The sequence below is a fragment of the Erinaceus europaeus genome, chromosome 9 (assembly GCF_950295315.1).
Source record: "Erinaceus europaeus chromosome 9, mEriEur2.1, whole genome shotgun sequence".
NCBI lineage: Eukaryota > Metazoa > Chordata > Mammalia > Eulipotyphla > Erinaceidae > Erinaceus > Erinaceus europaeus.
Window position 1 is genome coordinate 45,605,247 of NC_080170.1, and position 72,089 is coordinate 45,677,335.

The following is a 72,089-nucleotide window of genomic DNA, read 5'->3' on the forward strand; positions in this document are numbered from 1 at the left end:
ATTTCAAAAGTTTGTGTAAATATGAAGCTTATGACTCAGGCTTAGGCCTTTGTTTTAACTCCCTGAGTCCATGAAGAACCGAATAATGGAATATTCCAAGTAAATGGTTTTAATATTGTATCCTTTGGCTCATACACTCTCACTGGATAAAGTCAGGCTGGACAGGACAGAGTAAGAAGAGAAACAAGTCTAGCCATATAGGTTCTGTGGGGGCATTTCTGTGCAAGGCAAGCTAATTCAGCAGAAACAATGAACTACTGTTCTTGGACATAGGAAAGCAGTGGCACCCCTCTCTACTGTGACTGCAGCTGGACTGGGATGAGATCAAGAAGAGAAGCTCTACCCCTTCGCCTGTCTCCTGGGTTTCTTTTGTAGGTCTTTGGTCAGACGCCATTTTACACTGTTGAAAATTCGGAATGGAGCTTGTGGCCAGAAATCCCTTATGACCTGGTAAGATTCTTGAGTGGTGAAGGGTCTGGGGTGGAACAGAGGGAGTTGAAACTGAGGTATGCTTTATGAGAGCTTGGGAGAGAGGAGACCCAAAAGGTGACTATGAAAGAAGTCATGGAGCAGGAAGCAGAGGAGTCGAGAAAATAGTATTGAGCAGGCAGGTTGTCCTGCTTGTTGCATTTTTAACATGTGGGCAAGCAAGTGCTAGTGAATTCTTTCTGTTGTATTCTAGTCAATGGCTAGTGAATGGGACTCATGGCTCACATCACATCAGCTGTGATTGTTGAGTTATAGATGCTTAGAGACTGGGTTGAGAAGACTTCTAAGGCCAGACAGACCTAAGAGAGAGGCTGGGAACTGGCTGGCAGCATGAGCATGGGGTGTAGGTTAGCAGTGGTCAGCTTTCTTCCTTATCAGCCTTATATGGCATATCTCACGAAAGCATGCCACTCAGCAGTTCTTAGTGAACACTCCACCAAAGGCGAGGCTTCCTCTTTTTAGCCCCATCCGTTCCTAACTCATGTCCTCCTATTCCCTTCCCCTGTTCTTTTTTCCTGCTGTGTAGACCTTAGGCTTTCTAATGGTTTCTAAATCTCCTGTCTATGGCATGAACGAGAAAGGTCACACTCTACACTCTGATCACAAGAACATATATTTCTCTGGGACTTGGAGAGCTGGGGATGGCACTCCATTCTTGACTCTTACATTTGGTTTTGCTAGGAAAACTCTGAATCAAGAACACACTGTTCTTTTTCTTTGTCTGCTGTGGTCTCATCTCTCACTGATCCACCCCACACACTAAATGGCTTTGTGTGTCTTTGTTCATGCTGTGTCACTGGTGGTGTGAACCTGGAGTTTGAGAACTTACAGTGTGTTTACAAAGAGGCAAGATGAACAGTTCCACCTGGCACCATAGACCCAAGTCTCCCGTGCTACTCATTCATCAAAGAAGATTTAGATCTTTGCTTATACATCCCCCCCCCCAGGAATAAGGATTATTTGCCAGTGAAACCTGTAGACTTATTTTCTCTACTGATTTGTTTGTTCCCTTGGGAGTCTTAGCCTCTTCATGCCTCCACAGTCACGATCACTCAGCAACACACCTTTCTGTGGGCTGGATTCTCCAGGCTTGAGGTTACTAGCATATTGCTAAGCTGTGTCTCTTAGCAGCAGGTCACTTCCATTTCATCCCTTCTTCCTATTTTTGTGTGTATTTCAGATTGCAAAGTACAAAGGACTGTTGACCTGGATGGAAAAGTATCGTTTGCCTTTCTTCTGCAAGACCAACTTGTGTTTCTACTACATTCTCTGTCAGGAGCTCATCAGTTTCATTAAGTCCCCAGAAGGAGGTAAACAGGAGGGGGGAATTTATAGAAAAAATGAGGAAGCTAGATTGTATACCAGTTCTGTACCCATCAACCTTACAGTGAGTTGCACATGGTAATTGCCTCTGTGACCGTGGGCATACAGATAGCTTTTGGCTCTGGGTGGAATCTGTGGCTGTGGAAATGGCACCTGGAGAAACAGTCAGGAGTCAGATGGACTGGGCTGTGTCTCCTTGTAACCAGAAATGAAGTGGGGGAGGGGTGCACAGAATAAGGCCAAGCCACTCTCAATACACCCAGAGTCAAACATACCTCTCCACTAGTCCTCCTGCTCTAGGCTGTGTCATTTCTCATAAGGCACTGGAATCATCTCTCAGTCTCCTTGACTTTATGCTTTTTCTCCCACTTGTAGCACTCAGAATCAGTTTTGTTCTGTTTTTTGCCTCCAGGGTTATCGCTGGCTCAGTGTCTGAACTACAAATCCACTGCCCCTGGAGACAATTTTCCCCATTTTGTTGCCTTATAAGCATTAGCTTTTGTAAACTGCATACAGATTATAACTGCCCCCTCCCCACCCTCCTGACACCAGCACCACCCCCATTTCCTGTCTCTTGAAAGATCAGTGCCCCTATAATATGGCCCTCTGACCCTGGAAGCCAGGCTCCATTTCCTTTCTGCCCTCAGCTATTCTCACTCCTCATCCTACTCATTCTGTCCTCATCACATGGCTCCCTTCCTGGAGCATACTGGACTGGCCACACGTCCTCTCCCTGCTTTGGCATCTTCACTCTTCACTCTACCTGAGGTGCTCTTCTTCCAGGAATCCATATGGCTCTTTTTCTCATGCCCTCAAATTTTTGCACGAATGTGACATCCACCATGATTACCCAAACATAACCCCTCCCCCACAACTGTACACCAAACCCATGACTTCACTCTTCTTTTTCATTTTTCCCTGAAGTGAATATACTTTTAACTGGACTATGTGACATATATTTATCACTACATTTTACTGTCTATCTCTATCACTGAAATACAGACTTCTTGAGGGCAGAGATGTCAGTTCTGTTTTTCTGTTTTCTCCTTCTTTCCTTCCTTCCTTCCTTCCTTCCTTCCTTCCTTCTTTCTTTCTTTCTTTCTTTTTTTTTTTTGCCAGAGCACTGCTCAACTCTGGCTTGTGGTATGGGGGATTGAACCTGGGACTTTGGAGTCTCAGGCATGAGAGTCTTTTTGCATAACCATTATGTTAATGACCCCTGCCCTTGTTTTTCTGTTTTCTGACCTGTCCCAAACACCTAGAATGGAACTTGGCATGTCAATATGTATTTGATGAAAGAATCAATGATGATAATTCCATCTGGGGTTGATCTAACACTATTAAAATAAACAAAGCAAAACAAACAAACAACAAGCCAATGGAATTTCTTTTTAAATTAAATTAAATTTATAAAAAGGAAACACTGAAAAAAACCATAGGATAAGAGGAGTACAACTTCATACAATTCTCACCACCAGAACTCTGTATCCCATCCCCTCCCTTGATAGCTTTCCCATTCTTTAACCCTCTGGGAGTATGGACCCAAGGTCATTGTGGGATGCAAAAGGTTGAATGTCTGGCTTCTGTAATTGCTTCCCCACTGAACATGGGCATTGACAGGTCGATCCATATTCCCAGCCTGTTGGTATGCTTCTAAATTCTGCTTCTAAGACCTTCTGTTTTGATCATCAGATTAGGTTTGCTTGTATTACTTATGATGTGGTCTATTTTCATAATCAGTGTTTTACCTGGGTCCCGCCCTGCCTGCAGGGTATTGGTTTAATCCCCACTGGTTAGATGGAAGCTTTCTATGTTCTGTTCATGCTTTTTTTTGCTCCACCCCCTCTCCTAGTCATTTTCCTTTCCCTTGCCACTTCCGGTGAAGAGATGCATAAAAAGTGATGTATCTGATTAATAAACGAGATACTGCTTCCCAGCTCAGCCATGAGTCCCTGGTCATCTGTCTCCTATCCGCGAAGCTAGACCGGCAAATGGCGCCCGAACAGAGACTGGCACAAGCCTGTCTCTCTCTTTCCCTAGTGGGGCAGGGCTCTGGGGAATCAGAGCTCCAGGATGCATTGGTGGGGTTGTCTGTCCAGGCAAGTCAGGTTGGCATCATGGTATCATCTGAAACCTGGTGGCTGAAAAGAGAGTTAACATATAAAGCCAAATTGTTGACTAATTATGAATCTAAAGGCTGGAATAGTTCAGATGAAGAGTTGGGGGGTCTCTGTTTTGTAGATAGCTAGTAGGCATATTTTAGTTATATTCCAAAGGGCCTGTGGCTATACTAGCATTTTTTTTTTTTCCTTTCCCCTGAGCCTGAAATCTGATATGCAGGTGTATCCAAGTTTTTGTCTGGGGAGATGATGTCATGAATGGAAAAAGGACCAGAAAGCTGGATCAAGGAAGAGAGTAGCTCCCAATATGGGAAAGCGGTATAAATATTGTTGACTGCAACAAGGGCAACAAAAAGGGAATAAATAAATAAATAAATAAAAATTAAAAAAAATATTGTTGACTGTAAACCCCATTGAATTGATGTGATCTTGGGTCCATATTCAGCTTAGGAGCCTATGTGACCTCTGTATCCCTATAGATCTGAGCTCATATTCTGTGGTCATGAGTAGGAACATTCAAAGCTGCCCCAATATTAGGACCATCTTCCTCAGGTGTAGCATAGAGTATGTTGTCCAGCCTCTCTTCAGAGGATGGAACATTCTCTACAGTTGTTGATTCAAGTTGAGGGCAAGGTCCTATGGGGGCCCACAAAGGGTCTATTTTATTGTTCCTGATAGAGATGACCGGTAACAATGGAGAGAGGAATTTATTCAAGGTCTAGGCCCATCATGTCTGTCTGGGAATTTCAGGACTCCCCAAATAGGGACCCAGCTTATGGGGAAGCCAAAGGAATTTCTGTCCCATCTCATCCCAGGGAAAGTTAAGATTAATGAGTCTCACCAAGTAAAAAGCTGATTCAGATCACATGCTTTACTTGCCCTTCCCTTGTTCTTGACAGTCTCGATGATGAAATGGAAGAAGGCAGACCAGTGGCTGTTCCAGAAATGCATTGGTGGAGTCCGAGGGATGTGGCGCTTCTGTACCTACCTCAGGGGCAGTGCAGGTGTGTGCTCAGATTTGTCCCTGGGTTCTTCACATGTTCTTCAAAGTTTCCATATGTCCCGCACTCTTATCCATAGCTCAGTATGACTATGGCAAATATTTAAATGTTTTATTTATTTATTTATTGCCACCAGGGTTATCACTGTGGCTCAGTGCCTACACAATGAATTCACCACTCCTGGCAGCCATTTGTTCCTTTTATTTATTTATTTCCTTGTATTAGATAGGACAGAGAGAAATTGAAGGGGGAGGGGGAAATAGGGAGAGTGAGAAAGACAAAAGACATTGCTTCATCACTTGTGAAGCTTCCCCCCACCCCCCTGCAGATGGGGACCAGGCTCTTAAATCTAGGTCATTGTGCACTGTAACATGTATGCTCAACTGGGGTCCACCAATAGCTGTCCACCAGAAATATTATTTTATAATGCAATTTGGGTAAACATCTTTGGAAACTGAGGTCCATAGTTTAGATTAGGGGGGAAAAAAAGGAGTCTCTTTCACTCACTCATTCACTCACTCACTCACTCACTCACTCAACATTGTTGATGGGGTACAGCAGCAGCTGCTGTATGAGGAGACGGAGACACATCATCAACAAGACCTCTCATTCCCAACCTCACAAAACTTCCCCTGTGCTGGAGACAGACAAAGAATGAGCAAATCAAATCATCTTGCAGCAGAAGTGCTATGATGAACTGTTTCTGTGGGGTCTGGCTGACAAGGACTGGGGGGTCAGCAGCAGGGCCTGACTACCCACCCACCAGCTCAGCAGCACTGAGGGCAAGCCCTGGTGGATGGATGACAGTGCGGATCTCTGTGGAACAGGTGGGAAAGGATGACAAAGACTTTTTTTTTTTCCTCAAAAGGATTTACTTATATATGGATTTATTCAAAAGAGGAGGGAGGGAAAGAAAGGAGAGAGAGAGAGAGAGAGAGAGAGAGAGAGAGAGAGAGAGAGAGAGATCCAGAGCATACACTGTGCCAAGGATCAAACTCAGAACTTTTCACTCACAAGTTGCATGCTCTGCAGCTGCACCACCTCGCAGACTGCAATGCCAACCTTTCATTTGTCACTTGAGCTTCAGCACTGGCAGAGCTGTGCCACAGAGGATGCTGTCCTGGCTCTTTCTTTCTTTCTTTCTTTCTTTCTTTCTTTCTCTCTCTCTCTCTCTCTCTCTCTCTCTCTCTCTCTTCCTTCCTTCCTTCCTTCCTTTCTTTCTTTTTAAATAACTGTTCAGTTATTGGTGGTGCCAGGGACTGATCCTCCCACGCATAAGCCCTTTGCATTACTCCTGCGCTATCTTCCCAGTCTGGAATGCCATCCTTGGCACCTTCTGGCTCTGATGTCTTTTTTCAGACTGTTCTGGGTCCATGGTGAAGAAGAGATGATTTTATTCTGAACTTTTCAGACAAAATTCAATGTCCCTAATTCATTCTCAGAGTAATTTTTCCTAGTGTTTCTTTTTTTTTTTTTTAATTTCTTTATTGGGGAATTGATGTTTTGCATTTAACAGTAAATACAATAGTTTTTACATGCATAACATTTCCCAGTTTTCCATATAACAATACAACCTCCTACTAGGTCCTCTGTCATCCTTTCTGGACCTGTATTCCCCCCACCCACCCACCCACCCCAGAGTTTTTTACTTTGGTGCAATATGCCAATTCCAGTTCAGGTTCCTAGTGTTTCTAACAATAGGAGGGAAAAGGCTGAAAAATAAGCCATGTGGTCCCTATCACCATGCTTCCCATGCACTCCTGCAACAGGACATCTCTGAAGATGCTTCTCTCACCCAAAGGAGTGGCTGACAGTGGTATCTGCACAGTAGAGCAGGTGGTGGTGGTGGTCGTGGTGGTGGTGGTGGTGGTGGTGGTGGTGGTATGTGTGTGTGTGTTTGTTTCAGCGGCTGCACTAGCTGCAGCTACTGAAGAAGGAGACTGGGCTCAGCTCTGTGCCTTCCCACTCCAATCCGTAGGTGAAGAGCTGGTGGATTTCTGGATCCTGGTGGAGCAGATCCTGAGCATGGATGAGATGGACCTGGAAAACAGAGACGTCTATCTGTCACTCCTGCTTGTGCTGAAGGCCACCTACCTGCAGGAGGGCTCTCGGGTTGTCCAGCTCTGCAACATGAACATCAGTAAGAGGCAGAGGATGGCTGCGAGGTGCCTCCAAAGGCTCAGGGTGATGCCTGAGATCCCCCGGTCTCTGATTTGCAGACTGCTACCTTCTCCAGCTTCTGTGTCTTGGGGATGCCAGAGGAAACCCCACCCTAAGAGGGGGACAGGCCAGTTACTCCTGGGCTGGTGTGTACCTCTCCCTGGGATATGACTTACAGTATAGGCTGGCTGGAAGGAGTGAAGAGGAATTGAGACAGGGTAATCTTCTGAGATGGTCTGGTTTGCCATTTTCAAATGATCTATTTATTATTGAGACAGAGAGAAAGAGCCAGAGCGTAGCTCTGACACACAACACCAGGGATTAGACTCAGGACCTTGTTCTTGTTAGTCCTGTGTTCTAGTACCAAATACTGCCTCAGTCATGGATTCCTCCTTCCCCTCCCCCCCCCTCCCCTTTCCTCTCCTCCCCCCCTTCCCTTCCCCTTCCACTCTTCCCCTCCCCTTCCTTCTTCTCTCCTCTCCTCTCCTCTCCCAGGGTAGGGAGACAGCATAGTGATTATGCAAAGAGACTCTCATACCTGAGGCTTCAAAGTCCCAAATTCAATCCCCCACACCACTATAAGCCAGAACTGAGCAGTGCCCTGGTAAAAAACAAAGAAACAAAGAAAAACACCTGCAGAATTGATTCACTGTTTGAGCTCTCAGTCCCCACCTGTAGAGGGGAAGCTTTACAAGTGGTGGAGCAGTGCTGTAGGTGTCTCTCCTTCTTTCTGTGTCTCCCTTTCTATCTCTCTATCTCACCCTCTATCAAAAAAGAAAAGGAAAAAAAAAAAGAAAAGAAAAAGGCCACAGGAGCAGTTACATAGGCAACAAGCCTCAGTGATAACCCTGGTGGGGGGAAAAAAAACAAGTCAGAGACAATGCAACAGAAATGGTACATAGCTAACGAAGTCTAAAATATTCATTACCTGGCCTTTTACAGAAAGCTCACCCACCTTTTTACTAGGACATCAGATTTATTCACATTACTAAGAGGACACATTTCATGGACTGGCAAGTAACTCGTATGGACAATGTGCTGTTTTGCCATGTGTGCATCCCAGGTTCAAGCCTGGCCCTCACTGCACGGAAGGAAGCTTCAGTGCTGTGGTGTCTGTCTTTGTCTCTGTGTCTTTCTATTCCTCTTGGCCTTTCTGTACTTCAAATAAAAGAAAAAAAGGAGACACTCCCAACACAGATAATAATGTGCTTTAGAAGACTTGCTGTTGGGATTTTTAATGCTCTTCTCCATTCAGAGATAGTTAAGACATTATGGCATTAAGATCCAGACTTTATGGCATTAGGCTCTTACTAAGGACTCCCACAAATTGTTTCTAGTCCAAGCCACTTCCTCCAAGTTAGAGCTGCCCTGAGAAAACCCAATCTGAGATGCTTGTCTCTTGTTCTTAAACATTTCTCCCTTGTGACCTCTGCTTTTCTTTAGACATCACTGGTGAAAGTCACAAAATAGCCTCAACTTGAGGAATCACAGAAAGGGGCCCATTTCTATGGGGGAGAAGGGAATTAAAGAAAGTTGTCACTGTGAGTGGAGCCATCTCTCAAAATGTGCCCCCTACACTTCTGACCTGTCCACACCCCAAGATGGCCTGAGGAATACTTGAAAATGCTGTGCACAAAAGTCTTTGGAAAAAAACATGAAAGCACCTCCAATTCCCCTCTCTTTCTACCCATCACCTCCATGTCTCTGTCAATTCTTCCCAGAGGCCCTCCTGAACCTGTCCATCTGGCACCCCAACCAGAGCACCAGCAGGAGAGATGTCCTGAGCCACATGCAGAAAATGGCTCTGTTCAAGCTCGAGAGCTACTGGCTGCCCAACTTTTACACCCACGCCAAGACTGTGCTGGCCAAAGAGGCGGCGTGCCGGGGCCTGATGCAGGAGTACGAGACGCGCCTGTGCAGCGTGTGCTGCAACTACTTGGGTGAGCTCCCTCTCAACATGAGCGTCAGGCGGGGCCCCTGCCCACAGAAGCGCTACTCCACCAGGAGGGCCAAGAGGAAGATGTGGCAACTGCTGGACCGCACCTCCTGGTTTATAGACACAGAGCCCCAGGCAGACAGTGGCCCTCTGTCCTCCCAGGAGCCCTATCCCAGGGAGGAGGAAGAGGTCCTGGAAAAGACCTCTTCCAAGGGGAACAACCCCTGTGCCCTGGGCAGGGAGCTGCTCCGCGCTGAAAAGGCCCGCGCCAAGGAGAAAGCCAAGAGCCAATTGCACATGGAGGGCTTATTTGACAGGAACTTCACCTACCTGAGGACTGTCACCCCATTCATCAACCACACAGCCCACGTGACCATCAAGAAGGCCAGCCGGCGAAGCCTCAACCTGGACTTCACCCGTTGGGCCCTGTGTGCCGACGCCTATGCCGGCAGCCCCTTCCGCCACCACCTGAAGAAGCAGAACCTGAAAGTGGAGGTGCGCCTCCTGGACCTGTGGCAGGACCTGCAGAGCTTCCTCCGGATCCTGGTGAAGAACCGGGAGACAGGCCAGGCCGTCATCCGCTACATACTGGGCAGTCGCATCTGCAACCTCTACCTGCAAGAGGAGACCGGCCCCAAGCTGCCGCTGCAGTCCCAGACCATCAGAGGCCTGAAGGAGCTGCTGTACTCTGGGAATGTGAACCCCTGGATTCCCAAGGCCCAGGAGGAGATCTGCAAGGTAGGTGTGGCTCACTGGAAGGGTAGTGGGGGGTGGAAGAGTAGGGGAAGGGAAGGGATGGGAGGGGGAAGGGGATGGGAGGGCCCAGGGGAGTGGAGTGCCCATCCCCTCCCAACCCCATCACCTGTCCTGACCCATATCTGGTTTTGACTGCCCAGTCCTAGGTAACTTGTTTTGCTTGTTTTCTTTCTCCTGAGGAGGAAGGGATTTTTGTCTGCTCTGTCTCCACTGCCTAACCAGCGCGTTGCTACTTCCCTGCCCAGCAGGGTTCAGTGCTCAGCTCTGCTGACAAACAGCCATGCCCATCAATCAGATGCTCACTGAGGCCAGCAATGATATTTCTATTTCTGCTCAAGACTGTCACTTCTTTCTTTCTTTTTTTAACAATGTCATCCTCTCTTTCTCTTAAACATTTCTTTCTAAAAAAAAATCTTTTTGTTTTTTTATTATTGGATAGAGACAGTGAGAAATTGAGAGGGGAGGAGGAGATGGAGGGAAAGAAACAGAGAGACACCTGCAGCCCTGCTTCACCACTCATTAAGCTTTTGCCCTGTAGGTGGGGACCAGGGACTTGAACCCAGGTCCTTGCATACTATAATGTGTGCACTTAACTAGGTGTGCCACTGCCTGCCCCCGCCAAGTTTTGTTTTATTTATCTCATAGTAGATAGTTTCACAAAGGAAAGAGAAAAAGTAGCCTGAGCACTACTGGGGATTGCACTGGGAGCCTCGGGCATGCAAGTCCTGTTCTCTACCAGCCAAGCTATTTTCCTTAGTGCTCATTTTTTTAAAAAAAAATATCATTTTTATTTGTTGGATAGAGACAGAGTTAAATTGAAAGGGGAAGAGGGGAAAGAGAGGGAGAGAGACAGAGACACCTACAGCACTCATGAAGCTTTCCCCCTGCAGGTGGGGATGGGGGTTTGAACCCAGGTCCTTGCGTACTGTAACATACGTGCTTAACCTGGCCCAGTGCTCATTTTTTTAAAAAGTCTTTCTAAAAATGTATTTATTTTCATGAGACAAAGACCAGAGCTGTACAGCTCTGGTATATGTAGTGCTTGGGATCAAACCTGGGCCCTCAGACATGCAATTCCTATTCTCTGACATAGTTAGCTGTCCCTTTGGACCCTTCTGTTCTGTTCTGGGATAAGTGATACTGTGAGAACTCCAACTTCTATCCATCCTCTTCATGACAACACAGCCATGCTGTTTGTGACATGCATGCCCGGTGCTGCCAGTGTCACTCAGGGGCTTCCAGGGAGAACACTCAGCCCCACAGCCTGAAGGTTTGACTACCTGGCCCCTGTGCAAGATCTACTCTCTGGCCCTTTACATACTGCTGTAAGCATTCACCAAGTGATGCATAAGCCCAGTCCATACTGCTGTAAGCATTCACCAAGTGATGCATAAACCCAGTCCATACTGCTGTAAGCATTCACCAAGTGATGCATAAGCCCAGTCCATACTGCTGTAAGCATTCACCAAGTGATGCATAAACCCAGTCCTGAAGGAAGTCCCAATGCTTTTTGAAAAAAGACAGTCACAGGCTTCTCAGTTGCTGTTTTATTATACTAGCTACATGTTACTATTATTTTATGGCATACCTTGTTATTTATTCTAATGATAAATTCTTTATTATGAGATACCATTTCACTCCTATGAGAATGTCATACATCAGAAAAGGTAACAGCAGCAAATGCTGGAGAGGTTGTGGGGGTCAAAGGAACCCTCCTGCACTGCTGGTGGGAATGTCAATGGGTCTAACCTCTGTGGAGAGAGCACAACCTCTGTGTGAGAGTCTGGAGAACTCTCAGAAGGCTAGAAATAGACCTACCCTATTATCCTGCAATTCCTCTCCTGGGGATATATCCTAAGGAACCAAATACACTCATCCAAAAAGATTTGTGTATACCTATGTTCATAGCAGCACAATTTGTAATAGCCAAAACCTGGAAGCAACCCAGGTGTCCAACAACAGATGAGTGGCTGAGCTAGTTGTGGTATATATAAACAATGGAATACTACTCAGCTATTAAAAATAGTGACTTCACCATTTTCAGTCCATCTTGGATAGAGCTTGAAGAAATCACGTTAAGTGAAATAAGTCAGAAACAGAAGGATGAATATGGGATGATCTCACTCTCAGGCAGAAGCTGAAAAATAAGATCAGAAGAGAAAATACAAGTAGAACCTGAACTGGAGTTGGCGTATTGCCCCAAAGTAAAAGACTCTGGGGTGTGTGAGGGGGAGAATCCAGGTCCTAGAAAAAGATGAGAGAACCTAGTCAAGGTTGTATTGTTATGCGGAAAACTGAGAAATGTTATGCATGTACAAACTATTGTATTCACTGTCAAATGTAAAACACTGATCCCCCAATAAAGGAAAAAAAATTTTTTTTCTTAATAGAGACAGAGAGGGAAAGAGAGAGAGTTCACAGTAACAAAACCTGCCCCACTGCAAAGCAGCATACTATCCAACTGAGCTATTTTGTCCACCCTTAGTATTGCTTCTTTTTCCTTTTTATATTTGTTTGTTTGTTTATTTATTTATGTATATGAGAGACAGGGGTGGGAGGGAGAGGGAGAGAGAAGAGTATTGCTCAGCTCTGGCTTATGGTGATACTGAGGACTTCTGGTGCTTCAGGCATGAAAGTCTTTTACATGACAATCATGCTGTCTCCCCAGCCAGCATTATTTCATAATAAACTAAATTGATTATAAACAACTAGATCAAGCCATAAATATATTGAGTTGGAAGAGATATTCATGGGATACTTGTTTCTCTACACTTACTGTTGACTTTAATATATATACATCTAGCATTTATCTTTCAATATTAGCTTGTAGTATTACACTACATTACATGCTGCTGATGTTCAGTTGAGGAGCTGAACTGTCTCAGGAATATACTTCACTCCAGTTCCTCTGAGGTGGGGGTGTCAGATCTGAGGACTTTGTTCTCATCAGCCACCTTCAGACAACATGGCAGGGGCAGTTTGAGGAGGTAAACTTATGTTCTTTAAACATTATGATTGGGAACTCATTTCTTCTGAGGAGCCAGTCCTGGTTTATGTTGCTTTCTCAGACTCAAACACCAGTAGTTGCTACCTCACTTCTGCTCCCACGGCCTTTCCCTCACACCTGCATAGTGATACTCCTACTCCTGAGTGAATGTGCACACCCTGAGAGTGAGGCTTGCCTCTACTTCCTCAGCTGATCTCTACTTCTCAGGCCCTTTGTAGCATGCCTGGCACATGGGGGCTCTCAGGGAATATCTGTTCAAGTAATGAACAAACACAAGCAAGAGTGTGGATAAAGAGCCCTAGGTAAGAAGCCACTGACAGGGCTGGTGCTGGTGCTCATGCAATGAGTTAGTCTTTCCTTCCTTCCTTCCTTCCTTCCTCCCTCCCTTCCTTCCTCCCTCCCTTCCTCCCTTCCTCCCTCCCTTCCTCCCTTCCTTCCTTCCTTCCTTCCTTCCTTCCTTCCTTCCTTTCTCTGGCCACCTGTTCTTTTTGTTTAGTTAGTTTGTTTTTGTTGGGGCTTCATGTCTGTATGATTCCATTACTCCTGGTGGAATAAGTATATGGAGAGGGAGAAAGAGACAGAAATAGGAGAGAAATACCATACCACTGCTGCGCTGCTCACGAAGCTTTCCCTTTGCATGGTTTTACCATATGTGGGTGAGGAGTTTAAACCCCGGTCCTTGCTTTTGATAAAGTGTGTGCTCTACTGTGAGAGTCATCACCCTGTCTTCTGAAATATCCTTCTTTGGGGGGTGTGTTGTTTGCATATGGGAGATGTTAAGAGAAGACACAGCAAAAGGAGATACTTGGTCTTCAGGACCATGTTGAGAATCAAATGAGATGTTTTGGAAAGGAAAGAAATAGCAGATTTCAAGTGATTGTCCTTCAGGAACTATAATTGGTTGACTTTATTTTCCCCCCTAGATTTTATTTTAGATGTGAGAGAGAAGAACAGTTTGCCTCATGAAAAAATATCTAACATTGATTTACAATATTATGACATATATATATATATATATATTATATAATCACTCACCACCAAAGTTTCAGTGCCAATGTGGCAAGAATCCCCCCACCTGGTTTCTTTGCTGCAGTGGCACTTGATCTTGTCTTAAATGAATATTGATGGCCATTTGCTGAGGCTCAGAGAGAGGTGCTACCCAGTTGCCATACTTAGAGAGGCAAAAGCCTCTGGGTGACTGTGCTGTGTGCTTGCTGCTTTGTTGTGTCTCCAAAGTCAAGCCTCCAGACTGCAGGGAACACTAACTCACAGGGGAGAGGCAGTGAGCCAAGTACCACTACTAACCATCAGGTCCTGTTTGCGTTTCAGATGCTCAGCCACTGCTACGACGATTTCCTGGATGAAGAGGACTACTGGTTTCTCATTTTTTCAGTAGGAGGAACTTTGAGTTGGGGAGCAATGTTAAGGCTGACAGGGAAAGAGAGTGATTGTTCTTCTAGAATGTTTCTTCCTGAAAGGGAAGGAAAATTGGGCTTTCCTCAGAGGCCACTGAGAGTGGGCAAGGACCTTAAATGGAAACCCCTCAAGGGGGGGAAAGAAAGAAAGGAAGAGAGAGAGAGAGAGAGAGAGAGAGAGAGAGATGGAGAGGGAGAGAGAGAGAGAAACCGGTGACCAGCTTGTTTAGAGGAAGTCACATTCACATAGAATTGCCATCTTGCACAAGGACCCGAGTAAGGATCCCAGTTCGAGCCCCCGGTTCCCCACCTGCAGGGGGAGCCGCTTCACAGGTGGTGAAGCGGGCCTGCAGGTGTCTATCTTTCTCCCCCCTTTCTGTCTGTCTGCCTCACCTCTCTCCATTTCTCTCTGTCCTATCCAACAACAATGACATCAATAACAACAACAATAAAAAACAAGGGCAACAAAAGGGAATAAACAAACAAACAAATATAAAAAAAGAATTATTCTCTTAGAGAAAATGGGCTTCAGTAGAAGAGGGAAAGGGTGGTGTGGCAGTGGGGCAATGAAAGCAGCCAGTGAGTCCATGTAACTGAGATGGGCAGCAGGACTGGGCTGTGACTGAAAGTGGGGCTTGGTTTCATTCCTATAATAGGTCACTGTCCTCTACAACTTCACCCTCTTCTTTCAGACTCAGAGCAGTTTCAGCAGTTCCCGGTGGAACCAGAGTAATTGTGTGAAGAAAGAAGAGAACATGCTTCTGTATCAGAGGCTCCAGGAAGCTCTAGAGCTAAGCCAGGGGTTGAGCCACCTGCAAGAGATGGACTCTGATCAGTGGCAAAGTTTGGCCAAAGAGGACCTGAGGCAGAAGGGCTCCCTCTGGGTGCAACTGACATCTCCAGTGTTTCTAGTAGGTGAGGGCAGCTGTCATGGTGATTTGGACCTTGTCAGAAAGGCAAGCAGCAACTGTTGACATTAAACATTTAGTGCTGGTTTGCTGTTTATCAGCGCTGTACCATATAAACGTTACTTCATCTGAGCTTCCTGAGAGTCTAGGTGGCAAGTTTCTCTTCTTTTCTTTCTTTCTTTCTTTCTTTTTTTTTTTTTTTTTGCCACCAGGTTTATCAATGGGGCTCTATGCCTACAATTACACTATTCCCAGTAGATTCTTTTTTCTTTTCTTTTTTCTTCTTCTTTCTTTCTAGATATGGGAGGGGGCATTATCACTGCTTCAGTTCTCATGACACATCTCTCATGCGGGTGCTACCATGTGGTGTGTGTGGAACTCCAAATAAACTGGCTGCAGACACCCCTACTTTCCAACACAGCATTGTTGGACTGTGTTGACTGCATGGCGACACCAAAGACATCACTTAGTGCATCTGAAGAACATTCCCCAACAGCCCACACCTCCCCCAGAGTCAGGCTCTAAGCATTTCTTTTTAAAAAAATTTTTATTTAGAAAAAGGAAACATTTACAAAACTATAGGATAAGAGGGATACCACTTTGCACAATTCCCACTGCCAGACCTCCATATCCCATCTCCTCCCCTGATAGCTTTCTTATTCTGTAACCCTCTGGGAGTATGGACTCAGGGTCATTATGGGATGCAGGAGGTTGAAGATCTGGCAGCTCTAAGCATGTCTGTCAATATCTTAAATTCAAAAAAAATTGTTTTACTTATTTATTTAAAAATTATCTTTATTTATTGGATAATGATGGCCAGAAATCTAGAGGGGAGGGAATAGAGAGAGAGAGAGAGAGGAGACAGAGCGACACTGTGTAGCACTGCTTCACCACTTATGAAGCTTTCCACTTGCAGGTGAGGATGGGAGGATTGAACCTGGGTCCTTATCCATTGTAACAAGTGCTCTCAACCGAATACACCACTATCTTGCAGTCAATATACTTATGTATATATGTATATGTAATACGTTTATTTATTTATTATAGGATAGAAACAGAGAGAAATTGATAGGGTAGGGGGAGATAGAGAGGGAGAGAGACTCTTGCAGTGCTATTTCACCACTCATGAAGCTTTCTTCTTGCAGGCAGGGAGCAGGGGCTTGAACCTGGGTCCTTGAACACTGTAATGTGTGTGCTTAACCAGGTGCGCCACTGCCTGGCCCCCCATCAATATATTTTTAATGGCCACTCCTCTTCCCCTAGCATAGTGCATGCAGTTCACTCAGGCAGTGGGAGACTGTGTGGCTAGGAACCCAGGGTCCTGATGCGCAACTAGGGCCTGGAGGCATGTCCTTGTTCTGCTCTGACTCTGTGAACTCGGGGAATTATTTCACCTCTCTTGCCAGTTTTCTCATTTGTTCACTGGAAATACTAGGTGAGGAGGTGACCCAAAAGCATCCCCACAAGCCTTCTGCATGTGCCCTGGCCTCAGCTCAAATCCAACAAATGTTCACCACTTTTATTCAGATTGAGCAAACAGCTTTAACTATCTGAGGTAGTTGGAATGCCACAGTAATTCTCACACCTCAATCTACAATAAACATGTGTGGCTTGGTCTTCTTTTAATTTGTGGTGCATGACAAAAGTTGTTGTATGGCTATTTCTAGAAAACATTGTTGTGGTCTGGGAGGTAACACAGTGGATAAAGCACTGAACTCTCAAACATGAGGTCCTAAGTTCAATCCTCAGCAGCACATGTACGAAAGTGATGTCTATTTCTTTCTCTCTCTTCTCCTGTCTTTTTTCATTAGTAAATCAATAAAATCTTCAAGAAGAAAACACTGTCCTTGAGAAGGAGAATGATTTGTAACTATTAATGATACACAGTATGTGAGCTACTAGTTCAAAAAGTAATTCCTAAAAACAGAGTTGAGAGAGAGAGAAAGGTCCTGGCTTGTTCTCTGCAATACACTAGCCATACACTACACTAGCCTCCAAATGGACCAAAATAGCCTCCAAATTCAGCATCCTTTAGCATTCAAATGCACCAAACTCTCTGAGTAGCAGAATGCTTCAGACTCACCTGCAGATTGACACTTGGAAGGGCTCAACACTCATTTCGATGAGTTGCTATTTGGATGTACGTTCATAATTAGTGCCTCTATCAGAGTCAGAACATCTCTCAGTGAGAACATCTCCATGAGTCACATTTCTCCAAAAACACAGCTTCCCCCTCTCTCTTAATTCTGGAGAACAGGGTAGGTTGTATCTCTTGACTTTTTCTCCTCCTCCTTCTTCTCCTCCTCCTCCGCCTCCTTCTTCTCTTTAATATTTAATTATTTCTTGACTTCTAACTTGGCACCAGGAACTCGCATTCCTGGTGTAAAACATAATTTTCCTGGGTAGAAAATGGAGATTGCTCACTTGGTACCATGTGGAAAGACTGGGTGTCAATCCCCTGACTATTGTGTGGGAGCATATTGAAAGGGGGCAGCTTCAGGTGGAATAGGAACAGTGCTATGATATCTCTCCTCTTTTCCTCTGCCTTGCTCTTATTCTTATCCCCCTCTCTGTCTTTTACCCTATAATTGGGGTGGGAGGAGAGGAGGGGGTGATAGAATAGTGAAGGCTCAACCCCCCCCAGTGTAGCCTTGACGGCAAGAGAAGAAAACGTGATTGTCTTAATTAAGTAAATGCGGCTTTCAATCCAAGGTAGGGAGAATATAAGCTGACTCTATGTTCATCTTCCCCTCCTTGACAGATATAGAGAAAATGTCCTTTGAGGAACTCTGCTATAAGTACCCAAAGATTGCCATAGAGAAGATGAGCAATGACTACAAACTATACTGTAAGAAAGCACCTAAAATAGGTAAGTGTTTAGATTAACCGGTAGAGCTGAGTCAGTTGGGAAAGATGATCTCCAAATTCCAGGGGCACAGAGCAAGAGTGGACTCAAGCAGGTTAGAAATGGGGGGGGGGGTCGTCACAGAAGAATGGCCAGGCCCCTTTTCTTCCTCTAAAAGTCATAGAAGGAGATCATGAAAATTACTGAATGAAAATGCAACTGTAGATGAATGAGGATGCAGACAACTATTGTGAATTCCTACCTTTTCTTCTTTTGTCTCTAGGGTTATCACTGGGGCTCATTTCCCCCCATTTTTGTTGCCCTTGTTGTTCCTGTTGTTGTTATTACTGTCACTGTTGTCATTGCTGTTGTTGCTGTTGGATAGGACAGAGAGAAATCAAGAGAGGAGGGGAAGACAGAGAGGGGGGAGAGAAAGACACCTGCAGATCTGCTTTGCCATTTGTGAAGTAACATCCCTGCAGGTCAGGAGCCGGGAGCTGGAACCAGGATCCTTACACTGGTCGGTGAACTTTGCACCATGTGCACTTAACCTGCTGCACTACCACCCGCCCCCCCAGTTCCTACCTTTTTATCCAGTTCTCACTCTGGAGTCTAAAGTAAGGTAGATGTGTCTTCTGCTACATTTTCTAATGTCAAGAGATTGGTAGAAGGAGGTTTTCTGGGACACACACACACACAAATTGCACCTGTATGGGAGTGAAGAAAGTAGAAATGGGCAGAAGTGAATGCTGAACTGCCATACAGATGGCCTGGGAAGCCTGTAAACTAGGACAAACTTTCAGAATTGTCCCTCGTTGAGGCAAGGGACACTGATCCATCGTGGATGTGGCTGATGCCAGGGAGGATCCTTGGGCTGGGCAATGTCCTTTGTTTCTGGCATTGAATGCAGGTACAACAAGCCAATAAAGGGCTCTAGTTCTCATTCTATAATACTTAGAGTTTTGATTTATTTTCATAACCTCATTGATATTGTTGGGTGCTCTACTGCCCTTGTACATAAAAATAGTGTTGGCAAGCACCCTTGTCTCAATCTCAAAAGACATTTAAATAGAGATTATATTTATTTAAAATATGTAGGACTTCTCAGATTTTTCTATTTCTTATCATGTCACATTTTCTAGGATTCTGTCAGAGTTCCAAACAAAATCATCCCAGACACATTGCTAAGGCATAGTTAAATTTAAAAAATGAGAGAGTTCTACAAATTTGAGAAAACTTAAAAAAAAAACAACAGGGTAATCCCTTTACAATAATCTGTGACATTTTGAACAGCAGCCTTACAGACAAGAAGGGAATGGTATGATGTATTTAAAGTGCTGAAAGTAAACAGTTTTCCTCTAGCCTGCTAGTCTACCACTCAGAATTTAAGGTAGGGTAAAGAGCACCCACCACAGACAAACAAAAATTAAAGGAACTTATTACCAGTAAACTGGCCTATCAAGAAACACAAAAGGGACTCCTATGAAATGCAGTTCCACTTAGAAGCAGCAAGACACCAAAAATAGAACCAAGTGGGGAATGGCAAGAAAAAAATATGGGGCCTGGGGAGATAGCATAATGGTTATGCAAAAATATTTTCATGCCTGAGGAACCAAAGTCTGAGGCTGAATCTCTAGCACCATCATAAGCCTGAGTCGAATAATGTGTTTATATATATGGAACATAAGAATAAGCTTAAGATTCACATACCTAAGAGGGTCTGAGTATAGAAACTTGATGTTAAACCTCCTGGAAGTGATAATGGGCTTCTGGGAAATCTCAAGGAAGACTGCATATTATGAGGAGTGTGATTGAGTGTGTCTGGTTGAAGGAGGGAACCATTTCAGTTGACTAATAAGAGGAGATGTGGTGGACTTGGTCTTAGCTGACCTAGTGACCAGTAGACTTAGATAGCATGGCCTGGACTGATTAGTGTTGAGGCAGAAATAACCCCAAGTGTCTTCTAGAACTAACAGTATAAGGGAGCAGCTGCTGTCAGGCTTGTGGATTTTCCATATGCACTCAGAATCTGACAAATGTTCTTGCTACTTGGACCCTTTTATTCTATGCAATGTCCTTTAACCCATGGTGTTCAACATTGTGATTTTTCATTAGATATAAAAGTGGATATCATCAGAGAGCCAAAGGCAGCTTCATCCTCTTCAAGAAAAATGTCCTACATGAAAAAGATAAGGAAGCCCTCGATAAGGCCCCGGTAAGACATAAGATCTGGCTACAGCAATATATATATGAACATGTCCAAATCCCCGGAGCCCACTTGCAGGGGGCAAGCTTCATGAATCATGAAGCAGTGCTGCAGATGCCTTTTTTATTTCTCCCTCTTTATCTCCCCACTCCTGCCAGGCTAGTGTGAGGGTGCCTTCTTCCCAGGCACGTACTCTGGGTTGGAGAGAACTCAAAAGGAGCCAGCCTGGGCTGCTGTTTACTCAGCGACGCAGGAGAGAGACCAGGAACTCATGGCGGAGTGGGAACGCAATGTGTCTTTATTGATCAGAGACAACACTTTTATAGGATAGAACTGGAAGTGGAAAGTCAGAAAAGGAAATGGCTAGGAAAGGGGGTGAAGAAAAGGAAAAAGTGGGCTAAGGTAGAAACTTCCTTAGCAACTGTTGCAAAGGTTTTAACTGGTGGGATTAATGTTACCCTGCAGGCAGGGTGGGTCTCGAGGTAGAAAGAAGATAGATCAAAGGTATGGATTTGGGTAGGGATCTTTCAGGCAAAACAATGATTATGTAAATAGGCCATAGTATCAGGAATTCACGGGAGCTGGCTTAATGCCCGACACACTCCCTTTCAGTTTTTCTTTGTCTCTGTTAAATCAATCAATCACCCAATATTAAATAAAGTTAGAATATTTGAAAAGACCCTGAACTGCATTTAGAATTGAACTTCAAAGAAATTGAACTATTTTGTAGGTAGAGCTAAACCTTCTGAGCTGAAGACATGCCACAGAAAATATACATCCACATATAATAAAGTGGTATTCAAAGACTTGTGTTAATGTGCAGAATCTATGAGGTAAAGGACATGAACTATAAGATTAGAGGGCTAGGGAAATAGCTCATCTGGATAGTACACTACTTGCCATTTGCACAACCCTGGTTCAACTTGACCCCTACTACATTGAAGAAAGCCTTGGTACTGTGGTGTCTTTCATTTTCTCTCTGCCTCTGTCTCTATCTAGACACTCAAAAGAGTGGGTTGTAGTTAGAGAGAGAGAGAGAGAAGTCAGATTGGAACCAGGTAAGACAAAGATGCTTTTCGGTGAATTTTATTAATGTATTTATAATGATTAAAAGACAGGATTCATAGGGGGAGGGTAGCAGGAATACATAGTATATATGCTTAAAAATATTCTTCTGGGGGGTTGGGCCAGAGACTCTTAATCTCAGGGTCGTGGGTTCGTGCCCCACGTTGGGCGCCATTTGTTGTTAAAATTTGGCGGCTCTAGCTGGCCGGGCTAGCTTCACGGGCGGGTAACAGAGACGACCAGAGACATACGGCTGGGCAGGGAAGCTGTATTTCTTTATTCAAGAACAACGATTCGTAAACTAAGACAAACTAATCACCAAACAGAACTCTGCTGTCTCTTTGCGGCGGCGCAAGCACTCTCTCTTACTCTCGAACTCTGCAACTCTCCAACTCTGGAACTCTGGCGGGGTTCCTAGGGGCGGGGCCAAGCGGGCCCATGAAACTAACTGGACTGATCCAATTTTCTTGGCGGGGGAGGGCTAGAACAAACCAATGTAAAGCATACAACAGGCCATAGCACAGTGGGTTAAGCGCATATGGCATGAAGTGCTTAAGGATCCTCATTCAAGCCCCTGGCACCCCACCTGCAGGGAGGTTGCTTCACAAACGATGAAGCAGGTCTGCAGGTATCTATCCTCTTCCCCACCCTGTCTTCCCCTCCTCTCTTGTTTTCTCTCTGTCCTATCCAACAGCAACAACAGCAATGACAACAGTGACAGTAATAACAATAACAGGAGCAACAAGGACAACAAAAATGGGAGAAAAAAAACCTTCTGACAGAATTAGCAATGTACAAAAGATAGTACAAAGAGTCAGAGACAGAGAGACTGAATACAGAAAAATTAGTTAAAAGATTGTCTCAGGGTCGAGTGAAGATCCCATTATGTTAAAGAAGATCTGGTGCTATGGTCTTGTTCACTTCTCTATTTCTGCCTCTTTGTCTCTATAAAGCAAACAAACACCCCCCCTCCCAACAAAACAAAACTCTCCTTACAGAAAAGACGACATAATGATTAGGCAAAAGATTTTTCCTGCTAGAGGCTCTGAGGTTCCAGGCTCAATCCCTAGTGCCACCATAAGCCGAAGTTGAGCAGTACTTTGGGGGAAAACAAACAAAAACCCCTTCTTCTCATCCTCCATTGGCATTGCCAAGTGATTGGAGCCAAATTCAGAAGAATATACACAAGGTTATGACTAAGGAAATGACAGATTTACTGATTCAGTCACCTTGTTCTTTGCCTTGTCCTAAAAGAGCAGAATACAAGGTCACCATCTCTTTTTCTCTACCACTTGGTCCTTTCTTGTCTTCTAGAAACTTGACAGAGGTCCTTCTAAATACACAACACCTGGAGTTCTTCCGGGAGTTCCTCAGAGAGCGGAAGGCAGAAAATCCGCTGCAGTTCCTGGTGGCCATTCAGAGGATCAGCATGGAGACAAATGAAAAGACCTACAATTCTCTCTCTGACAATATAGTGAAGACTTTCTTCCATGGCAAAGCTTCTCCTGGTGTGTACTCTCCCCTCCCAGTACTGTCTCCTGTGTGAGCCCTCTCACGGAACGCAATTGAATAGTGGTCACGTGGGGCAATACTGAGACAAAGATGAAGAGGGACAGTGAAAGCAGAGAACAATAGGGTCCAGGAGATAGCTTGCCTGGTAGAGTGCACCCTTTGCCATGCCTGAGGACCCAGACTCAAGCTCTTGGCCACCACATAGGAACATCATGTAAAAGGGGTATCTTCTTTATATATATAATTTTATTTGTTATTCATAGTTGTTACAAGATTGTAAGACTACAGTGTATACCATACCACACCCACCACCAAAGTTCTGTATCCCTACCCTTCCACCTCCAAAAGATAACCATCATAGTTGTCACAAGTCTTAGAAACAGTTTGCTTGCTTCATTTTTATTTATTTATTTTTTTTTTGCAAGTTCATGTGAATCGGGAGTGTCCACCATCTATGGGTTGTAAAGTGAACTGTACTGGGAAAGACTAAAAGTCTTTGTCTCATAAGTTATGTCTTGTTTTGTTAGATTACTCTGATACATGTAAATCCTACTTAGCCAGAAACAAAAGGTACAAGTAAATTTATTGACCTGTAATTTAAGAAAAAAAAGGGAATGTGTGTGAGCATAAGCCCACTGAGGCAGTAGACAAATCTATAGTAAAGCAATAGAGGTAAAGCCTCCTATTGTGACATAGATCAACTGATGAAACAATAGGGTTTTCTGTTTTAATTTTTTATTTTATTAGTGACTTGATATTGATTTACATAATTTTAAGATAACAGGGATCCTGTTCCCACCACCAGAGTTCTTTTCTTTTCTTTCTTTTTTTTTTTTTTTATAAAATGGAAATATTGACAAGACCATAGGATAAGAGGGGTACATTTCCACATATTGCCCACCCTCGGAATTCCATATCCAATCCCCTCCCTTGATAGCTTCCCTATTCTTTATCCTTCTGAGAGTATGGACCCAGGATCATTGTAGGGTGCAGAAGGTGGAAGGTCTGGCTTTTGTAACTGCTTCTCTGCTGAACATGAGCGTTGGCAGATTGATCCATACTGTAACCATCTGTCTATATTTGCCCATTTTTTTCCCTATGGTCCTGGCTTCACTTCATTTCTAAGTCACACCTACACCTATTACTACTTCTGAATGTCTTTCCTTTTTCCTCTTATCTCTCCTGGTCCTGATGGAGTTGGAGTTTAGAGCCCTCTGGCTATCTTCCCCCTAACATATCTCCCCCTCTGAGAGTATGGAACAAAATTCTTTTTTTTTTAAATTTTTTTAAATTATCTTTATTTATTGGATAGAGACAGCCAGAAATCAAGAGAGAGGAAGGTGATAGAGAGGAGAGAGACAGGGAGACATCTGCAGCCTTGCTTTACCACTCGTAAAGCTTTCACTTGTGCTTTCTCTTCCATCCAAAGGCACATTTCTCTCTCTCTTTTTAATATCTTATTTATTTATGAGAAATACAGGAGGAGAGAGAAAGAACCAGACATCACTCTGGTACATGTATTGCCGGAGATCGAACTCAGAACCTCATGCTCGAGAGTGTGTTTCCTGAAGACATAGAATATAAGGATCTTATTTACTATTATTATTTTAAATTTATTTTTAATATTTATTCCCTTTTGTTGCCGTTGTTGTTTTATTGTTGTAATTATTATTGATGTCGTTGTTGTTGGATAGGACAGAGAGAAATGGAGAGAGGAGGGGAAGACAGAGAGGGGGAGGGTAAGATAGACACCTGCAGACCTGCTTCACCGCCTGTGAAGCGACTCCCCTGCAGGTGAGAAGCCCGGGACTTGAACCAGGATCCTTATGCTGGTTAATGCGTTTTGCACCACATGCGCTTAACTCGCTGCGCTACCGCCCGACTCTCAAAGATCTTATTTTTTAATCCATTTACTCACTCTGAGTTTCCATACTGATGAATTGATTATTCACATTTAGGGTAATTATTAATAAATGTAGTTTATTTCTGGCCATTCTGACTTCTGTTTTGAGGTTGTTTTATGTTCTTGTTCTTTCTTTTCCTATTTGCTTCTGCTGGTTACTTTATGTGTATAGTTTTCCATGATTACCTTGTCTACTGTATATATGTTTCCTATTTGTCTCTGTGCTATATTTTGTTTTGTGGTTACCATGAGTTTTGTCTCTAAATTACAATATGTGTAACAGTCCTTTTTAAGTTGGCCTTGGTTCACCTTTGATTGTATCACTCTTTCCATTTTGTCCTCTTCACTCCTGTGTCTGTTTTTCCCTGTTGTTGTTATGTTCCTGGTTCTATTCTATTACTGATCATCTGATTAAAAGCTGGAATTTCTTTGTGTCTTGTTTTATGTGGGACTCCTCTCAGTAATTCTTGCAAGGCAGGATTGGTAGTGTCAAATTCCTTAAGTTTCTGGTTGTTTGAAAAGATCTTTATTCCCCCCCCCCCATACTTGAAGGGTAATTTATCAGGAAAAAGTATTTGTGGCTGGAAATTCTTATCTTTTAGTACTTTGAACATGCCATTTTATTCCCTCCTTGCTTCTAGAGTTTGTGATGAGAAATTTGAGGAAAGCCTGATGGTTATACCTCTGTATGTAACTTTCTTCCTTTCCCAAGTAGCCAACAATATTTTTTCCTCATCCTTGGTTTTGAGTAGTTTTACTGTGATGTGACTTGGTATATGCGGTTTTCGATTCATGAATTTAGGTGTATGGCCAGCTTCTTGTATTTCTATGTTTTAAACATTGCTCATCTGTGAAAATTTTTCTAATATGATTTTTTTGATATATTCTCTTCTCCTCTTTTCCTCTCATCTTCCTCAGGTATCACAATAACTCTCACATTCATTTTTCTGATGGAGGCTGCTATTTCACAAAGAAGGGGCTCACTTTTTACTCTTTACTCTCTAACAGCTTTAAATTCAAAAAGTGTGGCAGTTCATCTTCTAGCACTGGTATTCTCTCCTCAATCTGATTTAGTCTACTTTCTAGGCCTGAGCCTAAACTGCATTAAGTTAATTTGTTTGTTTCCTGTGTTTTATAAGTCTTTGGTAAAATGATCTCAGAGTTCTTGCATTTATGTTTGTATGTTAAGTTTAATTTCTTGAATTGTCTTCACCATGAGTTTCACAGTGAATTCTATATCTGTCTGTTTTTCTCAATCTATGTCTCTGGTTATTTGTAGTTTCATGAATCACTGAATTATTTTTTATAGTCTTGCCTTCTGTTCTTTTCTAAGTCACTCCTATACCTACCACTACTTCTGAATGTCTTTCCTTTTTCTTCTTCTCTCTCCAGGTCCTGATGGAGTTGGGTTTAGAGTCCTCTGACCATCTTCCCCCTAACATTGCCCCCCCCTCCCGGGAGTATGGAGCAAAATTCTTTATGGGGTGCAGAAGGTGGGAGTTCTGGCTTCTGTAATTGCTTCTACGCATGACATGGGCATTGGCAGGTTGACCCATGCCCCCTAGTGGGGTAGGTATCTGGAGAGGTGAGACTTTGGGACATATCGGTGAAGTCATCTGCTCAATGAAGTCAGGGTGGAATCATGATAGCATCTGCAGCTTGGTGGCTGAAAGGCAGTAAGATATAAAACAAGATAAAGTGTTTAATAAACAGGAGCTGGGAGTCCGGCGGTAGCACAGTGCGTTAAATAAGTAGGAACCAAAATGTAGGAATAGAGAAGACGAGATTAAGGATCTTGGGGTGGAAAAAAGTGAGTAAGTCTATTTTAGGTATGTTCAAAGGGGCCCATGAGTCTAGTAATTTTTGCCTAAGCTTGATACATTACTGAATTTTTAAGCTTCTGTTTAGCTTCTGTTTTTGAGCTGACAGGTTGTGCTCTGGTTACAGTGTTGGATTTTAATTTTTATATATTATGATGAGGGAAGGAGAAGGGAATAGTCTGTCATATGTTACCAGGCCAGTTTTGTGTCTGTGATTTCAGTATAGGGTCTTGCTGTTGTGTTTCTAGCCTATGGGAAATAATTCCATGGGAGAAATGCTTTCTCCTGAGTGTTCAAAGAACAAGCATGATTATTTGCCTAGCTGGGTACTGAAGCCTAAGTAGCTTCCCCATTCCTTTCCTATTCACTGACCATGTGTACTTCATCTATTTGTGGCTAAGTGAGTTTCTTAAGAATTCTTAGTTGTAACTGGTGGATTTTCAGGAAATTTTTTTATTCTGCATTAAGTAGTTAATCAGGTGAGTGAAGTCCAGCAGCTGCTACTCCCTGACCATGCCACCAGAAGTTGGCAGTCCTATATCCTATTGCCCCTGAGTTCACAGGTTAAGCACCCAGACCCATCTTCCTACAACCAACAATGTGCTCTGCTGCATAACTTCCAAAATGGAATCAGCCACCAATAAGCATGGATTCTTAAGTCCTGAGAATCTCTCCTTCACCTATTTCCCCTTCCCCCCCCCCCCCCGACTATATGAAGCTGTATGCACTTGTGGCTAAGTGAGTTTATGAAGAAATCCCCATTGTAATTTGGCAAGTTTTCCAGATTATTTTTCTTTGCTTTAGCTAGTTGATCATAGAAATAATGTAAGGCAGTTCCTGCTCTATAGCCATGCCTCCTGAAGTCTCTTTTGAGATTTTCAGACAAATGGTGGAGAGTTTAGAGCATGATTATATTGGGAACTAGAGATTATTCATTTGTAGATAACTAAATAAAATGCCAGGTATCACAGAGGACAGACAAGATGACAGTGTCTCTCTCCCTCTTTTTTCTTTTCTTTTTTTTTTTTAGAAGAAATGCTGCAATGTGACACCCCTTTTATAAAAGAAATTTCTGAGATGAGTCATATCAGCACAACCTCACTGTTGATGCTCCAAAACCACGTCATGAAGTCTCTGGAAGAAAAGTGGTGAGTGTTGGCCAGTGAAGACAGTGCTTCCCCTGGTGATGCACCTGGGCTTCTGACAACAGCTCCATTCAGGAGACTCTCACAGGTCATCTACTTCACTCATTGCCAGAACCACCTGAGAAAAGGAAAGTCTACTTTGTGCCAAACCTTCTTTCCTCCTCGCCTACTTGCACACACACACATTTTTTGCTCATTTGCCACAGTACAGTGTTGATCAGGAAGGTCAGTCTGATGCAAGCAGAGAATTGAAACAAGATAAGTGGCTTTTGTTGTTGTTTTTTTTTAATTTATAAAATAGAAGTACTGACAAGACTATAGGATAAGAGGGGTACGTTTCCACACAATTCCTACCACCAGAACTCCCTCTCCCATCCCTCTCCCGCCCCCTTGAAAGCTTTCTTATTCTTTATCTCTCTGGGAGTATGGACCCAGGATCATAATGGGTTGCAGAAGGTGGAAGGTCTGACTTCTGTAATTGCTTCTCCTATGAACGGGGGCATTGGCAGATCAGTCCATACTCCCAGCCTGTCTCTCTCTTTCCATAGAGGGGCAGGGCTCTGGGGAGGTGGGGTCACATTGGTGGGGTCGTCTGCCCAGAGAAGTCAGGTTGGCATCATGGTAGTATCTGGAACCTGGTGGCTGAAAAAGAGGTAATATATTAAGCAGAATAAATTGTTGACTAATCATGAACCTAAAGACAAGATTACTGCAGATGAAGATTTGGGGGTCTCCATTTTGGAAAAAGCTAGTAGGTCTATTTTAGGTATATTCCAACGGGCCAGTGGCTTTACTAGTTTTTGCCTGAGTCTGACAGCTAACATGCAAGTGGACCCAAGTTATTGTCTGGGGAGATGGTGTAGGAAAAAGGACTAGAAAACTGGATCAGGGAAGAGAGTAACTCCCAAATATGGGAAAAGTATATAAATATTGTTATTTGTAAACCCCATTGATTTGAACTGGTGCCCATAAGACAAGTGTTTTTAAGCTTTGTGCCATTCCCTAACCCACTTTTAGACTTCCTTCAAAACCTGAGCTGAGTTTGCTTTTTCTGTATCAGGCTTTTGCCTTTGCCACTGGCATGGTTCTCCCTGTGCCACTGACATGGTTCTCCCCTCTCTGGCAGGTTTAAAGATTATCAAGACCTGTTTCCAACTCCTTCTTTGGATACGGAACCTGAAGTCAAAATTTTGCCCAAGAAGCCTTCAAGGACTGTAATGACCTACTTCCAGGACACCCAGGTCAGTGATGAAGAAAGGAAAGATAACATTGTACATGCAAGGAGAGCATTCTTTGGCCCCTGTGGGCCATACAGAAAAAACTTCCTCTGATACTAGCTTAATTACCAAAGTAGCTGCTTTTCGGCTAGGATTAAAAAAATTAAAAATTATCCAGGCAGGGAGATGGCTCACCAAGTAGAGCACACATTTTGCCTTACTTGAGGACCTCAACTACCACATGGGAATGTCATGCAGAGTGGAAGCAATGCTGTGGTGGTGTCTTTCCTCTAGCTCTCTTTTCCTTTTAAAAAAATTTTATCTATAAAATGGAAATATTGACAAGACTATAGGATAAGAGGGGTACTTTACCATACAATGCCCATCTCCAGAGCTCCATATCCCATCCCCTCCCTTGATAGCTTCCCTATTTTTTAACCCTCTGGGAGTATGGATCCAGGGTTATTATGGGGTGCAGAAGGTGAGAGGTCTGACTTCTTTTTTTTAAATGCAACTGTAATGTTATTTCTATTTATTTATTTACTTATAAAAAGGAGACATTGACAAAACCATAGAATAAGAGGGGTACAGCTTCGCACAATTCCCACCAACAGAACTCCGTATACCAACCCCTCTACTGATAGCTTTCCTACTCTTTAATCCTCTGGGAGTATGGACCCAAGATCATTGTGGGATGCAGAAGGTGGAAGGTCTGGCTTCTGTAATTGCTTCCCCGCTGAACATGGGCATTGGCAGATTGATCCATACTCCCAGTCTGTCTCTCACTTTCCCTAGTGGTGCAGGGATCTGGGGAGGCGGAGCTCCAAGCCACATGGTGTGGTCATCTGCCCAGGGAAGTCAGGTTAGCATCATGGAATCATCTGGAACCTGTTGGCTGAAAAAGAATTAAGATATAAAGCCTAAAAAATATGTTGACCATATTTCTCTGTCTTGAACTTTCTCTCCTTTCACTCTCTCTCTGAAGAACACAAAGAAATTGCCAGGAACAGTGTAATTGTGTAGGCATAAAGCCCCAGTGAAGCCCTGGCAGTAAGCAGAAAAAAAAAATTTTTTTCTTTTGAAAAGGAGGAATCTAAGGCTCTGAGAAATTGTTATAATGGATATTTATTTATTTTATTCTTTTTTAGTCTTTATTTTTGAAATTAGTTATTTAATAATGATCAACAAGATTGTGGGATAAGAGGGGTATAATTCCAAAACTGAGAAATGCTATGCATGTACAAACTATTTTATCTACTATCAACTGTAAAACATTAATCCTCCAGTAAGGAAATAATAATAATAATAATAATAAAGAAGGGTATAATTCCATACAATTCTTACCACCAGAGTTCTGTATCCCATCACCTCTACTGGAAGTTTCCCTATTCCTTATCCCTCTGGGAGCATGGACCCAGGGTCATTATGGGGTGCAGAAGGTGGGAGGTCTGGCTTCTGTAATTGCTTCTCTGCTGGATATAGGTATTGGCATGTCAATCCATACCCAATGGAGGGTAGGGCTCTGGGGAGGTGGGCTTCCAGGACACATTGGTGAGGTTGTTTGCCCAGAGAAGCCAAGTTGGCATCATGGTAGCATTTGCAACTTGGTGGCTGGAAAGCATTAAGATACAAACAAAACAAGTATTTATTTTATTCTAATGTGTGTGTGTGTGTGTGTGTAGAGAGAGAGAGAGAGAGAGAGAGAGAGAGAGAGAGCAGAGCACTGCTCAGCTCTGATTTACAGTAGTGCCTGGGATTGAATTTGGGACTTCAGAGCCTCAGGCATGAAAATCTTTTGCATAACCATTAAAGCTGTCTTCCCACTCTACAATGGAAATTCAAAGAAATCCTTCCTCATGAATCAACTGATTGCTGAGTTCAGGGGCAAGATCAAAATGCCAGCTGTCCCACTGAGAGCTGGTCTGGAGGACTTGGTTGGCCTTGCAGTCAACTGGATTTGATCACACTCCAAATCTGATTTCCTTCCACATCAGGCCCTTGGCACAAAGGGACAGTTAAGTGAGCTCCTGACTCTTTGACCAAAGAACTGCGTTAATGTCAGTGTCCTGTGGGCAAGGACTCACAGAGAGAGAAAGCAAGAGGCGGAGGGCAGAACAGAACAAAATTTCCTTCCAAACTCCTCATGAGCCTGGCTCCTGCTTTCTGCCTGGGGAAGTGAAGAAAGAGAAAGGAGAGACAGGAATGGTATTCAGGGAAGTCCCTTCTTATGGCTTCAGAATAAAAGTACCACATTCCTGCGTAGTGTGGGGGACAGTTGGCCACTACCAGGAGACTCTGAGCCTACCTCTGACTCCAATCATCACACTAAGCTCTCTTAGGGAGCAATGCCCATACCCACTAATCCACTGTGAAAATGATCAGATATGATTTTACATGTGGGACAGGGGGTAGATAGCACAATGGTTAGCAAACAGACTCTCATGCCTGAGGCTCTGTCAAGTCCCAGGTTCAATCTCCCGCACTTCCATAAGCCAGAGCTGAGCAGTGCTCTGGTAAAAAAAAAAAAAAGGAAAGGAAAATGATTTCACATGTGGAAATTTGGGGCTCCCTCCTGAGTAAAGTCCATGTCAGGACATCATGAATGATGGTGTAGGATTTTTATGTGTGTGTGTGTGTGTGTGTGACACAGGGCAGTGCAGGGAAATCAACATGGAACCTTGAGTATGCGTATCCTGTGCTCTAACAATGAGCTCAGTGACTGGCCACTGTACTGATAACTCTCTACTAACATTTTCCTCTCCCCCAGAAAAGAGGCTGGATGAAGATGATCTGCTTTATCAGGAGTTTTTGCAAGTACCGCAGATTTATGACTGACCCTAAAAAACGCCAAGAATTTGAAGATTACCTTCGTCTGGAAGTTTTCAATACCAAAGAGAGTAAGTTCTTTCTACAGTCATTCCCCTTCCCAGTTGTTATTTTGGCCATAGAGGATATCCCAGACAGGAAGTCCCAGCATTTACTGCTTTGTGGGAGGTCCTCAACAGTCTGGTGCCTAGCAGGAACCTCAGTGCCCAGCCAAGTTTATCCTGTCCAGAGGGAGTGTAGCTTCTTTTCAGGGAAACTACAAGGTTGAAAAGGCCAGTCTAAAGCATTTTACAGAACTGCCTCCTCAGGTTGCTTCATTTCTTGTTCCAGAATGCTTCCTCTATTTCTTTTAAAAGATATATTATTACTATTATTATTTTTTATGAGGAACCACACAAACAAATGTTTTCTACTCTCTGGGGTGTCTTTTAACCCTGAAAATTCTTTTAAAATTTTATGTTTATGATCGGGGGGAGGAAGGTGCTAATAAGGGTTGAGGATCCAGTGCCCTTTGATGGAAGGTGAGGTGTGTGGGCACCTGTCTTGGGGAGATGTGGAATGCTACCTCTGTGACAGTAACAGTCCTTGAGTCAACATTTCCTCAAGTAAAAAAAAGTAAATGAATAAAAATTTTTGAGATGTTAATACATACTGTAAATAAAGAGAGAATTTATTTATTTATTTTTTACCAGAGCACTTCTCACCTTTGGCTTACGATGGTATGGGGGAATGGATACTGAATATGAGACCTCAGTGCTTCAGGCATGAAAGTCTTTTTTAAAAAAATTATCATTTGGGGAGTCGGGCTGTAGTGCAGCGGGTTAAGTGCAGGTGGCGCAAAGCACAAGGATAGGCATAAGGATCCTGGTTCGAACCCCGGCTCCCCACCTGCAGGGGAGTCGCTTCACAGGCGGTGAAGCAGGTCTGCAGGTGTCTATCTTTCTCTCCTCCTCTCTGTCTTCCCCACCTCTCTCCATTTCTCTCTGTCCTATCCAACAACGATGACAACAATAATAACTACAACAATAAAACAACAAGGGCAACAAAAGGGAATAAATAAAATAAATATAAAATTTTTTTTAAATTATCATTTTATTTATTCACTTATTTATTTTTACCAGAGCACTCTTCAGCTCTGGCTTACAGTGGTGGTGGGAGGTCTTGAACTTGAGACTTTAGAGCCTCAGGCATGAGAGTCTGTTCACATAACCATTATGATATCTATCCCTCCGCCCATGGAAGTCTTTTTGTATAACCACTATGTATCTTTCAAGCCAGTAAGAAAGATTTTTTTTTAAAAAAATGTTATTAATGATTTAATAACAATTATCAGGATTGTAAGGTAACAAGGGTATAATTCCCCATAGTTCTCAACACCAGAATGCTGTGTCCCATGCCCCCCAGTGGACGTTTCCCTAGTTATACTTCTGGGAGTGGACCCAGGATCATTATGGAGTGCAGAGGGTGGGGGTTGTGGCTTCTGTAATTGCTCCTCCACTGTACATGGGTTTAAGGCCAATCCACACCCTGTTTCTATCTTTCCCTAGTGGGGTAGTGCTCTGGGGAAGTGAGACTTCAGGACACGTTGGTGAAGTTGTCTGCCCAGGGAAGTCAGGATGGCATCATAGTAGCATCTGTAACTTGGTGGCTGAAAGGCCGTAAGATATAAAGCAGGGCAAATTGTTTAATAAAACAGGAACTCAAAGGTAGGAATACAGTAGATGTACTTAGGGGGTCTTTGTGTAGGAAGAAGCTAGGAAGTCTATTTTAGGTATATTCCAAGGGGCCTATGACTTTAGCTGAAGCTGATAGCTAACATGCAGGTAGACTAAAAGTATTTGAGAAGATGGTGTCAGAGTTGAGAATGAGACTAGAAAGCTGGATTAGGGCAGAGACTAGCTCCCAAACATAAGGGAAGTATATAGATACCATTAACTGTAAACCACATCAATCTGACCTAGGGCTCATATTTATTCATATTTAGCACAGGAGCCTATGTAACCTCTGCATCCCTGTTGGTTTGAGGTGGCAGTTTATGGTCACAGCTAGGAACATTCTAGACTGCATTCATTTCAGGACCAGTCTTCCTCAAGTGACCTCAGTTGACCTCGAGTTGACCCAGCCTCCTTTCGGAGAGTGGGGCAGTCCCTACCATTGCTGCTCTACAGTGAGGGCAAGGTCCTGGAGAGGCCCACTAGAGGGCTTATGAAGGCGTTTCTGATGGAAATGACCAGTGATAGTGGTGAAAAGGGTCTATTGGAGGTTTAGGCCCATCATATCAATGTGGGAATCTGAGGATTCTTTGACTAGATTCCTAGATAATGGAGTGGCCTGATACTGACCAATAAGACCATCATTAAAGTGTGTTAATCTGTTGCCCTTATCCAGCTTTTATAGTCCTTATTTTATCTGAAGAGGTTAGACTTAACATGATTGAGGGAAGTGAAGTAATTGTAGGAGAGGAGGGTGTCTAGACCTAAGCAGTAAATATTTGATTAGGTACTTTATGGTGTCTTTAGGTCTTTCTACTTGCTTGCTGAATTTACTGAGTCTAAGTTTGCTCTCAGCAGACTATTGAGCACTTTTACTAAGAGGTATATAGTTTCCCCCTAATTTATGGATACATGTGCACATGTACCCTACCCCTTAGGCCTTGCTCTATATCTACGGTCTGTAACTTTGTTAGGAAATGCGCCATTTGAAGTGGAACTAGGTAGTCTCATGTGTTAGGAAAGATCTCACCAGATTATTGGAGTTGGAGGATTGACATCTCAGGTGTGGTGTCTCTGGATACAGTCCAAAGTGAAACATGGTATGGCGGCACTGATTGCATTGATTCAGTTGAGGTCAATAGAGGCAGTATCACAGGGTAGGAGACCAAAAAAAGAAGCATGAAGAAATACAAGCAAAGTTCCAGAGGTTCCAGGACTGGAAGAAATAGAAATTTTAAAGAGAATTGTTGGTATGCTTCTAAATTCTGCTTCTAAGACCCCTTCTGTTTCATTGGTTTAATCCCCCCTGCTTAACACTGTATTCTATTTACATAACCACTGTTAACGAAGCACCACCCTGCCTCCAGGGCATTGGTTTAATCCTCACTGTTTAGCACACTTTTTCCTTCTCTCCACCCCCTATCCTACGTACATCCTCTTCGGACCTGACTGTCCCGCCTCAGGATATATAAGGACAAGATTGTGATTAGAGATAGCTTAGATTGTGCTGTGTTCCACATGAATAAAGACTGAACTGCGTACCACTCAGCCATGAGTCCCTGGTTGTCTCTCTCTCCTGCCCGTGAAGCTAGCCCAGCAGAGAATGAGAAAGGTTCCTTATTGTCTTAGAGTTTAAGAAGGCAATAGATTATTATTATAATGAAATTATTTGGGAGCTTGGTTTACTTTGAAAATTCCAGGGCTAGGTGGTGGCGTACCTGGTTAAGCACACACATTACTTTAAAATTTCCATGGTTAGGATTTATTGTACCATACATATGACCTCATCATGATTTATGTCATTTGGTGTATTTACAAATAACAACATCTTAGATACTTATAAGACTGGTTGCTTCTGATCTACCTGGTTTAAGATTATAGGTGATTTAATATTTTTTTTAAAAAAAGTGTTATTATTAGAAATGCTTTAACAACTTAAGCCCAATGTCCAAATCAATCCGTTTACAAATTTGAAACATTGAGTGCTTAGACTAAAGGAATATATACTCAGAACTAAAATTATGCATTTAAAGAACTTGAAACATTCAACCTATTTCCCCTGTCATATTGAATAAATAGATTTATAATATTACCAGTTAATAGGAGTATAGATTAACACCATTCCCACCACCAAAGGTCTGTGTCCCTACCCTCACCTCCACTACAGTGGAGCTCAGTCTTTTACTTTGGTGCAATACTCCAAACCCAGTCCAAATTCTGCTTTGTGCCTTCCTTTCTGTTCTTCTTTCTTGACTTCTGTCCATGAGCGGTATCACCCCATACTCATCCTTCTCTTTCTGGCTTATCTCACATAGCATAATTCCTTCAAGCTTCATCCAAGATGGGGCAAAGAAGGTGAATTATTTTTAATAGCTGAATAGTATTCCATTGTGTATATATACCACAACTTTCTCAGTCACTCATCTGTTATTAGACACCTGGGTTGCTTCCAGGTTTTGGCTATTAAAAACTGTGGTGCTATGAACATAGGTATACACAAATCTTTTTAAAAATATTTATTTATTTTCCCTTTTGTTGCCCTTGTTTTTATTGTTATTGTATTTATTATTGTTGTTGTTATTGATGTCATCATTATTGGATAGGACAGAGAGAAATGGAGAGAGGAGGGGAAGACAGAGGGGGGGAGAGAAAGATAAGACACCTGCAGACCTGCTTCACTGCCTGTGAAGCAACTTCCCTGCAGGTGGGCAGCTGGGGCTTGAACCCCGATCCTTATGCTGGTCCTTGCTCTTGGTGCAGTGTGCGCTTAACCTGCTGCGCTACTGCCCGATTCCCCAGAAATCTTTTTGGATGGTTATGTTGGGTTCCGTAGGATGTAACCCCAGGAGAGGAATTGCAGGGTCATAAAGAAGGTCCATTTCTGGGGGTCGGGCAGTAGCACAGTGGGTTGAGCACACGTGGCGCAAAGCACAAGGACCAGTAAGGATCCTGGTTTGAGTCCCCGGCTCCCCACCTGTGGGGGAGTCACTTCACTGGCAGTGAAACAGGTCTGCAGGTGTCTTTCTTTCCTTCACTGTCTTTCCCTCCTGTCTCCATTTCTGTCTGTCCTATCCAACAACAAACGACATCAACAAGGACAATAATGACCACAGCAAGGATACAATAACCCTGGAGGCAAAAAAAGAAGGTCCATTTCTAGTCTTGTGAGGGGTCTCTAGACTGTTCTACACAGGGATTGGACCAATTGACATTCCCACCAGCAGTGCATGAGGGTTCCTTTGGCCCCACAACCTCTCCAGCATTTGCTGCTGCTACCTTTTCTGATGTATGACATTCTCACAGGAGTGAAGTGGTATCTCATTGTTGTCTTTATTTGCATTTCTCTGACAATCAGTGAGTTGGGGTATTTTTTCATATGTTTGTTAGCCTTTTGGATCTCTTCTATGGTGAATATTCTGTTCATATCTTCTCCCCATTTTTGAATGGGGCCATTTGTCTTTTTGTTGCTAAGGCTGGTGAGCAAGGAAGACATTATTTTTAAAGATAAGAGCTTATAGTGAAATATATATACAATGACACTGACAATCCCTCAAGAGGCAATATTATTAGTGTTGATAAAGCTACATCCTGATTATCTTCTATATAAATGTCAATACATGTGTATATTCCACCACAAAACTGATGGCATACATTCTGTTTGTGACCTGCATTTTTTTTTTTTAATGCAGTTAGTGTCAAAAGTCAAACTCAGGATCTCAGGCATACACTTTATTTCCAAGTCACCTCCCAGGTCCAACTTTTATTATTTTTTTATCAGAAATCATATAGATAGATAGATAGATAGATAGATATAGATATATATAGAGAGAGAGATGGAGAGAGAACGCACATATAGTACTATTGTTCATTTCACTTGTGAAACATGCGGCCCCCAATTAAATTCCTAGCACTGCCATATGTTAGAGCTAAGCAGGTTCTTGTCTTCCTCTCTCTGACAAGAAGCAGAAAATAAATCCTTTTTTTTAAAAAAAAAAAAAACTTTATTTAAGGTGGGGCCACAGAACTTTGGTGGTGGGTACAGGGTGGAATATTATAATCTTGTAAACCACTATTCAATCACTAATGCATTTTTTAAAAGATGTATTAATTGGGGTGGTGGGAGGGTAGAGAACCAGAGCATTACTCTGACACACACACACAATGCCAGGAATCAAAATTGGGACCCCAAGCCAGAGAGTTCAGCACTCCATCCACTACACCACTTCCCAAGTCACAGTAAATCTTTTTTTTTTATAAGATTTTTTAATTTTTTTCTTTTCTTTTCTTTATTTCTTTATTGGAGAATTAATGTTTTAAATTTGACAGTAAATATAATAGTTTGTACAAGCACAGATTTAAAAAAATATTTATTTCCTTTTTGTTGTCCTTGTTTTTATTGTTGTTGTAGTTATTATTGTTGTTGTTATTGATGTCATCGTTATTGGATAAGACAGAGACAAATGGAGAGAGGAGGGGAAGACAGGGGGAGAGAAAGACACCTGCAGACTTGCTTCACTGCCTGTGAAGCAACTCCCCTGCAGGTGGGGAGCCGGGGGGGGGGGGGGGGGGGGGGGGGGTGTAGAACTAGGATCCTCACGCGGGTCGTTGTGCTTTGCGCCACGTGTGGTTAACCCGCCGCGCTACCGCCTGACTCCCTAAATCTTTTTTTTTTTTTAAGTGACTTGAAGAGGGGCTGGACTGTGACACATCTGGCTCAGTGCATACATTACCGTGCTCTCGGACCTGGGTTCAAGTCGTCAGTCCTCTGCTTCTCCAGCAGTGAAGTAATGCTGCAGCTCTCGCTCTCTTTATCTGTCTCTCTCCTCGCACTTTCCCCTCCCCTCTCAATTTCTATTTTCTATCCAACAGGCAGATAAAATATCAACAAAAGTTGCTGTTTAAAAAGTGCCTTGAAGACTGGTTAGATAGTTCACCGGAATGGTGTGCCTGCGTTGTCATGCCAGTCACCCAGAGTCCAGCCTGTCCCCATGCCTCACCTCTGCTCCCTCACCTTCTCCCCCTACTCCCCATCTCATTACTCATTGGAGACAGCTTTGGTGCTGTGGTCTCTCTTTCTCTCTCTCTGCCTCTCTTTTTGTCTCTATGGGAGTCAGCTCAGAGTAGTGAAGCTCCGGTCATGAACAGGGGGGAAAAGTGATTTGCTCATTTGTCTTTGTTTTATTGATTGGTTGATTGATTGATTGATTGATTGATTGATTGATTGATTGTCTTTGCATCCCTTCCTCTCTGGCGTAGATTTCTCCTCACCTGCATCGGGGCGCACGGGGGCGAATACCAGCAGCAGCCGCAGTGCAGACCATGAGAATGGAGAGTCAGTCCTCGTGAGGCGCCGGATCTATGGCCATAGGATTATCGTGGTCAACTTTGCCATCAATGATTTATATTTCCTTTCAGAAATTGAGAAGTAAGTTTTCCACGGCTCCTCCCTGGAAAACTGATTTTCCTTGATGAGGCCGCCCAGCAAAACCTGAAGCGGCCTCTAGGTGGCGCAGAGACTTGTGACCCGCAATGCCTGCTGGTCCCTCTGAGGTCTCACTGCACTTGCCACCATTCTCTACTGGGGGGCCTAAAGGCATTTTCGATTTCTGCAGTTCCTAAAATGTAGATGCACCTACATATGTCCAAGAAACAAAGAGCTTTCTCTCCATTGCTTATTAATATATTAGAAATTCTCTTATGTAGTACCTAGACCTACAGTTCTAGAGTCAAAACAAATGAACACTAAGAGAAAAAAATGTGGCCAGGGATATAGGACAGTGGTAGTGAAGAAGATTTTCACAAGGGACATCACAGATTGGCTCCTTTTACTACCAATAACTAAGTCTGAGTGGTGCACTGGTCCTATGTGTGTGTGTGTGTGTGTGTGTGTGTGTGTGTGTGTGTGTGTGTATCCACTCACACGTGTCTACTTTTGAAAGCCAAAGCCATTCCACTAATGGGAGGAAATGGTGACCATTCTTTCCATCTTTTTCACCCTTATATTCTATATATCTTATATAGAAGATGAGAGAGAAAGAGGGGAGGATGGGGAGGAAAACAAGAACAACAACAGAGAGAGAGTGGACACTAATATCACTGCCCCAGCACTTGTGAAGCTTCCTCTTTCCCACACCACCCCTTCCCCCAGGTGCAGACCAAGCCACAACCTTGTCCCTTTGATGTTTTGAAATGCCTTCTCATATCTAACTCAAGTGCAGTTTTTTGTTAATTTATTTATTATTAGGTAGAGACAGAGAGGAATTGAGGGGGGAGATAGAGAGGGAAAGAGATAGAGAGACAACTGCAGCTCTACTTCACCACTCTTGAAGCTTTCCCTCTGTAGGTGGGTACCAGGGTCTTGAACCCAGGTCCTTGTGTACTGTACTGTGTGTGCTTAACTAGGGGTGCCCTTCAAGGGCAATTTTTTAAAAACACAATTTGCCTTTTTTGGAACTTTCCAAAACATTCCAACCTGTTTTCACAGAAACTACAAAGATCTTTTCTTTCTGTGCTCAAATTTTATCTGTTCTCATAAATTACAAAGTATGGTACAATTGGCAAAAATATTGGGGAAGAAACATAGATAAAGTAAGCATGTGCCGAGAGTCAGGCGGTAGCGCAGCAGGTTAAGCGCATGTGGCACAAAGCGCAAGGACTGGTGTAAGGATCCCGGTTCAAGCCCCCGGCTCCCAACCTGCAGGGGAGTCGCTTCACAAGCAGTGAAGCAGGTCTGCAGGTGGCTATCTTTGTCTCCCCCTTTCCATTTCTCTCTGTCCTATCCAACAACAATGACATCAACAATAACTACAACAATAAAACAACAAGGGCAACTAAAGGAAATAAATCAATATTTTTTTAAAAAGTAAGCATGTACCTCAGCCAGTTAAGAGAGATGTGAGTGTGTGCTAGAGAAGACACTGTTAGTTCTGATAGGCACACCGCAGGCTTCTCAGAAATGCAGAAGGGCATTTGGTCAAGAGAGCTACCACATCCCAGGATTAAGGCTTCAGAGAGAGAGAGAGTAGTGCTAATAATTGTGAAAGGGGCCAAAAGAAGGGGAAGAGCAAGGGAGCCTCGTAGTAGCCAACGGTGTAACTCACGCTGAGTCAGCAAGAGTACAGAAGGGAGGCTGGGAGTTTGTGATGAAGACATACAACCAGGACACACTCAGCATGTGATCTGACATGTGGGAAGTGCTGAGCTAGCATTTGATGATGACTGAATTGTGATTGAATGAGTAAAATTATGAGCTAGCCTGATATTGATCTTGTCTTTCGAAATTCAGAAGGAGGTCTGGGCTATTGAGTTATTGCTTTCATCTTCTCCTTGGTATCTTCTGACTTACTGCTTCTCTTTAGATTTAATGATTTGGTGAGTTCAGCTAATGTGCTGCAAGTCAACCGGGCCTACAACCAGAATGATATACTTCTAATGCGTGCCAAAATCAACATCATCCTAAAGCTCTACCTGCATTGTGACACCGCTCCAAAACTGAGGGTAAAGGGGGGGGGGGGTCTTCCACTCCTCTAGGGCCATGTGCCAAGAATCACTAATTCATGAGAACTGAAAATGAATTGTCAGCCTATGTCCCAAGTCTGCCAGATATCCTTTACCTAGCAGCCCCTTGAAAAGTTTCTGCCTTCTGTGGAGGGTGGTCTTGAAGATCCCAGGGGGCCACTAGAAATTTTCTGCCTTTCCTGGAACATCTGGCAATGACAGGCTCCCACTCTGTGGGTAGGTGAACATCAGTGATTCCCAGAAGGAAGTCATTCTCGCTGCCATTGCAGAGGGCCAGCTAAGCCGGAGCATCTTCTATGGGGCCATCATGTCTGTCTTCCCTGTCATTATGTACTTCTGGAAAAGGTAACTCTCTCTCCTTACTTAGGACTATTAAGTTAGGAGTGTATGTGTTTCTTTCCTCTCTCCTTCCTTCCTCCCTTCCTTCCTTCCTTCCCCCTCCCTCCCTTCCTTCCTTCCTCCTTTCTTTTATTTCTTTTTCTCTTTCTTTATTTTGTTCTTTTTTCCTTTCTTTCTTTCGTTCTTTTTTTTTATTTGTGATTAATAGTAGCTTACAAGATAGTAAGATTACAATGTATTGTCCCATACCATACTCACCACCAACGCTCTGTATCTCCACACTCCTACCTCCCAAAGATAATCATCATAGTTATCTTAGAAAGAGTTTCTTGCTTGTTTTTTATTTTCCTTCAGATTCATGTCTTTAAGTTCTCTAGATTCCACATATGAATGAAGCCATCCAGTAGTTGTCTGTTGGTATGCTTCTAAAAACCCCTTCTGTTTCATTTGGTTTAAAATCCCCCCTGCCTAACACTGCATTCTATTTACATAACCACTGTATTCTATTTACATAACCTCTGTTAACAAGCACCACCCTCCCTCCAGGGCATTGGTGGTTCAGTGGTAGAATTCTTGCCTGCTCCGCCCCCTCTCCTTGTCACACCCTGATTTTCACCAGTCACTTTTCTCTCCACCCTCTCTGCGTTGCATCCTGTTCCCACCCTACTGGGCTAGTATATTTATAAGGACAAGATTGTTTGTAGTTTTGTTAGTTTAGCTTAGTTTGGTATAGATTGTGCTGTGTCCTGCATGAATAAAGAGATACTGCGTACAACCCAGCCATGAGTCCCGGGTCGTCTGTTATCTGCCCATGAAGCCAGCCCAGCGAAAACAACAGTTGTCTTTCATCTCTTTACTTATTTAGCTAAGCATAATCACCAGTTCCATCCATTTTGTCCCAAGGACACAGTATCATCTTTTTTGATTGCAGAGTAGTGGTCTCTTATCATCATCATCTTCATCATCATCATCATCATCATTTTCCAGAGCACTGCTCAGCTCTGGCTTATGCTGGTACAAGGAATGAACCTGGAACTTTGGAGCCTCAGGCATGAGAGTCTCTTTGCATAACCATTATGCTATCTACCCCCACCCCAAAGTAGTAGTCTATGGAATATATCCCATAACTTTTTTTTAGCCAGTTATCTGATGATGGGCATTTTGGCTGCTTCCATACTGTATTGTGAATAATGCAGCTATAAACGCAGGGGTACATATATTTCTTCAAATTAGTGTTTGAGTGTCCTTTGGATCAATGTCTAAGAGTGGTGTTGCTAGATCATAAGGTAATTCCATTCTTACTTGTGTAAATACACTCTGTATAGCCTTCCAGAGGGGTTGCACCAGTTTGCTTTCCCACCAGCAGTGTAGCCGAGTTCCTTCCCCCCCCCCACACAACCTCTCCAACACCTGTCACTTTCTGATTTGTTGATGTAAGCCATTCCCTCAGGTGTGAGATGACATCTCAGTGTAGTTTAAATGTGCATTTCTCTGATGATGAGTGAAGTGGACCGTTTCTTCATGTGTCCATGGGTCATGTGTATCTCTTCTTCAGAAAACTGCATAGTTTATTTAGCCACCTTTTTAACAATCAATGAAATATATTTAATATTCATAATTTAAAGTTATCACAGTTATTATACTAACAAAGTCATTGTAATATATTAGCTGCACCTATTTCTCTTTTTCTTTTTTTAAATTTTTATTAGTGATTTCATAATGATTAACAAGATTGCAAGATAACAAGGGTACAATTCCACACATTCCCCAATATCAGTGTTCCATGTTCCATTACCTCCATTGGAATTTTTCTTATTCTTTATCCCTCTCTGGGAATATGGACTAAAATTCTTTATGATGTGCAGAAGGTGGAAGGTCTGACTTTTGTAATTGCTTTTTTGCTGAACATGGGCATTATCAGGTCAATCCATACCCTCAGTCTGTTTCTTCTTTTTCTCTTCTTCTAAAAATTGATTTAATAATGATGGAGAAGACTGTAGGATAAGAAGGATACACTTCCATACAGTTCCCACCATCAGAGTTCCATATCTCATCCCCTCCATTGGAAGCTTTCCTATTCTTTATCCCTCTGAGAGCATGGGCCCAGGATCATTATGGGGTGCAGAAGGTGGGAGGTCTGTCATCTGTAATTGCTCTCCACTGGACATGGACACTGGCAGGTGGATCCATACTCCCAGCCTGTTTCTAACTTTCCCTAGTGGGGTAAGGCTGGAGAGGTGGGGTTCCAGGACACATTGGTGAGGTCATATGCCCGTGGAAGTCAGGATGGCATCATGGTAGCATCTGCAACTTGGTGGCTGAAAAACATTAAGATGAAAAGCAGAACAAATAGTTTAATAATCAGGAACATAAAGGTAGGAATATAGCAGATGATGTTTGGGGTAGGGCTCCAGAGAGGTGTGGCTTCGGGATACATTGGTGAGGTTATCTGTCCAGGGAGGTCAGGATGGCATCATGGTAGCATCTGTAACTTGGTGGCTGAAAGTTGGTAAGATATAAAGCAAATTGTTCAATAAACAGGTACCCAAAGGTGGGAATAGGGCAAATGAAACTATGGATCTTCATATGGGAGGAGCTGGGTAGTCTCTTTTAGGTATGTTCCACATGGCCCATGACTAGTCATTTTTGCTTGAGCCTGATAGTTATCATGTGAGTAGACTAAAAGTAATGTTTGGGAAGATGGTGTCAGAGTTGAGAACAGGACTAGAAAACTGGATTGGGTAGAGAGAAGCTCCCAAATATAAGAAAAGTATATAAATGCTGTTAACTGTTAACCCCATCTGCTGGGGGCCAGCCTCAGCAGGTTATTAGGGTAGTTCCTGAAGGAAAGGGGAGTCGGCGAATAATGGAGTGAAAGACACATCAGCTGCTTCAAGTGCAGGAGAGAGGCACCTCTTGGAATCCCTCTGCAGAGCTTGATTTTTAAACACTTTTCACCTGGATACAGTTGACATCATGTAAGATCATTTTTAAAATTAACATCAAAAATAACTCCAGACACTATTATCGTTTTAGGCATGTTTCCCTTGAAAAAATTTCCTTGGTCCGAGACAGCCTGCCCTCCCCTAGGTTTTGACCATCTGTGCAGCCTTGGTGTGGCCAAAATAACTTCAAACATTACTTTGTTTCGGCCATCTGTGTTGGGTTCGTATATCTTTTCTGGAGCTCAATCTAATAGCTTTTCTTTTTAACACATTCTTGGATGGGTCTAACTAGATCATTCAGACCAAATAATGCTTTTCTAATATCTAGTAAACTGTCTACCTAAAGAAATCTTCTACTGTAAGCACCATGGGGGCTCTCTTCTGGCTAGCCTTTGTATATATGAGAATTTACTAACTTCTATCTGTATAAAAGTTTACTAACTTCTACTCATTTACCCTGAACGTTAACTACTTAACTATAAAACCTCTATATTCATCACAGAATATATAGAAGCAGGGGGGTCTGTGAGTGGGGGTAAGTGATAGGGCCCTTTTACATTTAGGTGGAAACCACAGTCTGCTGCTCATTCTATAAGCCACCCATAGTTCTGGTTTTTGGTCTGAGTCCAACTAATTGAGAAGCTGCAGTGATAACAATTAGCTCTTTTTCTAAAAGCCTCTTAATGAGTACAGCAGCTTCTGCTTCTAGGCCACTTTTAGTCTTGTTACACTCACTGCCATAATTGTTGTCACTATGTACTTTCCCTGGGGATCTCTTTTTATTGTCTCCAGGTAATATTTATGTATGTCCAATATAGCCAATAGGTCCTCAAACTACCAATGTAATTGAAAACAAAAGGATGAATAGCTTCAGTTTGGTCTAGGACTTTCCACTTTGCAGGCAGTCCCAGCCTGCCCAGGACTGTGCCAGACAGCAGACTTGACTTCCACCTCCACCACCCATTGATCTGACCTAGTGCCCATGTCTATTCATTTTTAGCACAGGAGCCTGTGTAACCTCTGTCAGTCTAGGCTCAGATTCCATGATCATGGATAGGAACAATCTAGACTGCACTCATTTCAGGACCAGTCTTCATCAACTGACAAAGTATGTTGACCCAGCTTCCTTTTGGGGAGTGGGGCAGTCCCTACAATTGCTGCTCTACAGTGAGGGCAAGGTCCTAGAGAGACCCACTAGAGGGCTTATGATGATATTCCTGATGGAAGTGACCAGTGATGGTGAAGAAAGGGGTCTATTGGAGGTCTAGGTCCATCATGTCAATGTGGGAATCCAAGGATTCCCTGAGTAGGACCCCAGATGATGGGATGGCTTAAAATTGACCTTTGGGCACTTTTAAAAATTGGTTTATTTTTACTTCTTTTGTAGATTTGTACCAACTCTGTATAGATGTTTGATATCAGTTGCTTATTGAATGTGTGGTGTGCAAATATTTTCTCCCATTTACTGGGCTGCCTGATTATCCTTAAGTAGTTTGTTTTCAATATGTAAAAGCTTTTTAGTTTCATGTAATTCTATTTACTCATTTTACTTGGGGTTAAGTCTCCAAATACATTTTTTGATGTGAAGATCCTGCAAAGTTTCAGTGATGTTTTTTTCTATAAATTTTAGAATTTCTGGGTAATATCCATATCTTTGATCCACTAATTTTAGGTTGATGTATGGTATGGTGTGAGGTGGTGGTCTAACTTTACTTTTCACATGTGGCTATCCAATTTGTTGAAGAGACCTTCTTTACCTCATTGAATAGTTTTGGCTCTTTTGTCATATATTAGGTGGTTGTATATGTATAGGCTCATTTCTGGGCTTTTAATCTGCTTCATTGATCCAAGTGTCCATTTTTATTCCAGTACCATGCTATTTTGATTACTGTTGATATGTAGTATCAAGGAGAGTTTCAAATATTCTTCAAGTCCTCTTTTTCATGGGAATCCAAGTGATGTACTTGGATAAGTATATTTATTACCCTCTGGTCTCATACTCATATACTGAACACTGAATCAGGTGACAGAAAACCAAGGAAGGCTGGAGATCAGAATGCCAGGCTCCCACTTCTCTGGACATATGCTTGGAAGGAGGGTATGATGTTTTCTTAGGAATATGTTCCTTACCTTACCTAGAGGTAAGGGGCTATCAAGAATTTCCATGTGTCCCATCCAGCTTCAGAGGCCCTGCTCTCTTCTGGGATAGGGGGGATATTTCTGTGATTTGATGTTCTTTAAATCATTATTTTAGGGGAGTATGGTTCATGTGTGATAGCTTCATCATGGTTATGCCTTTGGAAGCAATATTTCCATTTCTGGGAAGATAATCAAATTCAGCTGTGTCTGTCCCAGCTAATGTGGGAGTGGTGGTAGGTAACTCAAAGCAAAAATGATGGAGAGGTAACCATGATGTGAAAGTACACAAGTGAAACAAAGGACATATCTGTTGGACAAATGCAGCCTGTGTCTTACAGGCTCCCACACAACCTGTGGAGGTGTGGACTGAGAGACTGGCCTCCCGCATGGCTCTTTACTCCTGTGGTGTCCTCCATAGTTCCTTCTTTTCACACAGTAAATCATGGAGCCCTGCATCAGTGACCACAGGACATCTGGCTGAAATGCTCCCAGAGAAGGCTGACTAAGATGCTCAGATTGTGTTCCAACTCTTAAGGAGTAACTAAGAAGTTAACTTTGGGGCTGGCAGATAGCTCCCTTATGTTCAAGGCCCTGGATTTGAGCCCCAGTATGAAATAGGAACATAAAAGATGACACTGTCAAAGCTCAGTGGATGGTGGAGCAGTGTCATGATGCTACTCATTCTCATCTCTCTCTCTCCCCTTCTCTCTTCTTTCTCTCTCTTACTTACTTAAATAAAATTTGTTTTAAGAAATGCGTGATGTTCATTGAGAAGTTGTTCCTGCAGGTTTTGTTCCTGGAAGGCATTGCGCTCTTACTTCCATTACAAGGGGAAGAAGTTCAAGGATAAAAGGTCTCCTCCGAAGCCTGTGTATAAGGCCCCTCCTACGAGTGGAGGTGAGTGCCCCCCGGGGCCCTCATGTTCTGGCTGCAGTAGGGCTTGGCTCCTGCCCTCCTGAGAGGGTCCCTGTTTTAGCAGGAGAATGGTCACCCCCTTTCTGGCTGTAGCTATCCAGTGGGTAAGGGATACTATTCACCATCTTTATGTGGCCTCACGGAAGGTCCCCTGGGCAGCAATCTTTTTAGTGCATGAGGCAGCCTGCCTTCATGGGTGCCAGGGTTCTCTAAGCAGGGTGGGAAGGGAAGAAGGAGAAGAGAAGGGTGCACAGATGAACTTGGAGGAGGAGGACAGAACCCCTGCTCTGAGGTACTGGGTGGAGGTGGGGGGTTGTGGTGGCTAAAAGGAGCCCTGTCTTAGCTCATTTCCCCATTGCTGAGCTCCAGGGAGGCAAATCCCCAAGTCTTTTCTGGTGTCAATTGAAAAGAATAGCAAGGTACCCTGAATGAAGGGTTTGGGCTCCTTGGTTGTCAGACGGAGAGGGTTTAGGGGCCTTGAATGTCTTGCTCTGTTTTGGGGTCTTAGACACCAGATCTCAGACACTAATTTTTTTTTTTTAACCAGAGCATAGCTCAGCTCTGGCTCACTGTGATGGCAGAGGTTGAACCTGTGGCCTTGGAGCCTTAGGCTGAAAGTCTTTTTGCGTAGTCATTATGCTGTCTCCCCAGCCCATTTATGTTTGCATTTTGATAGTGTTTTATATCTAGTTTTCCATAACCCTGGAGTGTCAAATAGGTGGTGTTTTCTCAGTCACAGATGCGTGGCTCAGTGCCATTGTAAAGTTTCCTTAAAATTTTTTCCTTTATTTTTATACTTTATTTTCCTTATACTCAGTAGGATAGAGAGAAATTAAGAGGGGTCAAGGGAGGTAGATAGATATATAGATACATAGACAGATAGGGACCTATAACACTGTTTCTTCTCTCGTGAAGCTTTCCCTTACAGGGGGTACTAGGGGTTTGAACCCTGGTCCTTGTGCATGCTAACATGTGCTTTCAACCAAATGCATCATTGCCTGGACCCCATTGTAAAGGTTCTTAATGGTCCTCTTCTTCTTTCCCAGGAGACCACCCCATCTTGAAATTCACCCTTCTCAGAGGGCTTGAGTGGTTTCGGCCTCAACAACGGGAAGTCATACCAAGTTCAGTCCAAAACTGTGAGTTGGCCTTAGGATAAGAAGTCTGAGACGAAATTAGAGAGTAACTCCAAAAGTAGTTTGACTGGTCTCCTTAATGACCACAAGGAGATTGGGACTCTCCCTCAGAGAGGGGGTAGCTTACTCTGGATTGCACAGCTGTGAATGGCAGACACGAGAGTAGCTGAGAAGGGCTTCCGAACTGTTAGCAGGGTTATCTTTGGGACTTGGTGCCTGCACTACTCCACCACTCCCAGCAACCATCTTTTTCCCTTTGTTCTGGTAGAAGATGAGAGACAGAAATAGAAACAGAGAAAGAGAGACACCCCACCACTGCTTCACCTGCAGGCACTCTCGTGGGGTTGCTCAGGGCTTGAACCTGGGTCCTTGTGCATGGTGTAGCACAAAGGTGAAAGCCATCAATTTGCTCCCTTCTTGATTTTTTTTTTTTTTTTTTTTTTTACTCATGAAGGACTTTTTTGGAGGCAGATGCTTTGTGCTTCTCATGGTCTCTGCTGGCTCCCCCACCCATCTCCTGGCTTAGAGTGGATCTTTACTAGGGGACAATCAGAGTGCCCTGCTTGCTACCTTCTATTCCCAGTGAGAGCACTTGTGTGTCACCAAGCCTCCTACCTCTGATGCTCTTATCCCTATATTTGACACTTTATCCCTGTATTTGACACTATTGTCACCTCCCGTAGTAAGACCTTTCTCTTCCCCATGTTGGGCCTCTCAGAGTCAACCCCACTTCCAAACACAAAGCCAGTGCTTATTTCCAGCCTCTCTCTCAGCAAGAGCTTGCTTTCTTTGCCCTTTCCAGCCTGGGTCTACCACTTCCCTCCCCTCTTGGGCACTCGGTGCCAGCTTGCCTGCCTCACCCATTTGCATTGGCCCCCTTTTTACTTAATGGGGAGGGTATTGTGGAATTCTGCCCCTGATTTTAAGAGTCCAAACATTCCTAAGTCTAGTGGCTCTAGAGCTCACCTGGCCTCAGCTCCTTATCACTTCCTTGGGCCTCTGGGGCTCGCTGTCTGACCTTTGCATTCCAATGGTCAGAACACACCCAGGACAAAAACAGTGCAATGTGCAAACTGGAGCATCACAGATTCAACTTCAGTTTTCTAACACCCCCTGAAAGTGGATCCCCAAAAGCTGTCCCCAGTGGAGGTCCTCAGGGATGTGTGCCATGCCATCTCATTCTATGCTTGTAGTTAGCTTTATCAAATAACTTTAGCAAGTTCAAACACTCTCTAACGTGCAGCTGGGTCCTGTCCAGGGGTAGGTACCAGTCAGAAATCCTCCTCTTCTTCATTCAGTGCCACTTGTGCAAGTGTACAATGGAGCAGGGAGAAGGTTCTAGAGATCTCACCCACAGGCTCATCTCGGCACATACAACCAAGAAACTGAGTTTGTTGCCTCTGGAGAGGCCGGTGGTAGTGACAGTTCTGGCAGAGCTTTTCAGGGCAAGGTACATGGTGAGAGAAGAAGGATGAGCTGCTCATATGGACTACGGACAGGTAAAGTCCTGCACAAGTGGCACTGAATGAAGAAGAGGAGGATTTCTGACTGGTACCTACCCCTGGACAGGACCCAGCTGCACGTTAGAGAGTGTTTGAACTTGCTAAAGTTATTTGATAAAGCTAACTACAAGCATAGAATGAGATGGCATGGCACACATCCCTGAGGACCTCCACTGGGGACAGCTTTTGGGGATCCACTTTCAGGGGGTGTTAGAAAACTGTGGACAGGTAAAGCCAAAGAACTGGCCAAAGAAATAATAACCAAACTGTCACTTAGACATTATGAGCCCCATGCTAGTTATCAGGGGAAGGTGGCACAGAGACTCTGGGGGTGGGTGTGATGAATTACACAAGCATACATAAATCTGAAACTGCATCCTAAAAATTTCTAGTTTTGTTTTTCTTTGTGATCAAGTGCTGAAGCCATGTACCTACACAGTTTCACTGTTCCCCACAGACTCTTTTTATCCCTAGACAGGTGAGAGACAAAGAGGGAAAGAGAGGCAGAGAGAAAAGGAGAGACACCAACCACAGCATGGCTTCACCACTTGTGAAGCTTCCCCCTTGCAGGGTACTTCTCTGTGGTGGTCGGGGGCTCAATCAGGGACCTTGCACATGATAAAGTGTGTGTGTGTGTGTGTGTGTGTGTGTGTGTGTGTGTGTGTGTGTGTGTGTCTCACCAGGCAAGCCATTCCCTAGTCTTCTGAAACCTTGTAATTTAAAAAGAAAAAATTTTCCACCAGGGTTATTACTGGAGTTTGGTTTCTACATGGCTCTACTGTTCATCATGGTTTGTTTGGGTTTTTTTTTTTGAGAGATAAAGAGAAGAGAGACACTGGCAGCACTGCTCCACCACTCTTGAAGCTTCCCCCTCTGCATATGGGGACCCAGGGATTGAATCTGGGTCTTCAAGCATGGTAATGTGTACACTTTACTAGGTGTGCCACCACTGGACCCAAACTTTATAATTTTGTAAACCACTGGTAATTCAGTAACAACAAAATTATTATATTAAAAAAAAAGAAAGAGCTTTTTTTTTTTTTTAATAGGACAGAGAGAAATCGAGAGAGGAGAGGAAGACAGAGACGGGTAGAGAAAAATAGACACCTACAGACCTGTTTCACCACTTGTGAAGTGACTCCCCCTGCAGGGGAGTCACTTCACAAGAAGAAATAATAACCAAACTGTCACTTAGACATTATGAGCCCCATGCTAGTTATCAGGGGAAGGTGGCACAGAGACTCTGGGGGTGGGTGTGATGAATTACACAAGCATACATAAATCTGAAACTGCATCCTAAAAATTCTAGGGAGCTGGGGGCTTGAACTGGCGTCCTTATGCCAGTCCTTGCACTGTGTTATGCCTGGCCCCTGGTTTTAGTTTTTTTTTTTTTTTTTTCAAAAAAGGCTGGGCAGGATGTTGACCACAAGAACTGAAAGGATTTGAGTCAGTCTGGTGCTAAGCTAGGACTCTGGTGCACTCCCCTAAGAGATGGGGCCTCTCCAGCTGAGCAGCCAAGAGCTACCACAGGGCAGGCCAAGGGTCTTCATGGCAGGACCTGTGAGGGACAGTCCTGACATCCTCACTCTCCAGACTTGCTGCCAGTCCAACAGGGGCTTGGGGCTGCCTGGGTATCATTTACCAACATCTGCTCCTGACAAGTGAGCCAAATACTTTGCAATGCAGAAGTTGAAACTCTTGGGGAGGGAGGTGAGAATGAAAATGAGAGAGAGACTGTGGGGAGTCACAGGCTCGGAGTCTGGGCCAAAGACACCAACAAACTGGTGGAAACACAACTCCAGTTCCCTTGGTACCATGTGACAACTGACCATTCTTCTCTCTTCCTGCAGTCAAAAATGTTCTGTCACCAAAAAGGAAAAGAAGTAATTCAGGTGGGTCCCCCACTGAAGAGCACCATCTCTCAAATGCCTCCTCATACTGACAGGAGCTTTCCTGGTCAGAATTCATGAAATGCTCTGGTACCATCTGCCCTGGAAAGGTCAGAGAGTGGTGACAGCCAATACGTGGCAGGACTGGACTACAGTAAGAGACGGGAGAGAGCATGAACAGAAGCCCCTCCACCTCCTGGAACCAGGGGGTCCTGTGGGAGATGATGCTTCCTTTATGGCGAAGTGCAACTGGACACTCTACTCTTTGAGTCTAGAGAGATTTGTGTTCAAGTCTCACTCTACAGCTCTCAGACCTTGAACAAACTCTGAATTAGGGTTATGGAGATTCCCCTAACAAATGAAAGCAACTGTCCTGAAATATTCTAGAAGCAAAGTGCTATGATTTGTTTGTTTAAAAGGGTGTCAATGGTTTGCATACAGTACAGTTGTTGACACCTGAGTATAATCTTTCATTTTCCTGTGATAAGTGTCTGCAATATCATCACCAACCTAGGTTCCCTTCTACCTTCATGCATCAGGACCCCATCTCTACCCCTTACTTTCCAAAGTGCTGTTTTCATCCTCAGTGACAGATGGGGTCTGTCTTTGAAAGCTATTGATAGCATGTCTTCTTTGAACAGTGACTCACATTCCATCATCTCAGCAAATCCTCACTACTCTGTGAATAGCCATATTAAAAATCACTTGTTTTTAAATATAAAGAAGCTGATTCATACAGATGGGGTGTGGCTTCCCCTGGGCCCACCAGGCAAGATGTGGCAATGTCAAGACCAGAATACCCTTCTGAGTCTCTGAGCAGTTCTCCTGCTGTCACCTCTGCACACACAAGAGGAATAGTTCTTCCCAGGACTCTGCTTCTTTGTCAATGAAGATCGATTGAATTTTTTTTAAAAAAAATTTTTAGTGAAAAGTAAAAAACACTGTCATAATTTCAGTATGACTAGACCCATGTTCTGCCCTGCGAAGACAATCAAAAGTGAAATGACAGAATATCCTTTTAAAATATATATTTATTTATTCCCTTTTTGTTGTTCTTGTTGTAGTTATTATTGTTGTTGTTACTGATGTCTTCATTGTTGGATAGGACAGAGGGAAATGGAGAGAGGAGGGGAAGACAGAGAGGGGGAGAGAAAGATAGACACCTGCAGACCTGCTTCACCGCCTGTGAAGCGACTGCCCTGCAGGTGGGGAGCCAGGGGCTGGAACTGGGATCCTTAAATTGGTCCTTGCACTTTGCACCACATGTGCTTAACCCACTGTGCTACCACCAGACTTCCATGACAGAATATTCTAACTGAGCCCTCCACTCAAGAGCAAGAAAAGCTTGGCACATTGCAGAACAAGGAAGGGCTAGGAGGCTTTGCAGAATCCTTTCTGATTTCTAGCCAAATATTTCTGCCACTTGGATGTCCTTTGCTTTCTGGATTTTTCTTAAGCATGTGGGACTGTGACATTGGCAGGGCCATGATATAGGCAGATATGACGCTGGAGCTTGAGGTGTAAGTGAGGGTTGGGCATCCTCTCAGTGCTGAGAGACCAACAGGTGGGCATTTCTGCCCCATAACAGGGCCTGGACTCCAGCACAGGACTTCAAAACAGGAGCAACGGAGGACTTGAGACAGAATTCCACTTTCTAAAAATCAGGTAAAAGGCCTAGCAGGTGGCTTAGAGGTTAAGGTACAGGCCTTACCATGTATGAGGCCCTGGGTTTAATCCCAAGCACCACACTCTGGGTAATGGAATGGTGCTGTGATATCTTTCATCTTTCTCTTTCCCCTCTCTCTCTCTCTTCCTGTTTCTAAAACCTACAATTAAAGGTTGAGTCTGTTGACTCAAACATGTACAACACTCTCACTGTATTTCCCAGCACCACCAGTTGAAAATAAATAAAACCAGACAAGAAACCAAGACAAGATCTGAGGAGAGAAGCCCTGTTTCCTGATATGTCAGGGGAAAGCTTGGTTAAAAAAAAAAGTGGGGTGGGGAAAGACGGGCAGCGCAGCGGGTTAAGTGCACACGGTGCAAAGCACAAGGACTTGGTGTAAAGATCCCAGTTCAAGCCCCTGGCTCCCCACCTGCAGAGGAGTCGCTTCACAGGCAGTGAAGCAGGTCTTCAGGTGTGTCTCCTTCTCCCCTCTTCTCTGTCTCTCCATTTCTCTCTGTCCTACCCAACAATGACGATATCAACAACAACAATAATAATAACTACAACAATAATAATAATTTTAAAAGGCCAACAAGAGTACAAAAAAAAAGACCAAGGCATCCTCACCTGCTTCAACTGTAATCAATTACTCTGACCTCACAGTCTGAGTCAATAGCACTCATTGTCAGAAAACGACATCAGTGATCACCTATCAGTATAATCATGATCCTCACATTAGAGGAGAAATATTTTCCTTCTAAAACAAATTTATGCTCCAATAATTGTTTATTAAAAGCTTTATAGTTTTTTTCCTTTATTTTTTAATTTTTTTATTGGGGAATTAATGTTTTACATTCAACAGTAAGTACAATAGTTTGTACATGTATAACATTCCCCAGTTTCCCATCTAACAATACAACCCCCACTAGGTCCTCTGAATCCTTCTTGGACCTGTATTCTCCCCACCCACCCGCCCCAGAGTCTTTTACTTTGGTGCGATACGCCAATTCCATTTCAGGTTCTACTTGCGTTTTCTTTTCTGATCTTGTTTTTTAACTTCTGCCTGAGAGTGAGATCATCCCATATTCATCCTTCTGTTTCTGACTTATTTCACTCAACATGATTTTTTTAAGGTCCATCGAAGATTGGCTGAAAACGGTGAAGTCACCATTTTTTACAGCTGAATAGTACTCCATTGTGTATATATACCACAACCTGCTCAGCCACTCATCTGTTGTTGGACACCTGGGTTGCTTCCAGGTTTTGGCTATTACAAATTGTGCTGCCAAGAACATATGTGTACACAGATCTTTTGGGATGGATATGTTGTGTTCCTTAGGATCTATCCCCAGGAGGGGAATTGCAGGATCATAGGGTAGGTCCATTTCTAGCCTTCTGAGAGTTCTCCAGACTGTTTCTCCACAGAGGTTGGACCAATTGACATTCCCACCAGCAGTGTAGGAGGGTTCCTTTGACCCCACACCCTCTCTAGCATTTGTTACTGTTACCTTTTCTGATGTATGACATTCTCACAAGAGTGAAGTGGTATCTCATTGTTGTCTTTATTGACATTTCTCTGACAATCAAAGACTTGGAGCATTTATTTCATGTGTTTCCCAGCCTTTTGGATCTCTTCTGTGGTGAATATTCTGTCCATGTCCTCCCCCCATTTTTGGATGGGGTTATTTGTTTTCTTGTTGTTGAGATTTGCAAGTTCTTTATATATTCTGGTTATTAGCCTCTTATCTGATGTATGGCATGTAAAGATCTTCTTCCATTCTGTGAGGGGTCTCTTGGTTTGGGTAGTGGTTTCTTTAGCTGTTCAGAAGCTTTTGAATTTAATGTAGTCCCATAGGTTTATACTTGCCTTAGTCTTCTTTGTAATTGGATTCATTTCATTGAAAATGTTTTTAAAATTTATGCAGAAAAGAGTTCTGCCAATATTTTCCTCTAAGTATCTGATAGATTGTGGTCTACCATCCAAGTCCTTGATCCACTTGGAATTTACTTTTGTATTTGGTGAAGTACAGTGGTTCAGTTTCATTCTTCTGCATGTTTCAACCCATTGTTTCCAATACCATTTGTTGAAGAGACTCTGGTTTCCCCATTTAATAGTCTGAGCCCCTTTGTCAAAGATTAGATGTCCCTAGGTGTGGGGGCTCACTTCTGGACTCTCAATTCTATTCCACTGGTCAGTGTGTCTATTCATGTTCCAGTACCAAGCAGTTTTGATGACAACGGCCCTATAATACAGTTTGAGATCTGGGAGTGTGATGCCTCCAGTTCTGTTCAAGATTATTTTGGCAATTCTAGGTCTTTTCTGGTTCCAGATAAACATTTGTAGCATTTGTTCTACTCTCTTAAAAAATGTGGCTGGGATCTTGATGGGGATAGCATTAAATCTGTATATGGCTCTGGGTAGTATATTCATTTTGATGATGTTAATTCTTCCAACCCATGAACATGGAATATCTTTCCACTTCTTTGTGTCTTTTTCAATTTCCTTGAGTAGTGACTCATAATTTTCAGTATATAAGTCTTTCACTTCTTTCGTTAGGTTTACTCCTAGATATTTTATTGTTTTAGTTGCTATAGTAAAAGGAATTGATTTCTGGATTTCAATTTCTTCTAACTTAGTGTTTGCATAGAGGAATGCCACTGACTTTTGAATGTTAATTTTGTAGCCTGACACCTTACTGTATTTCCTGGTGATTTCCAAAAGCTTCTTGCTGGATTCCTTAGGTTTTTCTGTGTATACTATCATGTCATCTGCAAATAGGGAGAGTTTGACTTCTTCTCTTCCAATCTGTATGCCTTTAATTCCTTGCTCCTGCCTGATTGCTATGGCAAGAACTTCCAACACTATGTTGAATAGTAATGGTGATAGTGGATAGCCCTGTCTAGTACCTGATCTGAGTGGTAATGCTTCCAGTTTTTCACCATTGAGTATGATGTTGGCTATAGGTTTGCTATATATAGACTCCACTATCTTCAGGAATTTTCCATCTATTCCCATTTTTGTAGTGTTTTTATCATAAAGGGATGTTGTATTTTGTCAAAGGCTTTCTCTGCATCTATTGATATGACCATGTGGTTTTTGGTCTTGCTTTTGTTGATGTGGTGGATCACATTGATTGATTTACGTATATTAAACCAACCTTGCCTACCTGGGATAAACCCCACTGTGTCATGATGTACAATCTTTTTAATATACTGCTGTATCCAGTTGGCTAGAATTTTTTTCAGTATTTCAGCATCTATGTTCATCAGAGATATTGGTCTGTAGTTTTCTTTTTTGGTTGTGTCCTTGTCTGCTTTTGGAAACAGAGTAATGTTAGCTTCACAGAAGCTGGCAGGGAGTATTCCAGTGTCTTCAGTCTTCTGGAAGACTTTTAAAAGTAGAGGTATTAGTTCTTCTTTGAAGGTTTTGTAGAAGTCATTTGTAAAACCATCTGGTCCAGGACTTTTATTTTTGGGGAGGTTTTTGATAACTGTTTCAATTTCATTGGCTGTGATGGGCCTGTTCATGTTATATACTTCCTCTTTACTTAGTTTTGGAAGTTGGTAGGTATGTAGGAGATCATCCATTTCTTCCAGGTTCTCTAGCTTTGTGGCATATAGTTGTTCATAGAAAAGCTTTATAGTTTTTAACACACACACACACACACACAACCTTCCATAATGTGACTTAAAAGTAAGTGGGGAGGGAGTTGGGCGGTAGCGCAGTGGGTTTAGCACCCATGGCAAAGCACAAGGCGGAAGGACTGGAGTAAGGATCCCGGTTAGAGCCCCGGCTCCCCAATTGCAGGGGGGTAGCTTCACAGGTGGTGAAGCAGATCTGCTGGTTTCTGTCTTTCTTTCCCATCTCTGTCTTTGCCTCCTTTCTCCATTTCTCTCTGTCCTATCCAACAACAGTGACATCAGTAATACCAACAACAATAAAACAAGGGCAATAAAATGGAATAAATAATTTTTTTAAGTGAGTGGGGATGTAACTTCTGTCTCATTAATTGAGTAAATAATTTAGAAAAGATATGATTAAAAAGGAAGAAGCAAAGAACATCTGTTCCATATTAAAATTCCATTTGATAAGAAATCTGCAACATTGGACTACAGAGAACACTTTTAAAAATGAGAAAATGATAAATGAAAAAAGAAGAACACCCCAGATTTTTCAGTGGAAAAGAGCATGAATGGTGAGACAAAAATACTATTCACAAAACAGAGGACATAAATTTTTGACTTCATAATTAGTCAAAGAAATCCAAAGAAAGACACAAGAGTCCATTATTTGACCTGCCAAACTGACATTTATTGATGTGAGTTTTTTTGTTCTTGTAGAAAGACTGGCTCTTCTAACTGTGAGGGGAAGCAGACACTCATTTAGAGAAAGGAGAAGTTCCAATGGGCAGGGCCTTCTTGGAAAGCAATATGGCAACATACACAAAACTTTTACATACATGAAAACTCCTAAATCAGTTATTCCAGTTCTAATAATTTAACTCTAAGGAACTGTTCAGAAGCATGTGCAAAATCTCAATTTCTAGTGTTGTTCATATTGGTGAGTATAAACCAAAAAATTTCTGCATGGAATGTTTCAGTTCTGGTGCCAGTTAATATTCATGACACAAGAAAATGTTTCAAGAATGAGAGCATTATGCTACACCGCAAATTGTGCTGCTGCTTCTGCTGCTGCAGCTACTATTACTACTATTTGCCACCAGTGTTATCACTGGAGCTTGGTGCCTGCATGATTTCAGTTTCCAGTGGTCATTTTTTCTTTCTTCTAGGTAGAGGGTGAAAACTCCTCTTATACCAGTCAGGAGGCACCAGCAGAGACCAGCAGCCTCAACACTGTCATTCGCTTCTATGAAAACACTGGAAATATGCAAATATACATTTTAGCAGAATCTCACATACTCAAGAACAAATTCCTGGCTGCCTAAGAAGTTTGACAGTTTTCAGGCTTTATTTGACATATTTTGTCCAAGTCTAGTGTTGCAAGCACGAAGGAAATTGGTTGCCTTAGGCCGAGTTTTTTGCTTTTCCAACATCCTAAAGGGAATTATATCTTGATAGCAAACACTTGCTATCAAGATTTGCCCCAAGGAGTCGGGCGGTGGTGCAGCAGGTTAAGTGCACATGGCACAAAGCGCAAGGACCAGTTTAAGGATCCCGGTTAGAGCCCCCAGATCCCCACCTGCAGGGGAGTCGTTTCACAAGCGGTGAAGCAGGTCTGCAGGTGTCTGTCTTTCTCTCCCCCATCTGTCTTCCCCTCCTCTCTCCATTTCTCTCTATTCTATCCAACAATGACATAAATAAAAACCATAATAACAGTGTTAAACAACAAGAGCATCAAAAGGAAAAATAAATATTAAAAAACTTTAAAAAAGATTTTGCCTCAAAAGAAGAAACAAAACAAACAAGCAAAAGCCACTTTCTTTTTTTTTTTTTTTGCTTCCCAGGAACAAAAACCACTTTCAATGGCCTTTTTTTTCCATTGCAAAAAGTCTAAGCTCTTTTTTCATAAAGTTTTTGTTTTAATAAAGACAGAGAAACCGGGCTGGGTGGTAGTTGAACACACATTACAATGTGCAAGGACCCAGGTTAGAGCCCCCAGTCCCTACTTACAGAGGGAAAGCTTCACAAATGGTGAAGCAGGGCTGCAGGTGTCTCTCTGTCTCTCCCTATTTCCACCTCCCCTCTCAATTTCTGGCTGCCTCTATCCAATCAAAATAAAGATAATGAAAATTTTAAAAAAGAAATTGACAGAGACAATGAAATATTTGCAGTGATGTTTCAACACTCTTGAAGCTTCCCCCCTGCAGGTGGGGGATGGGGGATTGAACCCAGGTACTTTTTCATGCTAACATGTGCGCTCACCTGGCCCCTAAAAGTCTAAACTCTTGAGTTTTATACCACCTGATACCAGTGAACCTTCCTAACCTTGCCTATTTTCTGTCACTTCCTTTCCCTCAATACCTTCTGATTCAACAAAACAGCAAATAGTTGACTAATTTCTAAAACATTTTGTACTTTCCAATTCCATGCAACTTGCTGCTTTTAACACTATTAGTCTACCTCGCCCTTCACCAATCCTCTGAATCCACACTTGCTAAAAAGTATTTGATTCCTGTATAAATGGCCACAATTTCACAATCCCTTCTATAAATCAGAACATCAAAAAGGGTTTAGCACTATTACACTATCACCCTCAGTCTACCTGGTGTTCTATTATCTGCTTACAGTTTACTCATTTGGGGGGTTCCTCCAGGTTTCCTCCTTCCTTTTTTTCCCTTCCTGCCTTCCTCCCTCCCTTCTCTCTCTCTCTCTCTCTCTCTCTCTCTCTCTCTCTCTCTCCTAGTAGTCTTGGAGAATGAACCCAGGACCTTACTCACACAAAAGCATGTGCTCTACAGAATCAACTATCTCTTGGCTCTAGGACCCTGCAGTCCTGCTATACCCAGTAGCTGGATAGCTGACACACACTTACTAAATGCTCCCATGTGAATTGAACTGAAATCTTTCTTAGAATTTACTAATATTACTACCATCTTCAAAACAATTGCTCCAATAAATGGCTTTACCTGATTAAAAATGAGTTATTTCTACATGTTCCATTCTGTCTTCCCTCCATGAACCCAGAACATGTCTGCTGGTGTCTTACACATACTGGCTCACCAGCATCCCCACCGGCCACACTGAACAGTGTGTTCTTCTTCTTAGGCAACACGAAGTGCCACTAACTTTGCTGAGTGTGCTGTGGCAGGAGAAGATGATACATCCCGTTACACATTGTCCCAGAAACACACAGAGGAGATGAAGATCAGATAAGGAGATATATGTGATCACTAGGAACAGTAGGCAAACCTGGAATCCACTAGCACTGTCAGAGGAGAGCAGAGCTGAATGGGTTGGGAGAGGGGGATCACACATCTGGAGTAATTACAAAGTAGAGAGAGTGGAAGATGGCAGGCTCTCCAGCAGAGACAGAGGGAGGAAAAGAACAGAATCTTGGTGTAAAGAATCCTTAACAAAACAGAGGGTCAAGGAGACATCATGGACTTTCTGGCCTGAAGGTCCCAGGTGGAACAGTGCCCTAGTTTTCCTCTCCTATGAAAACGAATGTTAAAAAATGAAAATACTAGATCAGAAAGAGAGCACACTGGTAGGGTGCCTGCATTGCCATGTACAAGGCGCCAGCATCACATGATGTCTACCACCATTCTAAGCTCTGAATGAATTACCCTGATACCATGGAAGTGACTAGTGGACTAAGATTTCAGACACAGGCTTGAACCAGTATCCTTAAATCAGTCCTTAACGCTGCCTCCAGACAGCACCCTTCCTTCTCTAGAAACTACCAACCGAGAAAGGTTTCTGTGGACTTTGATCCCTCTGGCCTTCCAGCCTGGATGCAGAGAAAATAGAACAGAACTGGAGGCATCACACTCCCAGATATCTAACTATATTGTAGTGAGTTACATATATTTAACATTGTTCCTTGAAAATATTACACAGTGAAAAGAAGCAGGCATAAAATAAGTCAAAAGGAAATCTTTTAACGTTAATGTCTTAACCTGATAGCATATTAAACAGTAATTTAAAGTAATTACTATAAATCGATATGACATTAGCTTTGTTAAGCTGAAAAGCAACATCAGAATAGAATAGTTACTGGGTTGTCAATTACACAAAATTCTCCTATTCATGTAAACAAAGTCTGAGCTGGAATATAGCAAACAAACTTCGTTATCATAACGGGAGCGTGGGAGTTTAGTTTTAAATATCTGATACTCTCATATTCTTTAATAAATAATATGAATCACAGTATGAATTAGGAGTGCTAGGTAAGCTCAGTGCTACAAGATGTGATCAGCACTTTAGATGCCAAGTGCACATAGTCACTGAAGCCAAGATATTCTACAACTTGCCTCTCACTTGAAAGTCCCCACAAATCCTTTTTCAAGTGTGATTAATTTGGTGGAGTCATCACAGAACTCAGGGAAACACCTTTCTGGGTCTATTAATGAACACAAGAAAGAACATAGATGAAGAGATTTAGAGGACAAGGACTATGAGGATCCTCTGCGGGAAGCTTATGTCCTATGGAGTTGGGGTACATCACCCTCTCTATACACCTGGTCTTACGTACCACCTCCTAAGTTATGCCATTTTGCATCAAACCAGCAATCTATTAAGTAAAGCATTTCTCTGGGTTCTGTGAGCTGCTCTAGCAAATTCACTGGATATAAGGAAGAGGTTCCTGGAACCTCTTACACTTAGAGTCAGTTGACAGGTGACATTTTGGGCTTAAAATTGGCATCTGATATGCTAGGAGAAATAACGCAGCTGGTAGAGTATATGACTTACATATCTGAGGCTTCTGGTTCCATCCCAGGTGCTCCATATACAGGAATGATGTCTGACTTTTCTCTCTCTCATGAAATAAATCTTTTTTTTAATTGGTCTCTGAAAAGATGGTGCAAAAAGGGGTAGATAGCATAATGGTTTGCAAAGAAACTCTCATGCCGAATGCTCCGAAGTCCCAGGTTCAATCCTAAACCAGAGCTAAGCAATGCTGTAGTAAAAAAAAAAAAAAAAAAGTGCAAAGGTGACAGTCTTGTGGGACCCTAAAACCAATAATATTTGACACTCTCTCTGGTTAGAAAGTGTCAGAATCAAGTAGAATGGAGGACCCCAAGCAGGTATCCAGATAATTGTGTGGGGGCTATTCTCAGGTGGATTGTGATCGCCTCTTACAACACCTACTTACAGAGTTAGCTGCCCTGTCTGTGGGAGTAATTACATCTTAGCTCAAGGTTCCTCAGTGCTCTTGGATGTGAAATGTAAAAGCACTCAGTTCTGGAAAGCAATAGGTACTCAGGAGGTGGGAACTTTATTGCTTTGACCATAATTTTCTCTCTTATATGTCATGTCCAGTCCATTCTAGGTGACTCTCATCCCTCTCCTCTAACCAAACGTGAGATTATTAAGTGGCAGATACAAAATAGTATATTTTAATACATACATGGTAGAGTATATTAAGTAAGAATGAAATGATTAGAATGAAACAGAGGGAAGTATAAAGAGAAGAGGAAAAATTTACAGAGTTGATAGGTACCAGTCCAGTCTTGCAAGAACTAATGAAAGGACTGCCACAAGAAAAATGTAACTAGACCACCATTTAGCACTCTGTGCCAAAATTAGCTCAAAATAGATCAAAGACCTGAATAGTATACCAAAAATAATAAGACACATAGAAGACAACTGCAGTAGAATATTTCAGGGCCTTAACATTAAAGATGTATTTAGAGATTTATCTCTATAGACAAGAGAACTAAAACACATTTAAATAAATGGAACTGTATCAAATTGAAAAGTATCTATACACTGAAGAAGAAAAATAAAAACTCCATGAGGAACACAGATACAAGGATAAACAGATAATCCAACCACAGGGAGAAGATACCTATGCATCACACACTTGACAAGAAATTGATATCAAACATTTATAAAGAAATCATATGGCTCATCAATAAAAAAGAAAATAATCCAACTAAAACTTGGTTAGCCCAAACTTAGAAGACACCTAGGTGTCCAACAACATAGTAAGTGGCTAAGATAAATTTCTGTTATATAGACATAATGGAACACTACTCAGCTACAAAAAATGATGAAGTCACCTTCTTCACTTGATCTTGGTTGTACCTTGAAGGCATCATGTGAAGTAAGAATAACCAGAATGCTAAGAATGAAAATGGGATGATTTTACAAATGGGCAGATCTTAAAAACAAGAACAGAAAGGGGGAACACAGAGTAAAACTTAAATTGTTTGGTATATTGCAGCAAAATAAAGGACTCAGGAAAGAGGACAGGGAAAGGAGTGGGGGCTATGGACTTTTGAGGTCCTTTTACATTAAGATGAAAAATAACCAAAGTTGGGAGTGATAGAGTTTTGCAGAAATTTATCATGGTAAGATGAGAAGTTGTACCCATGTGCCAAGAATTGTACTGTAAATAACTAACCTTCCAATAAAAAAAAATTGAGCAGAAGATCTGAATATACAGTTTTCTAAGGAAGACAGACAGATGGCCCACATATGAAAAAAATGCTCCTCTTCTCTTGTCATTAGAGAAATGTAAATTAAAATCACAATGAACTAAAACATCACACCAGTGATAATGGCCAACATCAACAAAACAGAAAATGACAAGGATGTGGAGACAAAGAAATTCTTTTATACTATTGTTGCCAGTTCTTATTAGTGCAGCCCCTTTGGAAAACAGTGTGTAGAGTCTTTAAGTAAGAAATGGAAAGTCTTTATGATGCTACAGTACCACTCCTAAGCATATATGCAAAAGACATCAAACCACTAAAATAAAGGAACATATACATCTCTATGTTCATAGATGCTTTATTCATAATAGCCAAAGAGAGGGAAATAACCTAAACACCCATTAACAGATGACTAGATAAAGAAGTTATGAGACATATATTCAGGGGAACACTACTCTGAATTTATAAAAATCATATTGTCCTTTGAGACAAAATTAATGGAACTGGAGGGAATTATCCTTAGCAAAGTAAAGAAGGAAGTGAAAAGCAACTACTGGATGGTTTTGCTCATATGTGGACTGTAGAGAATTAAAATGCATAAACTTGCGGTGGGGTGACCAAATCTTTTCTAAGACCATGATGGCTATTATTGGGGTGGGGGTTCACAGAACTTTGGTGATTCATACAGTGTGAAACTATATCCTTGTAATCTTATAAATCACTATTAAATCACATGAAGAAGGAAGAGGATAGGGGGCTGGGCGGTGGCTCAGCGGCTTAAGTGCACATTGCCTGAAGCGCAAGGACCGGCATAAGGATCCCAGTTCGAGCCCCCGGCTCCCCACCTGGAGGGGAGTCACTTCACAGGCGGTGAAGCAGGTCTGCAGGTGTCTATCTTTCTCTCTGCCTCTCTGTCTTCCCCACCTCTTTCGATTTCTCTCTATCCTGTCCAACAACAATGACAACAATAATAACAACAACAATGATAAACAACAAGGGCAAAAAAGGGAAAAAAATAGCCTCCAGGAGCAGTGGATTTGTAGTGCAGGTGCCAAGTCCCAGTGATAACCCCAGAGGCAAAAAAATAAAATAAAATAATAAATAAAATATTTTTTTTAAATGAAGAGGATGAAGTGAAGGAGGAGAAGCAGAAGAAGGAAGGAGAGGAGAGAGGAGGAGGGGGAGAGGAGAAGAATGAAAAGAAGAGAGAATAGAGAGCCAACCTACTTCTAAGCCTTTATGAGAACTGTGAAGTGATTATCATAGCAGGGAGAGGTTACAGAACTTTAAGAATGTTTGAGGTCCTGTAATCTTATTATAAAATCTCTAATAAAATTGGGTTTTAAAAGTTTCTAAGTATGAAAGAACTGGACATACTCAAGCAAAACAAAGGTGTCTGTGGCTAGAGTCTAGCAAATAAATTGGGAAAAGCTATGACATTATCCTTCAAAAATCACAGCAGAGGGGTGATCTCACAAATGGACAGAATTTAAAAACAAGGATAGAAAGGGGAAACACAAAGTTAAACTTAAATTGGCTTGGTATATTGCACCAAAGGAAAGGATTAAGGAAAGAGGACAGGCAGAGGACTGGGGGCTATGAACTTTTGAGGTCCTGGTACATTAAGAGGGAAAATAAGTTTGGGGTGATAGTGCTTTGCAGAAAATTTTCATGGTAGGAATGAGAAAGTGTACCCTTTTGCCAACTACTGCACTGTTGGGCAGTGGTACACCTGGTAGATTGCACACATTTCAAGGCACAAAGATTCAGGTTCAGATCTCTGGTCCTTACCTGTAGAGAGAATTTTTGAGTGGTGAAGCAGTGCTACAAGTGACTCTTTTATCCCCCTCCTTCTCTATTTCTATTTATCTCTATAAGTAAAAGAAAAAAATAATAATAAATAAAAGTCAATGGGAGTGGTGGAGCCTTTGTGCAGGCACCAACTCCCAGTGATAACACTGCAGAGTAAAAAAAAAAAAAAAAAAATCACATCAAGGGTGAATGATGGGTACTCAATGGTGAAAACTGGAAGCACTTCCCCTCATATCAGGTACTAGACAGTGATGCCCACTATCACCACTACTATTCAACATAGTGTTGGAAGTTCTTGCCATAGCAATCGGGAAGGAGCAAGGAATCAAAGGCATACAGATTGGAATAGAAGAAGTCAAACTCTCCCTACTTGCAGATGACATGATCATATATATAGAAAAACCTAAGGAATTCAGCAATTATATTTTGGATATCATCAGGCAATACAGTAAGGTGTCAGGCTACAAAATTAACATTCAAAAGTCAGTGGCATTCCTCTATGCAAACACTAAGTTAGAAGAAATTGAAATCCAGAAATCAATTCCTTTTACTATAGCAACTAAAACAATAAAATATCTAGGAATAAACCTAACCAAAGAAGTGAAAGACTTGTATACTGGAAATTATGAGTCACTGCTCAAGGAAATTGAAAAAGACACAAAGAAGTGGAAAGATACTCCATGTTCATGGGGTGGAAGAATTAATATCATCAAAATGAATATACTACCTAGAGCCATATACAAATTTAATGCTATCCCCATCAAGATCCCAGCCACATTTTTAGGAGAATAGAACAAATGCTACAAATCTTTATCTGGAACCAGAAAAGACCTAGAATTGCCAAAACAATCTTGAGGAAAAAGAACAGAACTGGAGGCATCACACTCCCAGATCTCAAATTGTATCATAGGGCCATTGTCATAAAAACTGCTTGGCACTGGAACATGAATAGACACACTGACCAGTGGAATAGAATTGAGAGTCCAGAAGTGAGCCCCCACACCTAGGGACATCTAATCTTTAACAAAGGTGCCCAGACTATTAAATGGGGAAAGCAGAGTTTCTTCAACAAATGGTGTTGGAAAAAATGGGTTGATACATGCAGAAGAATAAAACTGAACCACTGTACTTCACCAAATACAAAAGTAAATTTCAAGTGGATCAAGGACTTGGATGTTAGACCACAAACTATCAGATACTTAGAGGAAAATATTGGCAGAACTCTTTTCCACATAAATTTGAAAGACATCTTCAATGAAACAAATCCAATTACAAAGAAGACTAAGGCAAGCATAAACCTATGGGACTACATCAAATTAAAAAGTTTCTTCACAGCAAAAGAAACCACTACCCAAACCAAGAGACCCCTCACAGAACGGAAGAAGATCTTTACATGCCATACATCAGATAAGAGGCTAATAACCAGAATATATAAAGAACTTGCAAATCTCAACAACAAGAAAACAAATAACCCCATCCAAAAATGGGGAGAAGACATGGACAGAATATTCACCACCGAAGAGATCCAAAAGGCCGAGAAACACATGAAAAAGAATGCTCCAAGTGTCTGTCAGAGAAATGCCAATAAAGACAACAATGAGATACCACTTCACTCCTGTGAGAATGTCATACATCAGAAAAAGTAACAGCAGCAAATGCTGGAGAGGTTGTGGGGTCAAAGGAACCCTCATGCACTGCTGGTGGGAATGTCAATTGGTCTAGCCTCTGTGGAGAACAGTCTGGAGAACTCTCAGAAGGCTAAAAATGGACGTACATTATGACCCTGCAATTCCTTTCCTGGGGATATATCCTAAGGAACCCAACATATCCATCCCAAAAGATCTGTGTACACATATGTTCTTGGCAGCACAATTTGTAATAGCCAAAACCTGGAAGCAACCCAGGTGTCCAACAACAGATGAGTGGCTGAGCAAGTTGTGGTATATATATATACAGTGGAATACTACTCAGCTATAAAAAATGGTGACTTCACCAATTTCAGACGATCTTGGATAAAACTTGAAAAAATCATGTTAAGTGAAATAAGTCAGAAACAGAAGGATGAATATGGGATGATCTCACTCTCAGGCAGAAGTTGAAAAACAAGATCAGAAAAGAAAACACAAGTAGAACCTGAACTGCACCAAAGTAAAAGACTCTGGGGTGGGTGGGTGGGGAGAATACAGATCAAAGAAGGGTGACAGAGGACCTAGTGGGGGTTATATTGTTATATGGAAAACTGGGAAATGTTATGCATGTACAAACTATTGTATTTACTGTCAAATGTAAAACATTAATCCCTCAATAAATTTAAAAAGAAATAAAGAAAGAAAAAAAAAGAATGAGTGATGGGATCATAATCAAGCGCATTAATTTGGTAAATAAAAACATGAATATAAATAAAGAAGGTATGATATGAGCACGAACATGGGTCTCAAATAAATATGAATTATATGTATTGATCTATAACCTAATTAGTTACTGTATGATTTTAATCTGTTTACTCCTTTGTGCCTAAATTAGTTCTCTGTATAATATAAGTAGTAATAACCAAAGACTATAAGGATAAAAGAAATCAAAGCATGAAATGCTTTGTTTAGGTCAGACAAAATATCCCCCTAATAACTATGTTTAAAATCTTAAATCCTTCACCTCATCAAATTTTTCTTGATCCCCTTTAACTTATTTTAATTTTTTATATACAACTTTTTTTTACCTTTTTAGTATAAATTTACATTTATTTGTTTATTATGTCTCTTCTGCTTAGTATAAACTTTACAAGAGAGGATATCCTTTGTTTTTTTTCACTGATATATTTAAAGACTTTCAAACAATGCCTGACATAAGTACAAATAGATGTATCCATTAAACAAAATGAAATCTAATAACTAATATCTGATGTTGACTCAATTGTTTCTCTATATTCTCACTTTCTTCTCAGAAATGGCCCAAATCAGATGACAACAGAGAGAAAGAACAAGGAGATAATTCTTACTAATGTTTCTCAGCTTTGACTGTGTATGAGGACCACTTTTGGGGATTTTTTTTAAAATCCAGATTCCCACGTTACAGGTTCATCAAACAAACACATAGACACACACACACACGCACACGCACACACACGCACACACACAAACACACAGAGAGAGAGAGACAGAGAGAGAGACAGAGAGAAGACAGAGACACAGAGAGAGGCAGAAACTTGGTAGAAATGTGAACTAGAAGTAAATATTTTTAAGATTTGTGCATATTTCAATGTGTTGACATGCTTAAAACCATTAATTCACTTCACAGGGTTGTAAATGTTGACAAAATTCTGAACAAAATTATGTTAGTCAATGAGCTCTGTCATTTGCCAAGCCAGATCTTTCTTCTTAGCAGCTAAGAATGAAAAAGGGGCATGGTAAGACTATGTAAACATGAGTCTGAGGCTCTTAAGTGTCAGCACTATCATAAGGCAGAACAGAGCAGTGCATCAATTATCATCTATCAATTGTTGAGCTATCTTTATCATCTATCTTCTAGCTATCATCTATCTAACTGAATGATCTATCATCAAACTTTTTATCTCTCTTATTAATAAATTGAAACTATCTTTTTTTAAAAAGACTATGTTAGCAAACAACTCCTTGACATTTTGATAGTATCATTTGTTGTTGTTGTTTTATTTTTATTTTGGGGGTTCATAGTTGTTGGCACATGGGTACAATTTCTCACGTCACCAAAGTAAGTGTCTATAACACTTTCACTCTCAAATTAGGTCCATCAACCTGTACCAAAATCTGAAAGCCCCTCCCCTCAGCCTCCTCTCTGCCCTCCTTACTCAGAGTTGTTTGCTTTGGTACAATTTTTAAGCAAATTGATGAAAGAAATGTGTATGTTAAGAAACCAGAGCTAAGAGCCTATAAATTAAATTTTAATTATTTCCTGTCATTATGTTAGACCATTCTTAGAGACACATGTATTTGACTTCTTTTGAGATTTTCCCCTCAATTAACTACTCAGTTAACTACACAAAAGAAATTAAGTGAGAGATATACCTACATCTATTCTGTCAACTCTTTGGTAATCTTTAGAAAAAATACTGTATAAAATTGACCAAGAGAAATACTGACAAAAGTATATATATCAAATGAAGGACAATTATTGTCCCTTATTACAACCTCTAGTATAATCATCAAACAAGTAAAATGCAGTAAAACTTAAGGTTAATTTAGACTCCACTTAAACCCAAGGTCTATTCCCTCCCTTACTTGAGGCTAGATCCCATAAGCACAATATCAGTTTGGATACAGTAAATGACACTTAATGATTTAACAACTGGAAGAACGTCCAAGCTCATCAGATAAAGAAAGGACTACAAAAGCTAGATAAAGGCAATATACTGGCTCACTTAATGATGGACGTTTTGGTCAATACCAGATCACCCCATCATCTGGGGCTTTAGTCAGGGAATCCTTAGATTCCACACAGATATGATGGGCCTAGACCTCTAATAGATTCCTCTCTCTACCATCACTGATCACTTCTATCAGGAACATCATTATAGACCCTCTTGTGGGCCTCATCATGACCTTACCCTCACTGTAGCAATGGTAGAGCAATGGTAGAGACTGCCCCCTTCTCTGAAGGGAGGCTGGGTCAACCTATTCTACCATTCCAGGAAGACTGGTCTTGAAATGAGTGCAGCCTAGAATGTCCTAACTGTGATCATGGAATGGGAGCTCAGACTGACAGGAACTCAGAGGTACAGGCTTCTGTGCTAAATATGAATATATATGGGCTAGTTCAGATCAATGGGGTAAGCAGTTAATGGTATTTATATACTTCTCTTGTGTTTGGGAGCTACTCTCTGCTCTGACACTATCTTCCCAGAGACTACTACATTTAGTGCACCTGCATGTTAGCTATTGGGCTCAGACAAAAATTACTAAAACCATGGCCCCCTTGGATCATATCTAAACTAAGACTTCCTAGCTTCTTCTCACCCAAAGACTCCTTGTTGAGACCCCCACAGGAGTTTGGGACTATTAGCATATGAATGATGTCAGCCTGAGGAAGTTTGAGAGAGAAGGGAATGTATAAAAGGCACGAATTTGGAGCAGGCCAGTCCTTTTGGCTGCTGCTTCTTCTCTTGGTCAGAAGCATCTCGGTAGAGGTGCGCCAGGTATCCACCATGGCTGCTTTTCCTGGGAACTGAACACGTGTGACTCTGCTAGCCAGTAAACTTTTAAGACCCCTCTACAGCCATGAGCAATTGATTCTTCAGCTGATAATTGTTTATCTTATAGGACTAAACTTTTGATAACTATACTCAGACTTTATGGACCTAGCGTACTCTTAACCCTTGATGATAATTGCTTATTTTGCTTTTTACCTGTTTCACCCTAATAAAACCTTGTATTGTTTAAACCCACAGTGAATCACAGCTCCCCACTGTGAATCCTTAAGTGCCTAAGTTCTAAGCCCCTTTTCAAGTCTCAGGTTACAACACAGATCCAAGCCCCTTTTTAAGTTAAATTACAACTCCTAATTTCATCTGTTCGATTCCTACCTATGGGTTTCTTGTTTATTTAAAAAATTGTTTTGCCATTCAGCCACCAGCTTGCAGATACTACTGATTCCATCCTGATTTCCCTGGGCAAAGGACCTCACCAATGTGTCCTGAAGTCTCACCTCTCTGGAGCCCTACCCCACTAAGGAAAGATAGAAACAGGCTGAGGGTATGGATAAACCTGCCAACCTCCATGTCCAGTGGAGAAATCCAGAACTCCCACCTTCTGCACCCTATAAAGAATTTTGGTTCATACTTCCAGAGGGATAAAGAATAGGGAAGTTTCCAATGGAAGGAATGGGATACAGAACTATATGGTGTAGGGAACTATATGGAATTATATCCATTATCTTAAAACCTTGTTAATCATTACTAAATCATTAATAATGATAAAAAAGAAGACAGTATTTTTTAAAGTGAAACATACATTGATTTCCACTGTTATTTCAAACTTGCATTCATTTGCATGTACATGCTTTGTATTTTTACTTTGTGATCAGTGCAAAATACAATTGGAGTTAGACTTTAAATGATCATCTGGCAGCCAGACAGTATAGCTCATATGCACAAAGCAGATTTAAGTCCGGTTCTTACTATACCAGAAGAACTTGTAGGACTACCATAGTAGAATAATGGAGGGGCTGGGAAGTGGAACAACATGCTGAGCACACATATTACCATGCTCAAGGACCCAGGTTCAAGCCCCCAGGTCTCACCTGCAGGAGGAAAGCGCCATGAATGGTGAAGAAAGTGCTTCGAATGTCTCTTTCTCTTTCCCTCCCCTCTCCATTCTCACTGTGCCATCAAATAAAGGAGGGAGGGCAGAGAATGGCTTCCAGAAACATCAGGCTTGCTTTTAGGCACAGAGTCTGAGTGAAAAGCCTGGTAGCAATTAAAAAAAAAAAAGAGAGAGAGCTAATGGGAAATTATGATAATGTTAAGCATGATGGCAGATATAGGGAAAATACTGTGTTTATAGATCTATATTTTAAGTTTTCTCTTATTGTAAAAATAATGTTGTGACCCCTTTTCAGTGTGAACTGTGTGCACTGGCAAGAGGCAAAAGGATAAAACACAGAACGGAGGGAAATAATCCAGCATGCTCATCAGTCTATTCAAGATTCCCAATATAAATAAGGGAACTAGAAGCAAAGAATAATTTTTTTTTAATTTTTAAAATATTTATTTATTTATTCTCTTTTGTTGCCCTTGTTTTTTATTGTTGTATATTGTTGTCATCATTGTTG

General features: G+C 42.2%; 1 protein-coding gene across 2 annotated transcripts; it reads left to right on the forward strand.

Annotated features, from left to right (window-relative positions):
* Positions 1-381: 381 nt before the first annotated feature.
* RGSL1 (regulator of G protein signaling like 1) lies at positions 382-53,442 on the forward strand. Of its 2 annotated transcripts, XM_060197795.1 has the most exons (20): positions 382-450; positions 1,670-1,799; positions 4,832-4,936; positions 6,912-7,073; positions 8,815-9,767; positions 14,122-14,184; positions 14,900-15,122; positions 17,877-17,984; positions 20,076-20,175; positions 22,546-22,739; positions 27,497-27,614; positions 28,738-28,852; positions 31,596-31,725; positions 38,623-38,791; positions 40,725-40,863; positions 41,105-41,229; positions 47,095-47,204; positions 48,269-48,361; positions 51,711-51,752; positions 53,338-53,442. In XM_060197795.1, the coding sequence occupies exons 2-20, from the start codon at positions 1,700-1,702 to the stop codon at positions 53,385-53,387; spliced, it is 3,099 nt and encodes a 1,032-aa protein (XP_060053778.1). In that variant the 5' UTR covers positions 382-450; positions 1,670-1,699; the 3' UTR covers positions 53,388-53,442. The 2 variants fall into 2 exon arrangements, with proteins under 2 accessions (XP_060053778.1, XP_060053779.1); XM_060197796.1 differs by lacking the exons at positions 382-450; positions 1,670-1,799; positions 4,832-4,936; positions 53,338-53,442 and having other exon boundaries at positions 7,019-7,073; positions 8,537-9,767; positions 51,711-52,426.
* The last annotated feature ends 18,647 nt before the right edge of the window (positions 53,443-72,089 follow it).

Excerpts from the sequence above, each read along its gene's own strand:
- RGSL1 (XM_060197795.1), top strand. The coding sequence starts at position 1,700 with ATGGAAAAGTATCGTTTGCCTTTCTTCTGCAAGACCAACTTGTGTTTC. Across the intron at positions 7,074-8,814 it reads GCTCTGCAACATGAACATCA|AGGCCCTCCTGAACCTGTCC; the intron begins GTAAGAGGCAGA and ends AATTCTTCCCAG. Across the intron at positions 15,123-17,876 it reads ATCTCCAGTGTTTCTAGTAG|ATATAGAGAAAATGTCCTTT; the intron begins GTGAGGGCAGCT and ends CCTCCTTGACAG.